At 39.8% G+C, this 72089-nt stretch overlaps 2 protein-coding genes across 4 annotated transcripts; both read left to right on the forward strand.

Moving 5' to 3' along the window:
- Positions 1 to 5262: 5262 nt before the first annotated feature.
- Positions 5263 to 20179, forward strand: zgc:86896 (uncharacterized protein LOC415190 homolog). 2 transcript variants are annotated; one of them, XM_017713730.2, is made up of 10 exons: positions 5263 to 5358; positions 6520 to 6648; positions 9130 to 9234; positions 9720 to 9942; positions 10838 to 10945; positions 11944 to 12150; positions 15816 to 15891; positions 17177 to 17370; positions 19508 to 19598; positions 19759 to 20179. In XM_017713730.2, the coding sequence occupies exons 2-10, from the start codon at positions 6585 to 6587 to the stop codon at positions 19762 to 19764; spliced, it is 1074 nt and encodes a 357-aa protein (XP_017569219.1). In that variant the 5' UTR covers positions 5263 to 5358; positions 6520 to 6584; the 3' UTR covers positions 19765 to 20179. The 2 variants fall into 2 exon arrangements, with proteins under 2 accessions (XP_017569219.1, XP_017569218.1); XM_017713729.2 differs by having other exon boundaries at positions 5287 to 5384.
- A 1203-nt stretch (positions 20180 to 21382) lies between these two features.
- Positions 21383 to 55865, forward strand: wipi1 (WD repeat domain, phosphoinositide interacting 1). 2 transcript variants are annotated; one of them, XM_017713731.1, is made up of 14 exons: positions 21383 to 21457; positions 21594 to 21762; positions 26335 to 26417; positions 32307 to 32476; positions 37970 to 38066; positions 38157 to 38254; positions 38870 to 38962; positions 42453 to 42523; positions 43202 to 43309; positions 43969 to 44133; positions 45730 to 45837; positions 46551 to 46666; positions 48072 to 48172; positions 55284 to 55865. In XM_017713731.1, the coding sequence occupies exons 2-14, from the start codon at positions 21689 to 21691 to the stop codon at positions 55332 to 55334; spliced, it is 1335 nt and encodes a 444-aa protein (XP_017569220.1). In that variant the 5' UTR covers positions 21383 to 21457; positions 21594 to 21688; the 3' UTR covers positions 55335 to 55865. The 2 variants fall into 2 exon arrangements, with proteins under 2 accessions (XP_017569220.1, XP_037400702.1); XM_037544805.1 differs by having other exon boundaries at positions 21419 to 21762; positions 32310 to 32476.
- The last annotated feature ends 16224 nt before the right edge of the window (positions 55866 to 72089 follow it).

Genomic DNA, 72089 nt, shown 5'->3' on the forward strand with positions numbered 1-72089 from the left:
CATTAAGAGCTTCGTGAGCTGGTTCAGGTGGCAGTTTACTCCACTGCTACGACTGCACTGGTTCATACTTTACTGTAATGTAGGTCATTAAAATGATGGAAATCATTAACTGGATTATCAGGCTGAGCTTAGAAAACCTGTAAAATAATCTAAATGATGTTCATCTGAGTGAACGCAGCTCAGTGCAGTCACTGGATGTGACGTTTGCTGGATGGAGACTAAAAGCTCAACAGTGACTCTGCTAAGCTCCCTGTTTCTGACTGATGTAGGACTGAATGTGATCAATGCAGTTTCATTAAAGTGTGTTAAGTGGTCTAAAGTAGACCTGCTCTGGAGAAGCAGTAGGTCTCTGTTTGAGGCTTCACAGCTCACATCCACAGGGAGCTTTTACATGACCAGATCTGCTGGCTGGTCCAGACGTCCGTTCCTCCCTGCGGTCATTTAAAAAGTCACTGAATTTACTTTGTTTTCCCACCAGGTTATTTACTGTGAGGTGAGGACAGAAAAAGAAGGACAGAGCAGTGAAATGAAGACAAGCTGCCGTCTGAATGAACTTCTTTATTCCTGCTCTGAGTTCTTATATGGGTCATTACTGTCCGTCAGGAATGATGTCCAGTCCTGGAGGTCTCTGTCGTACATGGTTCAGTCTCCTCTCCGCTCTGAGTCTCCGACTGAACTCCTGAATGACCTGATCATGGATGTGTTGGGCAGAGAGAACATGAACCTGAATTAGTGCACGTTCACCTTCAGTTCATCCACACATTCACACATCTCTGCAGTTTCCCTTTTCTTTTCATTATGTTACTTTATTTTAAACCTGAGATTTTAAGTCTTCCTGAGTTTAAACGACTTCTTCATGAATGTAAACATGTTATGACGTCCACGATGTCCATATTCCTGCATTTCTGCAGGTCTTCTCCTTTATTAGCAGGTCAGATGAAGGACGCTGGATGACTGACAGGTCAGTAAAATGTGTTTGTGAATGGCCAAACTGCCTCGATGTTTCTCTCACTGGACGCTGCTTGTGTTTCAGTCTTTACTGCAGATGATCAGGATCTGCTGTGGAGGTCAGTCACAGATTCAGCTCCGTCACTCTGACTCTGTACAGCCCCTCAGGTTTGATGCTATTGACCTATGGGATCTTGTTACCATTCAGATTGGATGTTTTAGATGGTGCATGACAGTCTCAGCATTTTGATGCATGTAAGATGGCTTTAGGTTCTGCATTGATGATTGGGCTGAAAAGATGAAGAGCAGAAATCACAGTTGAAGATGGTTTTTAGATGATTTTCATGTGCTTGCTGAGTTTAACTTGTGCCCAGGGTCCTATCAAGACCATGACTGATCCCTGATTATACAGTATAGTTCAAACAGTTTGCACTGTTTACTGTATTTAAAGACTATATTTCATATAGAAAACTGTGGAAATGTTTACTATAAATGTTATTATAAACACATGGGAAATATTTACCCTGTTCATTATGGTTTTACATCTTCTTCCATTCTTTAATTTATTGTTTAATGTATTAATTATTAAAATATCAGTCTAATAATAACATAAGTGGTAAAATATTCCTGCTTTATCAATTTTGTGTTCATGATGAAATGATTGTTACATTTTTAGTAGGAATGTTTGACTTTACTGTACAAATGCTGGACTTTTCCAATATCAAATCTAATAGTTATATATTATGTTATTGTACACACACATATATATATATATATATATATATATATATATATATATATATATATATATATATATATATATATAAAGAGAAATAGTACATAATAAAGGAATGAAAACATCTTACCTCAAAAACAGTAACTTTACAGGAAAAGAAAAAAAAAAATACTTTGAATGTAAGTCAATGGAACCAGACGTTTTTGAGTCATATTGGGCCATTTCTTTTGGTCTGTTCTTTATTAAATGTACAGACAATGTAAAGGACAACACTGAGCATAATGGATAAGAAGGAAGACGACTGTACTCCGGTTCCAAGCAGCTCACCCAAGATCACTTAGACACGTCATGGTCCAAAACAATTCCACAATATTCTGTGTGGCTTCTGTTATATCAGCCTTGTGGACGAGTATAAAGACATTGTAGAGTAAAACGTACGTCTTTCAGTCCATACAGTTTTCTGTCAGACCTAAATTCATCTGATGAGACACAAACATAAACAGACACACTTTACCCAGAAATGAGGAAATAATAACACTCTGTCTGAATCAAACACACAGTATGTGAGGCTGATGTACAGGAACCATCACACTGTTCACAGGCCACAACAGAAGCATCAGCCTTTCATGGTAAAGTTAACTTTTTCAAAACTATTCACACCCTTTTCTGCAGAGACGGGCAGCCGGTTACTGTTCACTCATTTGGCCAGAAGATGTCAGTCTAACATCGATTTACAGGCTACAAGGTCGAAGACAGGATCAAATAAGAAAGCAGTGCTTTAAATAAACTGATCAAAAATACAAACACGACACGTTTACTGAAAAGATTTGACTAAAACTCCACAGAAATGATGGACCCCGACACAAAATTACCATTAAAGTGTCTGCAGCAGTGAGACTCACAGAAAAATAAACTGGACTCCAAGTATAAGAGAGCACTGGAAACCAAGTGCTCTCTTATAAAGTCTACACACACTTAATAATGACACAGAAACAATGGCATTAAATCAACACACAGGAAGAAAGTGAGGGTCTGTGTAAAAAGACCAGAGAAGTAAGACTGAGATAAGTTTAGAATCCTTCACTGGTCCCACTGTAGGGACGTTTACAGAGCTACAGCAGCAAAGGCTCAGCAAAGCCCTCAAAGACGATCAACAGAGAATTAACAAGGTATTGACTTTATAAATCACTTAACAACAAGAGAGACTTAACAAGGTATTGATTTTATTAATCACTTAACAACAAGAGAGAATTAACCTCTTAACCTCCCAAGCTTACTGCACGCTAAGGCTTATTACTCAGTAAAAACCCTGACTACAGTAAAAACTAGCTGTTTTTGGGCTATACAAGTATGTAGTTAAAATTTGGGCCTGCCGGTGGGCCGTGACCATTAAAGGAGTTAAAGAGCCCATATGAGGGAAACTGAAGTCTTCCTCACTTTTTTGAATTTAGAGCTTGCACATAGCATATCGCTGTGGTCAGAACACAACTTTGTATCCCTAAAATGGTAACTTTACAGGAGAAGGAAAAAACATACTTTACTTTTAATGTAACTCAATGGAACCAGAGTTTTTACCAAGTCATTTTTGGGCCGTTTCTTTTAGTCCATTCATCACAAAATTTACACACAATCTGAAGGACCACAGGCATTTTGAAATTATGTCAAAAACTAAAAACCAATAAAAATGGAGATGTAAGGTTTTGTTCTGACAACAGGGATATAACAATGTACATATATAAAAGCTCACATATATCCACCTATTCTTCCTAAAGCAGATTAGCCCTGCCCACTCACATTGAAGTTATAAGGAGTGTTTCAGCCCAGGCTGCTTTCTGAACAAGGCACAGTACAGAACAGCCAATCAAAGCAAAGCTCATGTACATATGTCACTCTTATAAGCACAGTAACAGAAACAACCTGTTTATTTTGAGAGCAGAAGTATCGTTTGTTCACTGTCTTGTCTGAGTCAAGGAGCGCCTGCTTACTTGATAAGTTATAATTTTCGGTCTCGTTAAAGCAGTCCAGAGCCGCTCGTAGCTTGCAGCGCTCCCTAGTGAAGTGAAACTATTATTACAAGCTCATATCATAACAATAACAGAACCCTTTTCAAAAGGGTGCTATATAGAACCATATACAACACATTCACTGTCAATCTGAGGAGCCATTTCAAAGTACAAAGAACCTTTCAATCATGCAAAGCATTCTTTGAGTGGTTCTACATAGAACTGTTGTCTTTAGGAAAGAAAAGAACCATCGTTTTTAAATGTGTAACACAGGCATTATACAATATAGTACATATTTCTCAGTGGTGGACAGTAACTATGTAAATATAATTGGTTTCTGTACTTAAGTAGTTTTGAAAAACTTTTGGTAAAGTCTATTCAACATAAATGACGAACTAACCTAGCTTTGTGTAAATTGACCACAATTTAGAAATATGTAGATGTTACAATGTGACTGAAACCCAGACGCTCACGGATGAATGGTTAAACGATTTATTTGTCTAGTTCGCAGCCAAGGAAACAAAAAAGGGGCAAAACACAAAGTAGTCAAAGTAAAGTCCAAAAGTCTGATAACAAATCCACACAACCAGCAAAAGTACCAAAAGGGAAAGGCAACAGACGTAGTCAAAAACACGGTGAGACAAGCGATAGCAAGAAGAATGCGCTCAGTAAGTTTCAGAGAAAACAATACCTCGCACTGACTGATTGTCAGGGCCAGGCTTAAATGCTCAGCTCTAATGAGGCACAGGTGACATTCATCAAAAGTCTGGGGATTGTGAGCGCAGATAGAGTCCAGACTCACATGATCTCCCAGGGTGTTCTGGCAGTTGGAGTTCACTCGACGAGCTGAATGCGTGACAGTAGACATATGCAGTCGTGACTGATGCGGCTTTTTACTGAATTTATACAAACACTTTCCTTTTATAGTAAATTAGTTTGGGCTGGTTTATGTTTATGAACAGAGACCTACAGATCAACATAGTAAAGGAGCTCATCTGTGATCCTGAGTTTAAAGCCAGTTTTTATTAAACTTGTAACTAAGTTGCATTAAGTTAATTAATCTTTTAGTACTTTTACTTTTGATACTTAAGTACATTTGAAGACAAATACTTTTGTATTTTTACTCAAGTGGAGGTCTAAAGGGAGGAACTTCTACTTTTACTGGAGTAATATTTTACCTTATCTCTACTTTAACTCAAGTACATGATTTGTGTACTTCGTCCAACACTGATATTTCTAGATTTGCCTCCCAACAATAAAGATTTTTTTTTATTCCTGCACTTCTGTCATGATAGGATGACCTTAGCATTTAACATGTTTACGTTCTGCCCATATATTACTCAAAGCATCATGTGGCGTAGGAATGCGGTGGATTAAAAGATGTTGCAACGTTGTTTTTGATACATAAACACACACGAATGTGAGGGAGAAAAATAATGGTCATGAAAAATGCAGGGAATGGGAGCTTTAAAGGCTTTGTAGCACCTCCGGTATCAGATGTTCAGTAAAAAGATGATGAAAGGAGCATGTCCTAACCCAGATGCTGCTGGTGAGTAAGCAGACACGCCCTCCTCCCCTGCACTTCCGCACATTTCTCTCCACCAGCACTTTACTCTCCAGCTTCATTCGTGTCGACTGCCCAGAGTCCACGGACACACATCCAGACTGAAGGTGAGGAAACAGATCCACAGAGAAAGGTGAGGCCACAGATTGTCTCATATACACAGAATATACATGTAAGAAAGTTGTTTAGAATAAAGTTGGGACTGTGTTACATTTACATGCAAAGCATATCTGAAACATTGTGCTGAAACATTGTGCCAGAGAATATTAACAACCCAAACTCAGTTAGTGGTCTTAACACCAGAAGTAAAGGGCTCATATTTAAATAAAAAAGTTTGACACGACAATTTAGGTAATACAAGCTTGATAAGTGTAGATTTAAAACATGTTTATTCAGGCTTCCACATGCATGCTTTATTTTGTGTTGCTCTTTGTCCAGATTAAGAACCTAATCCAGGTCTAAATGGCATTTTAATGATGAAACTGCATTCATTTTAGTTATATTTAGTTCAAGGCTAGTCTAAATGTCCATGAAGAGGCTCTGTGTTCTGCACTACTAAACAAAAAAGTGCCCAAAGGGATGCCTTAGAAGAAAATGGCGAGAGTGAAGAGAGAGAATTCTTCACAGTGGTGGTGATAGGAACCAGACGTCCACCTGTAAAAGCTCCCTCACAGAAAGTGCCTACATGCAATTGTATTAAATGCACTGCCTGATGTATGAGACACTGTTTTATGATAGTTTGGTGAAGATTTTGTGATAAAATATATTTTAACATGGCGTTAAAAGGGCATTGTGAGGCCTGAAAGTCCCCACTATTTTCCACATTCCACAAAATTCTGTGGAATGCCCCTTTAAAACTAGTTTTAAACTACATTGCAATGTAAGTTGCGTTTCACCATTACAAATGCCATCAGGCCACATCTGGACCCTAAAGCAATACAAAATAAACTGTGCATATGCCAACCTAAATGCTTTCTCGCAATATTTTGTTTTTTATTTTATTTTCATTTATGTAAATCGACTAATCAAATATTTTGCTTCTTAAATGAACAGTGCTATACAAATGAAGATTCCTCTGAAATCCCATTTCACTGTATATACTTCTTTCCTGGTGCTGTTCAGCAATCTGTGACCCCTTTAAAACAAACTCAGTAAACATAAAGGCCTGTAAAACATCAAAACACACCCATGCAACAACTCCAGCTGTTAAAAAGTGGTGCAACAGTGTAATTGACTTTATTATTGAGCTTCTCTTCATTCTGTTCTAGTGCTCTTCTGTGCGGCTCCTCCTGTCTGAGGTGTTTGTGCTGCATTCCAGGCCCCGTGTTGAAACATGTCTCTGTACAGCTTCGGATTGGAGCCTCTGTCCTGTCATGCCTGGAACAAAGACCGAACGCGTAAGTGCCGAGCAGCTAACCTGCCACTCTTCCTCATCAGCTGCCTGCAGCTCCATTTTCTCCTGATGGCTGTCCATTACATTCACTCTGAGTGAAATCAGATCACACTCAGGATCACAGTTACGCTGCGTTCATCTCAGACGTGAACACTCAGCGCTCTCACTCCACAATGCTCTCAGACGTTTATCCACTTTAGCATTAATGTGCAGGCGAGCGAGTTAAAGGGCCCCGGTTCCCCACCAAGGTCCACTTTGTGTGACGTTTGTTTGCTTTTATATATCAAAAAACAACCATAATTCACTTTTACATCACCTCTCTATCACTTAGAACTAAAGAATGTTTTGGTTACTATGCACTCTTAGAAAAGATGGTTCGTCAAGGGTTCTTTAGTAGAGAAACAGGTTCTAAATAGAGCTATGAACACTTAGACAACCTTGCCAGATTTAAACGTTCTTTGCACGGCGAAAGAGAATGTGCTGTAGATGGTTCCATATAGAACGACTTTGAAAAGGGTTCCAAATAGCACTCAAAGGGTTCTTCACTTGTCACAAGTCTGACATTGAAACAATAGAAGAACTCTTTTGAGTGCTATTTAGAACCCTTTTTAAAAAGCTTCTGTACAGAACCATCTACAGCACATTCTGAAGAACCCTATCATGATGCAAAGAATGCTTCAATCATGCAATTGGTTCTTTGAGTGTTCATGGTTCTATATAGAACCATTTTGAAAAGGGTTCTATATAGCACCAAAATGGGTTCTCCCGCTGCTTACAATGTCAAGCTTGTGTCTTAGAAAAGATGGTTCTTCAGGGGTTCTTTAGTAAAGAAAATGGTTCTACATAGAACACTTAGACAACCATGTACATGACTAAAGGGTTCTTTGCATGGTGGTAGGGTTCTTCAGATTGATGGAGAATGTGTTATAGATGGTTCCACATAAAACCACTTTTAAAAGGGGTTCAAAATAGGACCCAAAGGGTTCTTCAACTGTTACAAGCTTGATGTTGTAACAATGGAAGCACCCTTTTGGGTGCAATATAGAACCCTATTCGAAAGCTTCTATATAGAACCATCTACAACATGTTCTGAAGAACCCTATCATGATGCAAAGAACACTTTAGTCTTTGAGTGTTCATGGCTCTATATAGTACAATTTTGAAAAGGGTTCTATTTAGCACCCAAATGGGCTCTTGTATTGTTTACAATGTCAAGCTAGTATACACTCTTAGTATACACTCTTGGTTCTTCAGGGCTTCTGTAGTACAGAAAATGGTTCTATGTAGAACCAAAAAAACCTTTTGCATGGTTAAACAGTTCTTTACATCACAAAATAATTCTATATAGAACCATTTTCTTTGCTAAAGAACCCTTGAAGAACCATCTTTTTTATAAGTGTACAACAGCAGAACCATTTTCGGTGCCATATAGAACCATATACAGCACATTCTCCATCAATCTGAAGAAACATTTTGCCATGCAAAGAAAGATTTAATCATGCAAATGAGTTTTTTGAACATGCATTGTTCTATACAGAGCCATTTTCTTTGCTAAAGAACCCTTGAAGAACCATCTATTTTAAATGTGTGGCTTTAAGACTTGTATGTAAATTACCTGTGTTCGGATTGGCTGGCTCTTACAAAAAGCAGTCCAGGCTGAATATTCAGTAGGATTGGGTGGGGCTATACTGCTGTAGGTTGAATAGGTAGACTTATGTAAATGTGTTGGAGTTGCACTTAATAATCCAATAACCAGAAAATCACCAATTTTGTCAGTAATCTGATCAACACATTTACATGCACTTGTTTAATCAGATAATGGGGAAACTCTGGGTTTACATTAGTCAGACAGTAATCGGATTTCTGCTTTACAACCAGCCAATAAACTCACAGAAGAAGACATGATGTAAACATAAAGTAAAACTCAAACTTCATGCTGTTTTTAAAAAAATAAAAAAACAGGTAATTTTACCTGAAAATATGAACAAACATCATCTAGAAGATGAAGAATATTTAAATCCTTAATTTCATCCAGCATGTATTTGATTTCAGTGTTGCTCCAAAGGGGTCTCTCGGCAAAGTTGCTCACTTATTTTCGGTACCACTGTCTGTTTTCGCACATGCTCAGACTGAGAAATCGGAAAGAAATCAGAGCAAGAGTTCACATGCACTGAGGAATCTGATTACTGAGCTAAAATCCGGCCTCTTTATCGAATTCCTTAATCAGATTTCTAGACCTTACTCTGTTCCAAATAATCAGAGTGTGGTGTTTACATGATCACTTGAGTTATCAGAAAACTTTTATTAAAAAAGAAAGAAAGAAAATTTGGTTGTACATCATAAGGGCCCTTCAATGCATTAGCATTATTTTAAAAATCCATGTCTGACCACCTCAAAACACATGTGCAAACTCATAGGGTTATTTAGGCCTCTTGCAAGTCTTGCAATTTCTGCTATAAGAGCTTCTAAATTTTCTGCATTTCAGAAATCGCTGTCAGCCCCAACAGCAGCACAGTGAACATTTACCAGAAGAAAGGAAAAGAATGGACTAAAATCCACGAGCTGAAGGAGCACAGTGGACGAATCACAGGTAAAGCAGCAGGAAGTCATTAGTCATTAACTCACTGATATCACAGGAATGAGCCATAAAACAAACAGCAAAGGGTGGAAGACTGAAAACACTGTGTTAGCAGCAGTGCAGCTTTGGAAATGTGCTCTCTACTTTTTTTGCTCTGTGCAGTAAAACTGTGTACAGTGCTAATGCTAAAGCTGTACTGTGTAATGCAGAGTATTAAATCAGCTCAAAGCCAACACCCAACAGCCAACAGCCTTTCATCTGAAAATAGTCTACAAATCTGTACAATAGCCTGAAAAAAGTCATTTTATTCAGTAACTATTCAGCAACGACAATTATTCAGCGTACACTATGAATTATTCAATATCTATTATAAATTATTCAGTATCTACTATGAATTATTTAACATTTACTATTAATTATTATGAGGACTGAGGAACAGACCCTAATTAGAGTTTAAAGGGTTGAACTATGAATTAATAATTTATTTCTGTACGCAGGTATTGATTGGGCTCCGGAGTCGAACCGTATTGTGACATGTGCCTCAGATAGAAACGCATATGTCTGGATGCTCAAGGACGGTGTGTGGAAGCCCACTCTGGTTCTGGTTCGCATTAACAGGGCTGCAACCTGCGTTAAGTGGTCGCCTCAGGAGAACAAGTTTGCGCTCGGAAGTGGCGCAAAACTAATCTCAGTGTGTTACTTTGAAAAGGAGAATGACTGGTGAGAATCCAACTTCAAAAAAACAGCAGTTTACCGCCGCCCATTCAGCCTACAGCAGTTTAGCTCCACCCATTCAGACAACAGAAGTTCAGCCCCACCCATTCGGCCTACAACAGTTTAGCTCCACCATTCAGCCTACTGAAGTTTAACTCCACCATTCAGCCTACAGCAGTTTAGCTCCACCATTCAGCCTACTGAAGTTTAACTCCACCATTCAGCCTACAGTAGTTTAACTCCACCATTCAGCCTACAGTAGTTTAACCCCACCATTCAGCCTACAGTAGTTTAGCTCCACCATTCAGCCTACTGAAGTTTAACTCCACCATTCAGCCTACTGAAGTTTAACTCCACCATTCAGCCTATGGCAGTTCAGCTCCACCATTCAGCCTACAGTAGTTTAGCTCCACCATTCACTCTACAGCAGTTTAGCTCCACCCATTCAGCCTATAGCAGTTTAGCTCCACCCATTCAGCCTACAGCAATTTAGCTCCACCATTCAGCCTAGAGTAGTTTAGCTCCACCATTCAGCCTACAGCAGTTTAGCTCCACCCATTCAGCCTACAGCAGTTAGGCTCCACCCATTCAGCCTACTGCAGTTTAGCTGTTGAAGTGAGGGTGTTCAGGGGTCTTTACGCTCTGCAGTGTGTGTTCTCATTGCTAAGCTCTGTATGAACACTGTAGACACTTAAAAGTCATGTCAGCTTGAAATTTTAAGTCAACCTTTTGCATATTTTCTCTTCAAATATCAAAACTATTTAAGATTTCAAGCTGACCTGACTCTCATTGAACCGAGTGGTGTGAGTTACAGTGACAATCTGCACCGTCACTGCACTCCAGTGTTTGTGTTCAGTCTGTCTGAGCTCCTCTGTGAATCGGACCGGTGTCTCTTGTGCAGGTGGCTCAGTAAGCACATCAAGAAAGGCATCTGCTCCACGGTGCTCAGCCTGGACTGGCACCCCAACAACATCTTACTGGCTGCCGGCTCTGCTGACTTACACTGCAGGTTACAATACTCTCACTGTTTTCATTTGTTTGTTATATTTCTCGCAGTTTAAACTATATAAATCACATTTTGAAATCCCAGCAAGCGGTATATCCATATGTGACCATTTTGAATATAACTAGTTTTCTAAAGGTAAGACAGCTGACATATAACAGAAGACACATTTTTATTTCTCTAATAGAAGCAGTTTTAATTATAAGATAGTATTAATGTTTCTCCCAGCAATGTACATCATGAACAGAAAAGAAAATTCATAAAAATAAAAGTGGCCTATAATTAACATACATAATATCATATGGTGACATTTCATTTTCATATCATTTTTATTTTGTAGTATTGGAAACATGTATTATTATTATTGGTAGTAGTAGTAGTAGTAGTAGCAGTAGTAGTAGCAGTAGTAGTAGTAGTAGCAGTAGTAGTAGCAGTAGTAGTAGCAGTAGTAGTATAACAGGTATATGAAGAATTGCATATGAAATGGGCTAGGATTAATACTCATATATTAAGACTTTGCTTTTATTTTTATAACTATTTAGTCATAACTATATAGTTAGTTCTTACAAAATTATATTTACAAACATTCCCTAAGTGACATCCTGCTTGATCACCTCTAATCATAATTTTCTTAATAGAAAAAGTTGTCTTGCTAAAGATGCTAGAAGTCCCCAACATACTTATGATGCCGCCTAGTGTCCATAAAAACAGTTCAACCTTAGACAGTGAGAAATGTCTCTGGATCCAGTGGTAACATCTCATCCAGGAACAGGCTGAATAAGCCAGATAATGGAAGCTGTTCTTTTATTCTAGCGTAATAAAACATTTCTGTTGTGTACACTTTAAACACACCTGATTCACAGACACATCTAAAAAGTGTCTGTGAATCAGAGGCTGACTCATCTGTATCTCATAGCTTCACTTGTTAACAGTTCAGTTCAGCATCACACATCATGGATATTTGGCTCTACTGATAACCTGAGCTGTGTTTGTAAACCTTGCAGGGTTTTCTCTGCATATATAAAGGAGATTGAGGATAAGCCGGGCCCAACGCCATGGGGTGCTAAGATGCCTTTTGGAGAAGTGCTACTGGAGCATAAAGATTGCGGAGGATGGGTGCACAGCGTCGCTTTCTCTCCGTCTGGAGACAGTCTGGCCTGGGTCAGCCACAACAGCGCCATCAGTGTAGCTGATGCCACCCAGGGGAAAGAGTAAGAGTCAGCTTTACGGAGATTATACATTAATTATATTATACGTTAAATATTTACTAAAATAATTATTGAGCCACTAAAGTGACTTTTCAATAAGATGTGGCCATAAATTAATATATTGAGACCACAAATTAACACACTGAAGCTGCAAATTACTTCATTAAGGCCATGTGTTACTATATTGATGCCACTAATTCATGTATTGAGGTTTCTAATGAACATATTAAGGCCACAAATTACTATATTGAGGCTTCAAATTGATATATTGAGGCCACAATTTATTTTATCAAGGCTTTATATTAATATATTAATGCCATAAATTACTATGTTGAGGCCACAATTGATTGTATTGAGGTTATAAATATATTAACGCCACAAATATATTGATGCCACAAATTTATTACATATTAATTAAAGTCATGAGTTAACTTTCTCATAATTAAATTAAATTAATTAAAAATAATCACCAGGCTGCCTCAGAGACTCAGTTAGTTACTCAGTTTGGCTATTAAAATCCAATTTTCCTCAAAATTTACTTGATCAGCCTTGACATTTTTTGGCTTCTTTAGCTTTGCTCTAGACCTACTAGGCTAATGTCGCTAGTATTATTAGTCCTCTGATTACTACTGCAATAAATCACTCCCTCCAAATTGGTCAAGTTCCTATTGCTCTAAAAACTGCTATAATTAAACCACAGCTAAAAAAAACTCTCCCTCAACTCTGATGTCATTGGAAACTACAGGCAAATCTCAAACCTCCCTTTCCTCTCCAAGGTCTTGGAGAAAACAGTTGCAGCCTGTCTTGTGGATCATCTCAGGTATAATGATCTTTTTGAGAAGTTCCAATCAGGTTTCTGCTCTGCCCACAGCACTGAAACTGCTCTGATCAGAGTTACAAATGACCTATTATGACCTCGTTTAGTTATGGCTGTGATGGCTCTGATGCGTGGATCCCGACTATATGGACATATAATCGTGCTCGCCGGCATGACACTAAAGCCATCCGTGGAGTAAATCATGGCCATCTCCATCCACTTTCACAACTGGTTGAACCTTCTCTTCCCAGCCGTTGCTGCTTTAACCTTGCCCATCTTAACGCACAATCCATAACCAATAAAGCCTCGTTAATCAATGACCTCATCACCCAGAAGGATATGTTTATTCTTTCGGAAACCTGGCAACAACCTGGTGACTACCTACATTTAAACATGATGACGCCCTCAGGCTACAGCTATCTCTCAAAACCCCAACTAAAAGGGAGAGGAGGTGGTCTGGCTGTGGTTCCGGTTTAATTGTCAAAGAACTTTCCCTATTCAGTACTACAACCTTTGAATATATTGGCTTGAAGGTTGTTTCCTCCTCACCTTTACTGTTCCTGTTAGTTTATCGCCCTCCCAAACCTGCTGCTAACTTCTTGTCTGAACTTAATGAACTCTTCATAATCATCTCATCTCTTTGCTCTGCCATAATTGTGCTTGGTGACTTCAATATCCATGTTGATACTGAATGCTCTTTCACATCTGAGTTCATTTCAGTTTTAGAGTGTTTTAACTTGATGCAGCATGTTGATTTTCCAACTCACACTCATGGGTATCTTTGTTGGTCTCCCTGTAAAGTCTATCCAAAAGTTACAGTACATTCAGAACTCTGCAGCTAGAGTGCTCACCCACACTAAGCATTCAGCTCATATCACCCCCGTTCTCTCTCAGCTACACTGGCTACTGGTCCTGTCCCATATAAAGTTTAAAATCTTACTTCTCACTTTTAAAGCTTTGCATAATCTTGCTCCCCCCTACCTCAGAGAACTGCTGATCTCTTACACTCCCTCTCGCTCTCTCAGATCTTCTAGCAATAACTTACTTGCTATTCCACGCACCAGACTTTCCACCTTGGGAGGGAGGCTCTGTTGCATCATTGGCATCAAAGACAATGCATTGGACTGGTTTAAATCATATCTAATGGACAGAACAGAATTTGTTGAGCTTGGGAAAGCCAGATCTCAGACTCACTCAGTGACCTGTGGAGTTCCTCAGGGATCGGTCCTTGGCCCCATCCTTTTTATTTTGTATTTATTGCCATTATGGCAATGTTATCAGACGCTATGGAATTTTTTTCATTGCTATGCTGATGACCTACAACTTTACCTGAAAGTTGGCTCTTCACCATCATTACTGTCATCAACTTCTCAGTCAACAACCCCTCTCACACAACTTACTGACTGCTTGGAGGAAATAAAAGTGTGGTTGGCTCATAATTTTCTTCAGCTGAACAGTGCAAATACTGAGGTAATTATGGTTGGAACCCAACAACAGATTCGGCTATCCCATGTTTCCAGAATTACACTCTTTGGACAAGACATTTCTTTATCCTCTACAGTCAACAACCTGGGTGTTAAACTGGATTCACAACTCACCTTTGATAGTCATATTAAATATATTTGTAAGACTGCCTACCACCATCTCAGAAATATTGCCAAGTTGCGTCCTATCCTCAGTCTGTTTGATGCTGAAAGACTGGTCCAAGCTTTTGTGTCCTCAAGACTGGACTACTGTAATGCTCTTCTCTTGGGGCTCCCTAGTAAGAGTATTCAGAGATTACAGTATGTTCAAAACAGTGCTGCCAGGGTCCTGATGAAGGTACGCAAAAATGAGCACATTACACCTGTTCGTCAGTCTCTTCACTGGCTCCCTGTGACTAAGAGTACAAGGTTCTCCTCCTTACACACAAATGTGTTCATGGCCAAGCTCCCTCTTACTTAAATGAACTGCTAATACATAAATCCAATGTATTATTATTATTATTATTATTATTATTATTATTATCATTATTATATACATGCTCTGGCTTGCAGTTAGCAAATCGCATGGTGCTAACTACATGACTAAAACACACAAGCTGTGAGGAGGTGTTCTGTATCTCTAATCAACGTCTTTAGGTGGTTTATAGGTAACAGTACATGCAGTGTCAGAAACCACATAAGCATGATGCTAATTGGTGGGTATGAACTTCCATTACTTGTTAGCAACATTAGCCTTGTAGCTCTTGTGCTAAAAGATGCAGAACCAGACATGTCTTCTCTGATCAACTACATTTGGGGGGAAAGTGAAATAACACATTTAAAAAAAAATCTGCATAATTCAGTCACTGAGACAATGATTTACAGTGGTGGTGACGGGAACCAGGGGTCGCCATGACTACAACACAAATACAATCATTTTATTTTCTATCCAGAACCACCAGAGAACCTAAACAAGTCTGCTGAGTTTATATGGAATGTCGATGATGGAAAACAGTGGAAAATCTGAAATAATAAGTTTTCTTTGGGGACTATTTTGCCTCACAGTGCCCTGCATGTTAGGTATCCCTCCACCATGAATGGAGTTTAAGGCCAAAATCTTCTCAAAACTATCACAACACAGTATCTCAGTCATCAGGCAGTGAATTCATAATCATTTCATGTAGGAACTTTCTGTGAGGGAGATTTAGAGGTGGACGGCTGGTTCCTATCAACACCACTGTCAACAGTTCTGACTCGGTCAGTTTCTCTAGAAAGGAGAGTTTCACACCAAACCTCTCTGAATGACTCTGTTTACATCTTAACCAGTTAACTGGAATTCCACTTTAACTCAATGGCCACTGTCTGATTGAGAGTATAATGAATTGTAGGGTTACCCAGCTGACTACAGACCATCTGCCCCTCCTGAGTGTGTTCTACGGCAGCGAGACGGAGATTGTGGCTGCGGTAAGAAAGTATTTTAATCAGCTTCAATCTTGCTGCCCACATCACACACAGCGAGATCTCAGAGCACAGTGAAGGCTCTCTGCCTGTTTGGCTAATCAGTCTGGATTTCTCTATTTTTCTCTGGAAAAATGCTTCTGTTATTGCTGGCAATACCTGTTAATGCTGCATTCACTTATTTGTCATGGAAAAATGTTGTTCTGCGCCTCACAAGCCACACAAACGTTACACTAATGACATGAGGAGAGCTTTATCAGTGGAGAGTGTTTATTTAAGGTGGAGAAAGGCAGCAGGCGCTCTGCACTCTTTTCTTTGTGTTGTATAAAACTGGCTCCTCAAAAAATCAACATTTGGTTATTCCAATCCTGTGGTAGATAGTAAACGTTGGGACGTGGCATTTAATATGTTTTAATGTTTTAATGTTCGCAGTTCCTTCCACCAAATTATAACTCCTTAACAAGCAGCTTGTTGCTATGTCAGAGTAACGAGCTCCGACATTCGCTGCACAGTTTGTTCTCCAGCTCCTTACACTAAATTCCCAAACTGTCGTTACCACTGAGCAGTTTTTCAGTTGACAGCTGTGACAGAAGAATAGCTAAACAACCTGGAATCAGCCAGAATTTAACCCAGTACCATTCGCCAATTGTGAAGTCTGATCTTCAGAAATCAGACTGAGCCATAAAACTGCTGCAATATCAAGTTCAGCTCAGTTTTTAAATTTTTTGCCATATCATTATTAATGTTGTTTTGTTCCAGCCAGTCTGTAAAGCATCTTACAGCCCGTTTAGTTTGGAGAATGTTATTGGGTTCATTTCTGGCTGATTCCAGGTTGTTGAACTGTTCTTCTGTCACAGCTGTCGACTGAAAAGCTGCTCAGTGGTGATGACCGTTTGAGAATTTAGTGTAGTCTAATCTTCAGAGTCTGACCAAATCGGCTGTCGGTCAAATGTTCTCTTAAAAGTGTCCGTTTTCTGTTTGTGGCAAAGTAAGAAGTAAAAGCGTTCAAATGGCTTGAGCGTCTCCTACAGCTGTCAAAGTTGTTGCTTAGCAACGATGTCTCAGTGGAGTGATAGTGTTTGTGAAAAAAGCTGTGATGTTATGGTGAAATAACAATACAGTTAGAACACTTCTCAACCAATCAGCTCGCATGGCCAGAACTAATTGCACTAACTGTTCTATAACTTTACTTTAGTCTGTCTACTGTCATCAGGTGAACTGTTCAATGTGTGGAAAACTTATGACTGATTTTTTTTCTCAAGCTGACGGTGGTTCTCTTTGTAAATCTCAGGGTCACGACTGCTGTCCCTACCAGTTCTCCTATAAGGGGCCTGGAAAGCTGGAGTTTGTGAAGAAGTTAGGCCTCACCAAGCAGACTTCCAAGAACAGCATGTCGGCCATGCAGCACTTCCGTAACCTGGACAAAAAGGCCACCACGGACGAGGACGACAACGAGCTGAACACCCTGCACCAGAACAGCATCACGTAAAGACTTTTATTGTTCAGTGCAATTTTGCTGCCTTTTAACTGTAGTTGTTTTTGAGTTTAATCTTCCTGTTAAACATTTTGTAAGTTTGTTTATAAAGTGCTGTGCTTACTTATTATTATTAGTAGTAGTAGTAGTAGCATCAGATATAGGATCCTGAAAGAACTACAAATTTTATCATCCGATACATTTTTTGTCATTTTCTGAAATAACATCATTCAAAACACACTAAAACACACTCCCCAGTCTATACAGTCCATAAATGTATTTTAATTCATTGTGATGTCATTTACATTAACTTACCTGTGGGCAGGGTTACAGCAGTTTAACCCGCCCACTCCAGATTAAGTTATAAGTGTTTCAGTTGAATTATGGCTGTTTTTGATACACAAATGGATCTTGGGAGGAAAAATTTAAATACAGGAAAAATGCAGGATGTGACTTATAAATAAAATAGTTCTTCAGACTGATGGAGAATGTGGTGCATGTGGTTCTATATAGGACCAAAAGGTGTTCTGCTATTGTTATGATACCAAGTAAAAGAACATGTTGTTGCTAAATAGAGTGTTCATGGTTCTATATAGAACCACTGTCTTTACTAGGGAACCCTTGAAGCACCTCTTATTTTAAGTGTGTACATTAACAAAAGGGTTGTTTCAAGAAGGAAAACAGAAACTAATGACAGTTTTTGAAATACCTGTAGGTGAGTTAGACCAATCAGAGGCAACCAAACCTCCATGTGTTGTGACATCACAACCACAACTTATTGGTAGTTTGGCTCATTACATTCAGGGGTCAAGCCTCGAGGCAAAAAGATGGATATTCTGGTGTTCTTGGCCAAAATAAATCAGGCCTAAATCTCAATTTATAGAAGAAATCGCAATTTTAATGGCAGGTGTAATATTAGTCAGAAAAATCATAATTAGATATTTTCCTCAAATCGTTCAGCCCTACTAGCCAGCCAAGCTAACCCTGACCTCACTGGACTGTGAACATCTGTTGTCTTATCAGCTTCTGCCAGTGATTTTCCATCACAGATATTCCGTCCCCGTTCACCCCGCCAGCGTGTCCTGGGTCTCCTCCCGGGTGGACTTGCCTGTGACACCTCCCGAGGGAGGCGTTCAGGAGGCATCCTAACCAGATGCCCAAAACACCTCAGCTGGCTCCTCTCGACGTGAAGAAGTAGCGGCTCTACTCCAAGTACCTCCCGGATGACCGAACTTCTCACCCTATCTCTAAGGGAGAGTCCAGCCACCCTGCGGAGGAAACTCATTTCAGCCGCGTGTATTCACAATCTCGTTCTTTCGATCATTACCCAAAGCTCATGACCATAGGTGAGGGTGGGAACGTAGATCGACCAGTAAATCGAGAGCCTTGCCTTATGGCTCAGCTCTTTCTTTACCACAACAGACCGGTAAAGAGCCCGCATCACTGCTGACCCAGCACCAATCCGCCTGTCAAGACTAGGAAAGTAGTTGGGATTTAAATACAGTCTTTGCAAAAAGGTTCTATATAGTAACAGTAAAGGGTTGTTTGGCTTGTAACAATAGTGGAACCCTTTTTGTCACCATGTAGAACCATCTACAACACATTCTCCATCAATCTGGAGGACACTTTCACAATGCAAAGAACCCTTTAATCACGCAGCAAGTTCTTTGAGCATTCATAGTTTTATATAGAAACATTTACTTTGCTAAGAAAACTTTGAAGAAAAGTTTGTATTTGTACCTTTTTATAACCGAATGTATTAAAACAGAACACTAAAATAAAAGCCTGGAGGCGAGATGGGGTGTGTGGAGTCAGTACAGCTTAGAACATATTATTTCAGTGGATTATGGTTGAGTTATGTTCCCTGACTAAAGGTACTGAGATGAACGTTTTAGGGGTTCACCCCAGTGACAAGAGGAGAACTGACCCTGTGAAAGTTTAGCACCTTTATTTCTCAGAGTGTACTTTGCTACTGAAAAAACTAAAAGTATTTTTTTCAAGAAGAGGTTCTCACATTGGGTGGGCGGTTTGGGGTGGGGTCAGTGGGGGGATTAAGGCATCGCTCAGATCAGTCCAAATGTCCTGAAGGGTCAGGTCTCATGTAGACGCACTAAGAGCTGTTGTGCTGTTGTTTTGTTTGAACTGCAGTCAGCTGCGCATTGTGGAGGGACAGAAGGCCAACGTGGACAAGTTCAGTAGTGTAGGCCTGGATGGTGCCTTGGTCATGTGGGATTTCAAGGTAATGCCATTTTAAGGTTGAAGCCTGTGAATTTATAATATTTAACAATATAAAACTGGAGCTATATTGCAACACGTCACTTCACTGTAATGCAACTTGCTTTTTCTGCACCAAACGCTGACAGAATGACTCTGTAATTTCTCTGTGTTCTCCTCCACAGCCCTGAAACCACCCTGCAGCGCTGTAAAAGCACAAACGGTCACGGCCCAGCCATGTCCGCCCAAAAACCACACCAAAGATTTCACCGCATTATTCTTCCACTGTGTTTTTCAGCCCAGCTGAGGTCAACGATGCATTGCTTTTAAGGAAAAGTGTTAGGCTCAAATTATTTCTGTAATCACCCAGAATATAGGTATTATTCTGTAGTAAATATTATGGTAAAATATTTGCATATATGTGTCACAAACCGGCTGCAAAGCAATCATGTGAGACTGACACAAGGAGGACATACATGAAACAAACTTTCATTACTCATATATTTTCTTTTCCTCTGTTTAAGATTTTTTACACATTTCTTAGAGATTTAAAACAGTCGTCTTGTTTAATGCAAATAAAAATATTAAAATCTTTTTAAAACCGTGTTTCTTTTTCTTTTCACTGCATTCTCTGTGTGCAAAATCAGTTTGTTTACACAAAACTGAAATCCAATACGTGTCCAGCTACAGACCACGCCCACGCGTACCCATTTCCGCAGCAACAGCCAATCAGAGCGCACTTGTGCGTTCTGCAAACCAATCATGCTACTCGGACGCGGCACTGATGTGACGCGACGGCTGACACCAGCGCGTCAGTTGTTTTTCCGCACCCGTATTCCGTCATGCCCCGCCACTCTGCGCGCTGATTGGCCAGTAGTTCTCACAAAAGGACCATGTTCCTTTTTAAATAAATTATATTATAGTATTAGAAAAGCAAAGAAACTGTTTTAAAAGTTACCCTTGTTGGTTTTGGGGTAAAGAAGCAGCATGGAATCTATATTAACTTACTTTAGAGATTTGTGTTGTCGGATCTAATATATAATAATGAAAAAATACGAACTTTTCATAATAAGCAATGACAATAATATATACGTACAATATAACGCGAAATATATGTTCCCCCTCTCTCTATCTGATTAGTAGAAAACTATGACAGCAACTAACAACGGATATATGTTCTTTTTTTGCTTTTTGTGCCATAAATCGTATCTATATTAGGTTTCGCATACACTTCAAACCTAAAATGACTCTAGATTACCCTTATATTTGCTTTATTTATTATATGATTAATTATAGATTAGCGGCAGTGGAGGGCGGACCATTTCTGAACATTTGAGGGCCCTAAGCAGCATCCTACTAACCCCCCCCCCTACCATCCTACTAACCCCTACTAACCCCTACTAACCCCCCCCCCCCCCCCCACACACACACACACACACAACCAAAGCCAATTATTTTTTATGAAATATAGAGAAAAAAGTGTAATAACTGTGATGTTAAACATAATAAGACAATAATTAACTATATTTAAATGATCCTTACGCTACTAAAATGGCTAATGAGACATTTAATATTATCTGTCAATATTGTGATATATTTATAAACGCTTAAAATAGATAAATAAATAAACAAATATTTCACACTCCCAGGCCCCCTTGCGGTGAACCGGCCTCGATGGAGGGTTACAAACTACTGATCCAATGACCCCCTGGCATTTCAGACAGCTATAGCTCCACCCCTCCTGCACTCGGATTGGCTATTAGCTCATACATCACAAGCGGTCACAAAGCACTGAGGGGCGGGGCTTGTCGGAATGCGGGTGTGAAAAAACAACGCTATCAGCTGGTTTTGTTTTTGCTCCGTTTGGATTCATTTCTCTCGCCGGTACGCGGACCAGTGTACTTAAACTCGCTAAAATAAGACATTAAAACACACAAAAAGGACACCGTAACTGTCTGGACGCGCCTTGTCTGGAATTCAGGACCTTATTTGGCTGTTTTTCCTCTCTCCTTCCCTGCAGCGCACTGTCGGTTCGCCTGCGGTCCTCCAGAGAGCTGCAGCCGATCCCGGGCCTCCGATCCAGGGCGGAGGGAGGGGAGGAGGTCGCTGGGCTGGATGGAGGGGGAAGACGCGGCTGGTGGGGCTCGCAGGCCCGGGCTGGGCTGCGCCTCCTTCAACCAGGACTCCACGTAAGCGCGAACTAACGCGAGCCCGTTGCATCATATCTCCGGTTAACCGCTGGACAGACTGAGGACAGACAGCAGTGTGTGCAGCAATGTAGAGCAGGCAGGCGGTTATGGATGCAGTCGGTCGGTGAGACTGAAGCGATTTCAACACTGTATCGAACAATCGATACAGTTTCAAATTCAATTCTGTATCGATGACACACATTTTAATTGCACTTTCGGGGTTGAGATATGATGCACTAATACAATTTGGTGTGATAATTTATGGGAGACGGTTCATGTTTTTTTACTTTATAAGAGGTTTTTGAGAGACACTTTGTGCTTTTTTATGTTTTATATAAGCTTTTAATATTTTCTATGAGATACTTCAGGTTGTTATATAATTTTAGGAGAAGTTTATGACACAGACCAGCTTTTTGTGTTATATGTTAAGGTTTATATTAAGTACTTCAGGTTGTATCTCCATCTTTGTTGTTCAGTTTTTCACAGAATTTGAAAATGCCTGTTGTCTTTTACATTGTGTGTAAATTTCATGAAGAATGGACCAACAGAAGTGGCCAAAATATACATGGAAAAACATCTGGTTCCATTGACATTACATTAAAAGTATTTTAAATATTTATTTAATATATATATATTTTTAAATATTTTTTCCTTTTTTTGTAAAGTTAATATTTTGGAGATACAACGATTTGTTCCAGCAACAACGACATATATTTTTTATGATGAGTTGTACGAGACAGTCCAGCTTTTTGTATCATATATGAGGTTTTATCTGAGATACTTCAGGTTTTTCTATATATTTTTATAGTAAGTTATATGAGACAGATCAGCTTTTTGTATTTTTGAATGCGGCTTTATATGAGATAGTTCATGTTATTGTGTTTTGTCTGCTACTTAATACAAAAAGGTTCAAGTTTGTGTGTTGTTTATAACGTCTTATATGAGACGCTTCAGCTTTTTGTATTTTAGGTGAGTCACTTCATGTTTGTATACCTTCTTAGTGGTTTTCTGTGAGATCAGGTTTCTTGTATTCTGTTTGTGGTTTAATATGACATGGCTCATGTTTTTTGGATTTTACATGATGTTTTTTGCGAGGTGGTTCATGTTTTTGTACTGTTGGCTCAGTTGCGCTGTTCTGTCACTATTTTCCACAACAATGTGCTCGATTGCGGTCTGTTGTAATAACACATTCGGCTAAACTGGTGCTAAAGTAATGCAGTGCATAACTAGAGCTCAGTAGACTCAAGACATTATAACACTAAAGTATTGGAAATTAAAAATTTAAAATCTGAAAATCGTTGTGGCTCTAATGTGTGGTGTTGTACTTAATACAGGTCTGGCTCACTTCATGCTTAAGGTGCTAGAAAGGCGCTGCAGTCAGGGCAGTTTGTCTGTCTTTACTGTAATACTGTAAAATACAAGACACATAATGTTAAATATCATCATGTTTAGTGCATCTCGTTTCAGTTCATGTTTTCAAGTAATGTGTTACAATCTTATTGATCGTTTTGCAAGATATTGACAGGGTGACCCACATATATGTGTGTGTGTGTGTGTGTGTGTGTGTGTGTGTGTGTGTGTGTGTGTTTTCTTTCTGCTTTTCACGGCTGTGGTTCTCCACATTGGGAGAAATGAGGGTCAAGCTGAGATGATGTGCACAGAAAAAGTGATGCAGCTGGAAAGTTGCTGGAATTAGAGTCCAGCATACACTGTGGTGGATATAAAGATAGTGAAGCAGTGCTGTGTTCTGGTCCCTCACGTGGTTCCAAATGAAGAATGCTGTCCGTGTAGCCCATCCAAAGCGCTGTCCTGTAATTACTGAAACATTTCAGGCAGTTATGGGTGTAAGAATGCTGTCTGCCTGTGAATGAGAAGGATGCTGCTTCAGCAGTGCAGGGCAGTCAGTGATTAGCTGGAATGGACCGTTAAAAGGCCCCATATCCTACTTTTTTCTTGTGGTTTATTTTTTATTCCTTTTTATAACATTTTTTTGATGTTATATACCAAAACAGTCATTATACATTGCAATATGGCTACTGTCCAACCTTTACCCTTTTGAATTAAACTACAAACAAAACTGGTTTTGTTTCTGTACCTTTAAGACTGACATATGAAAATTAGCTCTATTCTCTATTCTGGCTTTGTCAACCAGCAAGCATTATGGGTTAAACACTCTTATAAGTTTAGTGTGAATGGGTGGGGCTGAATTGATGTAAATATGTATATATAAATTAGTTTTTTTGGTGACATCACAAACAGTTCATTCTGTTTTTATTACTGTGTCTCTAAGACACTTACATGTATTCTGATTGGCTCCCCTGCATTGTCCCTCATAAAGGCAGTGCTTATAGTTTCACCATGAGTGGGCAGGGCTAAACTGCTGCAGATATGTTTAGGTAAATGTGTTGGTCTTTGTGACATCACAAAAGCATTTATTTTGAAACAGGCCTTTTTTCTGCTAGTTATCCTATATGGACAGTATGTCCATTTATAACCTAGTATATTTAAAACCTAAACAGCGTTTACGTACTTTAATATAGGCCCTTAGACTGATTAAGGAAAGTGCTGCACAGGGCCTGACATGAACAGCCATGTCCAGAGGCGTAAAACGTCTGTAGAGCAGATGTGGCTTTCACCATGTTCACTTGTTTAACCCTTTAACACTTGCAGATCAGCCACCGGATCCAGGTGTCTATTCCTTACTGCAGAAAGATTATAATATCTCTGTTACTTTGCATTGTTTTGCATGTAGTAACTGAATAATAGGCCTTAGGATGGACATACAAAGGAGCTTAAGAGTTAATACAGTAACCTCTACATAACATTATGATTGTTTCTATGCTCATTGTCCATTTTATCAGCTCCACTTACTATATAGGTGCCCTTCGTAGTTCTACAGTTACAGACTGTAGTGCATCTGTTTCTCTGCACAGTTTATTAGCCCCCTTTTATCCTGTTCTTCAGTGGTCAGAACCCCCATGGATCATGGTGGATCATTCTTAGCACTGGAGTAACACTGACATAGTGGTGGTGTGTTAGTGTGTTTTGTGCTGGTACGAGTGGATCAGACACAGCAGTGCTGCTGGAGGTTTTAAACACTGTGTCCACTCACTGTCCACTCTATGAAACACTCCTACCTTGTCAGTCCACCTTGTAGATGTAAAGTCAGAGATGATTGATCATCTGCTGCTGCACAGTTTGTGTTGGTCTTTCTCTAGTCCTTCATCAGTGGGCACAGAATGCTGCCTACAGGACGCTGTTGGCTGTATATTTTTGGTTGGTGGACTATTCTCAGTCCAGCAGTGAGACTGAGGTGTTTAAAAACTCCAACGACACTGCTGTGTCTGATCCACTCAGACCAGCACAGCACACACTAAAACAACACCACCATGTCAGTGTTACTGCAGTGCTGAGAATGATCCACCACCGAAATAGTACCTGCTCTGTAAAAGGGAGCTAACAAAGTATCAGAGAAACAGATGGACTACAGTCTGTAACTGTAGAGCTACAAAGTGCAACTATATTGTAAGTGGAGCTGATAGAATGGACAATGAGCGTAGAAACAAGGAGGTGCTCATAGTGTTTTGCCTGATCGGTGTGTATCAGGTTCCGTTTTGCTGTTTTTTGACAGACCTTATTTTCCCATAGGACGGTTCACATTTTTCATAGCTGAAAAGTGAGGCCTTAACTGGCTTAGTTCAAATTTAAGCCCAAGACAAGACAAACCTGAAGGCAGGAAGTGAAACTAGCTGTATTACATGCTTGGCAGAGCATCAGCACAGATGATACTCAAATTTCAACTGCAATCTAGTGAACACAACAATTCATAAGGTCATGTTAATTTGTCCAGTTATTTATGGGCCCTTACAGTGAGGAGCTATATTAAAAAATTTAAGTTGAAAATTTGCACTTGAACCTGATTTTTGGTGCCATTTGTACTATTTGTATAATTTTATAATTTTACAATGATAGTTACAGTATAATTATTATAGATTAATAAAGACATGTATGTAGAGGTTTATGAGCTACTGGATTCATGCTTCACTGCAACATGCAATGCAGTTTAATTTAGGTTTAAAAAATGTAGCATATTCCAATGACAATTCAATAACAAGTGATATGAAGCTGTAATTAATAATAATAAATGCAGTTATTACTTATAGGTGCACTTGTACAGTTGGTACAGTTGAATGCAATCATCCATGATATGTTTGGTGTCTGAAGTTTGCCTCTGTAGTTTTAGCACTGGAGGCTAATGTACCTAATTAATGGAAGATAAGAGGTGCCAATTAGCTTTTGCCTCAAAGTACGTGCAGATGTTCAGTATCTCTACCAGACTTGATTATGTTGTTTCTGACACTCTGTAACTCTATGTTATTATTTATAAACATGCACTAAAGTAATTTAACATAGCTAAAAACAGTAGCAACCACCTGGAAGACTCTTTTTTTTTTTCTCTGTATTTTCAAGCTGCACCTGCTGGAAATAAGTCTCTTTTACACATAAACAATATACTGAAAACCATTAGTATGGAAAAAAAAAAAAAAAATCATGTTATTGTTTTCTCCTCAGGTCATTGGCTGTGGGCACTAAAACTGGATACAGGCTGTTCTCGGTGACCACAGTGGACCGATTAGAGTGCATTCATGAGAGTGGTGAGTGGAGATGTTTATCGTTTTGAAATCAGTAATAATAACCAGTTTGGCAAAGCTATCACACAAGCATTAGAAGTCCATTAATTAGCATAGTATGTATAATGTAGTATGCGGTTTGGAACGCAGCCACAGTCTACACTCAACACAAACACCTGACAGTTAATCTAGAGATACGGTGCAGAACACAGTGGTAATTCATGACTCTGGGTTTTCTGGAGTTGACTCCAACTCTCGACTCTTGCTGCTGGAGTCAAAGGAGCTGACTCTGACTCCCTAATTCTGACCAGTACAGTAGAGGTCTGCACATGCCTGATTATTAGTTCAGCTGCCCATTTGAACCACTAATCTTATCCACTTGCATCTGCAAAATCTAGTGTGATTCCTGCCCACCCGTAAAACCTAGCTCCATTTTTGCTCACACCCACCCACTTCAACCACACGCTGTGCCCACCTGCACCCACCCACTTCAACTACACGCCATGCCCACCTGCACCCGCCCACTTCAACCACACACCGTGCCCACTTGCACCCGTCCACTTCAACCACATGCCGTGCCCAACCACACACCGTGCCCACCCACACCTGCTCACTTCAACCACATGCCGTGCCCACCTGCACCTGCCCACTTCAACCACATGCCGTGCCCACCTGCACCAGCCCACTTCAACCACACGCCATGCCCACCCCCACCTGCCCACTTCAATGGCATGCCCACCCGCACCTGCCCACTTAAACCACATGCCATGCCCACCTGCACAAGCCCATTTCAACCACATGCCACGCCCACTTTTACCAAATGCCATGCCCATCTGCACCAGCCCACCTCAACCACATGCAATGTCCACCCGTGTGGACATTGACGTTTTGTTGATTTTGTGAAAATAAATTTACGCAACCTCTACAGAGAACACAAATATGGCATTTTTCTGCAAATTTTGGTGTGCAATTGTGGAATTGAATTTCTATTTCCTGTTTGCTGAGTTTAATGTATTGGCAATAAAGCCAATATTAAATGTGCCGTAACTTTTGCACAGGCCACATTTTATGTTTTTTTTTTTTTCGTCCAGTATGTTAAATTCAGCAAATGTACAGTAGATGTGTATTAAAATTTGCAGACTCTCACAATGTCTCACTAATCATCATGAAATTTGACCCAAAACTTCATTTGATTTTCATATGACTGTCTGTAAATGACCTCTGTTCTGAAAGCAGCCCTGAAACTTTATCGAGGATAGGCGGAGCTTTAGGCTGAATGGATGGAGCCATGCCCACCTGCACCAGCCCACTTCAACCACATGCCATGCCCACCTGCACCTGCCGTTAATGTGTTTGGTGATATGACTGATGTAGAATTCTGGTGTAACTGCTGTCCCATAGACTGTTGTTGGGGAAGGAGAGTCAGAGCACACATTACGGTGCAGTGCATGCTGGGAACTGTAGTGTAGCACATTGTGAAACAGGTAATAATAATAATAGAAAATTAAAATACCTTTGTGGGCCATATAGGATTGTGTTGTGGGCCTCGTCTGGCCCGCTCTATATTTGTTACTTGGGCTCTACAGCATAAGTTTTGTTTGAGATTACTATAGTGTTTTTCTCTGCAGCTCATTTGTTGCCTGTTGGTTTCAGTAACTGTCCAAGTCCACACCACCCAGCCCCCACGCACAAGTCCATAACCTGTTTACCCACAATGACCGCGGTGCTTCAGAATGAATCCCACCCGATTCATTTTGACCTGCGGGTGAGCCCACCTTGCGCAGATCTCTGCAGTGCTGGTGATGAATGGACACAGCAGAGTTTAAACTATTCCAAATATAGATTACCCAGTTTTTATATTAGCTAAAGTTTACAGTGACATGATTAAAATTCATAGATTACACCGAGTAGCATCAGGTTAACAAATGAGAACATTTGTTTCACATAACCAGGAGAACCTTGGAGTGAGAAAATGACCGTAATCATAATTCTTTGAAAGGAAATATTTTAACATTCTCAATTCTTTGAACCTGGTTTTCATTCTGCAGCTTTTGTAAGTCATCTAGTTCCTCATTTTGCGAGGCTGCAGTTGACTTCGTATTTGCCATCTCATTCAGCTTTTCCTTTCTACCTTAAATGATGCAGCATTTACCTCAATGGCACAAAGGTTCCAGAATGGAACTGCAGCACCATTTAAGGTGGTTCAGAAATTTTGACTCCAAACAGTCTGATTCTCAGAGTCATTGGCCTAGAGCGGGGGTGTCAAACTCAAGCACTAAAGGGGCCGTATTAAAAAAATCTCAACAAATCTGTGGGCCAGAAAAAGATGTTGTTATTTCATTTTTAATTAATGCTGAGCTGTAACCCAAACTGGCCACTGTTTATTCAAAATATGAAAAAAAACATCAGCAGTAAAATACAGGCACTTGTAATCGACTTTGAAATACTAAATGAATATTTGAGATATTATAAATGTAAACGTCTCCAGGAGCTCAGTCTTTTTAACCTACCTGTTTGCTTGAATCAGACACCTGCCATCTTTTCTTTACTGCAGGTTCATTAATACCTGGGCTCAGTTTCTGAGCTGCTGAGCTGACGGTCAGTGTTTGTTGGTTGAACTGCAATTGAAATGCAGTTAGTATGTTTAGTGATATGATGTGTGGAATTGTGTAGAATTGTGTAGACCTGAGATGTAACCGCTGTTCCATAGACTGTTGTTGGGGTAGAAGACTCAGAGCACATTACATTGTGGTGCATGCTGGGGGCTGTAGTGCAGCACATTGTGAAACAGGCTAATATTAACAGAAAATTAAATGCTTTCATGGGCTAGAGAGGATTGTGTCCTCGTGTTTGACTCATGGGGCCTAGAGTCACCCCCGACTCAAACACGCCTTTGAGTTAAGAATCGATTCTTTTGGATTTGACTTTCCTCACTAGAGCACTCTGCCTTCGGACATGAGGCTAATGTGGCTAACAAGTAATAGAAGCTTATACTCTATCAGTTAGCATGGTGCTAACAGTGTAGACTTGCTTCTGTGGTTTCTGACACTGTTATGTACAAAAATACAGACAGAACTTAGTCTTCCAAGTGGCTTTTACTGTTTTTAGCTATGCTAACATGCTTTAGTCCATGTTTATGGACAACAGTGAGTCACACAGACAGAGTCAGAAACCACATAATCAATTTGTTGGAGTTACTGAACAGCTGCACACATTTTGAGGCCTTTAGTCATGCAGTTAGCACCATGCGAAATGGTGTTAGCAATAGCTTTCATTATTTGGTAGCTACATTAGTTTCATAGCTCCAGCACTAAAACAATAGCACACATCAGACCCCAAGTATCTCTTGCATGTTCTACTACATTTTGGGAAAATGAGGAGTTTGACTTTTAGCTGGGCTGTCGGGTTAGTTTAATTAGCTTTTTAGCATGGTGGAGTGAAGTTACTGTGGTTGTTGAAGTGACGTGCTCCGTCAAGGGATGAATGTTATTGGGAAAATATCTAATTGTGATTTTTTTCAGACTGTGACTTAAATTGCAATTATTGTTTATAAATTAAAGTCCAAGCCTGTTTTTTTTTTTTTTTTGTTTTTTGTTTTTTGGCTAAATCTACGTTTCCTGGCTTGAGGTTTGGACACTGAATGTGAGCCAGACTGCCAGTTAGTTGTGGTTGTGATGTCACAGCTCATGGATTGGTCTAACTCGTCTACAGGCGGCTCACAAGCCCCATGTTATCAGGTTAAAATTCCCTACTTATAACTGGTTAAGACAACATTAATGATACAGCTTTAATGATATGATGTGGGTTACAATTGAAACTGTAGCTCTCGCTATTTGAAAAACGGACTCCTACAAATTGCAGTATTGATATAAAATGATTGATCTTTCAGTCTGAGCTCTATCACTGACTTAAGCATCATCGTCCTTTGCTGTAAACTTATCTCTGGTAGAGTTTGTTCATCACTCAGCAGGGTCTTGCCAGATTTAGCTCAGTTTGTTTTCCAAGAACATGCAAGTCACAGGAAACGACTTTTTTTCCTTATTATTTTTACTTCTTATGAGAAGTAAAACAGCCATCTGGTCAAATAGAGCTTGTGTCTGTTACTGGAGGCCTAAAGAGTAATACTTGGGCCCAATCCCATTTCTTATTGTTGCTCTTAGCCGAGCAACGATTCCCAGAAAAAAAAGCCTTTTATGGGGCAGTCATGGGCTGGAGGTTAGGGGACCAGCCCTGTGACTGGAAGGTAGCTGGTTCGATCCCCTGAGCCGACAGTACATGACTAAGGTGCACCTGAGCAAGACACCTTACCCACCGCAAGTGTGCTTACTGCCCCCTAGTGTGTGCATTCACTAGTGTATATGTGGTGTTTCACTGCATGGATGGGTTAAAGGCAGATGGTTGATCACTCCCAATGTGAGACTAATAACATTATCTTAATATTTCAATCATACACCCTAGAACTGAATTACTGGGTAGTGGTTTAAATCTTCCCTCTGAAATGGGACCCTCAAATAAAAAGAGCATTACTTCATTAACAGCTACTAGCACTGCTCTGTAGGTGACCTTGCCAGTCTGCAGTGACAGCAGAGGAGGGTAACGTTTAGCTCCTCACTGCTGGGCTTTAGTTACATTTAGGGCATCATAGGCCTTCAAGGAGGGGGGGGGGGTTTGCTGGTTGTTGTAAAACCTTTAACAGAAAATTTGTGGGTTTCTTTTGGTCTCTTGCACAACCATCATTTGTCATAACACTCTGTTTGGATTGTGCCTCTGAAAAACATGTGGAGGGTCGTGTAGCCCAAACACTTTGCCCTCCCCTTCTGTCTCAACAAGAATCAGGACATGCTAATCCTAGATGCGAATGCACAGAACGGACGGCTGAGGGCTCAGTGGTAGGGGCAAGGGGTGAAATGGGTTTGGGCCTTAGATGCTTCTCATACCTTTTAATTGTGTGTCCTTGTTTGCTTTTCCTTGATCCATCAGGTCTTAGATGCTTCCTCTGAGGATGCGAGGAGGAGACACAGGGTTTAGATGTCAGAATGTACGAATCGACAACAGATTTGCCAAATATAAATGCCTAATAAAAAAATCAAAACTCATTTTCTACATGATCATTTCTCAACATCTCTTTAATCCTTAGAATTGAACAGGCTGGTTTTGTTACTGTGTTTTTAAGAATGATATACAGTATCGGTAAATGTGTATTAAAATTTGCAGACTCTCACAATGTCTCACTAATCATCATGAAATTTGACCCAAAACTTTTTCATATGACTGTCTGTAAATGACCTCTGTTCTGAAAGCAGCCCTGAAACTTTATCGAGGATAGGCGGAGCTTTAGGCTGAATGGATGGAGATATGTAAAAATGCTGTCCTTCATGACATCACAAAAGCAAATAATTAAAAACCGGCTGTTTTTGCAGTGTAATTTACATGCATGGATTGAGTAGTACATTTTTGAAACTTTAGCAATGTTTACATAGTAAATCAAACACTAATTAAAAAAAAAAAAACAAGGAAGGGAAGTTTTTCATAATAAAAGTCCTTTAAAGAACAAGTGCAAGTTTCATTAAAAAGAGCATCACTGGTGGATTTACTGCAGTGCAGTGAGGTTATAAAAACCCTTGTATTTGTCACTCCTGGGTCTTTTTTTGTTGGTCCCAATTCATCGAACCTCAGAAAACCTAAATAAATTCATACACATTGTTTATTGTGACAACGTTTTGATGCTAGTTGTGAACTGTAATGTTAAATGAGCCTCTCAGACTGTACTCAATCACTGCTGAGGTCGAGAGCATGCAGAGTGAGCTCACATTTGTCTTTGGGTGTATTTGTTTGTCTGTGGTGTTGCTGTGTTTGTTTGTGTTTTAGGCTAATTTGATTTGTCTCCGGGTGTGTTTTACTTGCGTCCCTTAGCAGAAAGTCCGGACGTGTACATCGTGGAGCGTCTGTTCTCCAGCAGTCTGGTGGTGGTGGTCAGCCAGGCCATGCCGCGCCGCATGAACGTCTACCACTTTAAGAAAGGCACCGAAATCTGCAACTACAGCTACTCCAACACCATCCTCGCCGTACGCCTCAACCGACAGGTACAGCCACCCAGACCGTTCAGACAAAAATCCAGTTATCCAGTTTTTCTTCTCACCCCAAAATTTTCAGTTTATTTTTTTCAGTTTTCTGTTTCATTTTAATATGTTAACATTTGGACTATTTTTGTATGCATTAAAGCCCCGCCCCTCGTACGCTGAGATTGGCTAGCAATTCACAACCAGTGACATCACAACGCTGTGATACTCCTAGCTGAGCAAAGTGCAGCACAACTGCAATGAGCTCCAATTGTCAGTTTCATTAAGTTTATATATCTCTACCTGGTTTACCCTGGCCATCACCTGATTGTCCACAGATCTTGCTATATTTTCAGGATTTCTCTGATGGGCAGGGTTGCCAGGGCCAGCAAAATTAAAGCCACCCACAAGTAGCCCATTTTGGAGGAAGTAGCAAGAACCTGGCAACCCTGACAGAGGGCACCTGCACTGTACCAAACTACCTGTATATTTGTATTAAAGCGCGTGTATCATGGAATCTGAATTGGTGATGTAGTTGATATACATTGCTAAACTTTCAAAACATGCAGTTCACTCTCCAGTCCATATATAGAAAATAAGCCTGTTTCGAATTCATTGTTTATGTGATTTCACAAAAACACACTCCCACCTTTTCAGCATATAGCAGTTTAGCCCCAACCACTGCTGAAGTTATAAGGAGTGTTTCAATCCAGTCTGCTTGTTGAAGCAAACACTATACAGGGCAGCCGATCAGAACCACACTCATTCACAAAAGTCTTAAAGGCACAGTAACAAAATAGCGTGTTGAGGTAGTGAGTGTAGTGATGTTGCATTTGCAGCAGTTCTAAAAGATGTGGTGAAGCTTCACATATTTCCATGTGTGGAAGAACATGCTCGCCCACACCCTCCCAACTGGGTAGCCTCGAGTGGTAGAGGGATATCATGTTAACAGGTGGAATTAACTTCTACTGAACCAACAAACCTCCCTCCTGGATTACAGTATAGCTCGTGTAGCATAATCATTATTTTCACTACTGTGCAAAGTAAATGTTTACAAATGTTGGCATGACTCTAATATTTTGCAGTGGTGGACGAAGTACACAAATCATGTACTTGAGTTAAAGTAGAGATACTCAAGGTAAAATATTACTCCAGTAAAAGTAGCAGTTCCTCCCTTTAGACCTCCACTTGAGTAAAAGCACTAAAGTATTTGTCTTCAAATGTACTTAAGTATCGAAAGTAAAAGTACTATAAGATTAATTATGACTCTAATGTCCTGTTATCATTTTTATAACTAGACTCGCTTCATGAACTCATTTTAGGTGAAAATCCTCCAGTGTCTCTCTTGGTAAACCAGTCTTTTAATAGAACGTCATTAATTAGTGACGCTGACGTCTATTAAAATGATCATAAGCACAAAACACTGAAGGTAAACAGTTTCCATCAGGGAGAACCGAGTGGCTCTGAAATCACTTTTACAAACAAGCAAAGTTTCAGTTTAAGATTAATTTACAACTTAGTTACAAGTTTAAGTTTAATTAAAACTGGCTTTAAACTCAGGATCACAAATGAGCTCCTTTACTATGTTGATCTGTAGGTCTCTGTTCATAAACATAAACCAGCCCAAACTAATTTACTATAAAATGGAAGTGTTTGTATAAATTCAGAAAAAAGCCACGTCAGTCACGACTGCATATGTGTCCATATTTCTATATTGTGCTCTATTAACACAAAGTTAGGTTAGTTCATCATTTATGTTGAATAGACTCTCCCAAAATGTTATCCTGCTGCGCTGACATTGAATCATGTGCTGCACTGGATCAGTATGACCAACAGGTCAAAACAAGGTCAAAACAAAGTGACCGCTGTGCCCTGATTGGTGTTCTTGCTTTGCGCTTCTTTCATTTTGACATGTTACGTTTTTATACACACAGAAACCAAAAGGAAGGACAGATTTCTCAAAATGTAGTGGAGGAAAAAGTCAGATATTAGACTCTGGAATGTAGTGGAGTGAAAGTAAAAAGTCGCCCAAAATGGAAAAACTTCAGTACAGATACACAAAAAAACTACTTAAGTACAGAAACCAATTACATTTACTTAGTTACTGTCCACCACTGATATTCTGTATATAACAGTTATTATAGTATGTTTTGTAGTACTTATCCACTTGACCTGCATACGTACAGACATTCGTATCTGGTTGGTGAAGATAGGTCACATTTCCTGAGCTCCTTTCACACTGTGGCTGTGTCTTCACATTATTCTTATTCTATATTCTATTTACTGTGTTTTATTTTATTTTACTTCCCCTTTAGTTTAATGCTTGTTATTTAGTGCTTGTTATCAGTCTGTGTTTGTCTGGTCTGCTCAGTGTGTTCATGTCATGCATTTGTGACTCACCAAGACTGATTCCTTGGCAAAATAATGCGATTGTGATACTGATACTGATCCAGATTCTTGACACGACTAAAATAGTGGAGAAAATTTGTGTAAAAATCCAAAATAATGCCGGTAGCTGTAGCACATTTTCACATCAAAACCTGAACCTTAAACAAAACTCACATTGAGATGTTTTGTGATATTTTGGGAACTTTTGTGATATTTTTTTGCAAACAATTGACCCAATCAAGTTTTCAGAGAGTACGTTAAAAAAAAAGAACAAAAGAAAAACACATTCACATGTAAACATACATATACATATCAAAACATAGCTTCATGAAAACAAATGGGAAAGAAAAAAAAAGATACATAAATATACACTATATTGTCAAAAGTATTTGCTCGTCTGCCTTCATAAGCATATGAACTTGAGTTGGGTTTTATATAATGTCGGCCCACCCTTTGCAGCTATAACAGCTTCAACTACTCTGGGAAGGCTTTTGATAAAGGTTTAGGAGTGTGTTTATGGAACCATTCTTCCAGAAGCACATTTGTGAGGTCAGGCACTGATGTTGGACGAGAAGGCCTGGCTCGCAGTCTCTGCACTTATTCATCCCAAAGGTGTTCTATCAGGTTGAGGTCAGGACTCTGTGCAGGCCAGTCAAGTTTTTCCCACACCAAACCCGCTCATCAGTGTCTTTATGGACCTTGCTTTGTGCAGTGGTGCACAGTCATGTTGAAACAGGAAGGGGCCGTCACCAAACTGTTCCCACAAAGTTGGGAGCATGAAATTGCCCAAAATCTCTTGGTCTGCTGAGGCATTAAGAGTTCCTTTCACTGGAACGAGGGGCAGAGCCCAGCTCCTGAAAAACAACCCCACACCATAACCCCCCCTCCACCAAACTTTACGCTTAGCACAACGCAGCCAGACAAGTACCGTTCTCCTGGCAACCCCCAAACCCAGACTAGTCCATTGGATTGCCAGCGTGAATCATCACTCCAGAGAACTCGTCTCCAGTCCAGTGCTGGTACTTTATATCACTGCATTAGACGCTTTACATTGTGCTTGGTGATGTAAGGCTTGAAGCTCTCTATACTGTTCTTGAGCTAATCTGAAGGCCACATGAAGTTTGGAGGTCTGTAGTGATTGACTGCAGAAAGTTGGCGACCTCTGCACACTATGCGCCTCATCATCTGCTGACCCCAATCTGTCATTTTATGTGGCCGACCACTTCGTGGCCGAGTTGCTGTCATTTCCAATCGCTTCCACTTTGTTATAATACCACTGACAGTTGACTGTGGAATATTTAGTAGTAAGGAAATTTCACGACTGGACTTGTTGCACAGGTGGCATCCCATCACGGAACCATGCTGGAATTCACTGAGCTCCTGAGAGCGACCTATTCTTTCACTAATGTATGTAGAAGCAGTCTGCAGGCCTAGGTGCTTGGTTTTATACACCTGTGGCCATGGAAGTGATTGGAACATCTGAATGCAATGATTTGGATGGGTGAGTGAATACTTTTGGCAGTATAATGTTTTGTGTGTGTGTGTGATGACTTCAAATATCTTGGGTCAACCATCCAGAGCAATGGACAGTGTAGAAAAGAGGTGAAGAAGAGGGTGCAGGCAGGAAGGAGTGAGTGGAGACGGGTGTCAGGGCTGATGTGTGACAAAAGGATAGCAGCAGGAGTGAAAGGGAAGGTTTACAAGACAGTAGTGCGTCCTGCTATGATGTATGGTTTGGAGACTGTGGCTCTGTCTAAAAGACAGGAGGCTGAGCTGGAGGTGGCGGAGATGAAGATGCTGAGATTTTCGTTGGGAGTGACAAGGATGGACAAGATTAGAAATGAGCAGATCAGAGGGACAGTGAAGGTGGAGCAGTTTGGAGATAAAGCCAGAGAGGCCAGGTTGAGATGGTTTGGACATGTGTTGAGGAGGAAGAGTGGATATATTGGTCAAAGAATGTTGGAGATGGAGCTACTGGGTAGAAGGAGAAGAGGTAGACCTCAGAGGTTTATGGATGTAGTGAAAGTGGACATGGAGATGGTTGGTGTAAAAGTAGAGGAGGCAGTGGATAGGGCAAGATGGAGGCAGATGATCCGTTGTGGCGACACCTAAAGGGAGCAGCCGAAAGAAGAATATATATGTGTGTGTAGAAAACCCATATTCCACATGAAATATTGTGTATTATACATGGGAATGAAGATGAATTAACACTATAAACATTATAAATAGAAAAGTAATCTTTGTAGAGATATTTTACACGTATTGCACATGGAGTACAGTTTGTGTGTTATATATAGCAGCATAAGGAATGAGAGAGGTCAGAGCACCCCCTGCTGTTTGTATGGAAAGCCTAAGCTAACAGTGAATTGAAGATGCTGCACATAATGTTTGACACTTTGTCAGTGTTTTAAATGATTTGATGGGCATAAAGACAGAAATCCAGGGTTTTTACAGAGTATTTTCCAAAATGCACTGATGACATTACTAACACAAACCCCACAAGGCAGTGCCAGCAGTGAGCAATAGGTTTTGTAGTTCAGTTTAATTTTGTACTGTATTTGCAGCTGCTTAATAAACATTTCACAAAAGTTACAGCTTTTAGTGATTTTTAAGCCATTATCAATATTTTTTCTAAGGACAAATGATTCAAAATTATTAGAATCAACCAGCAGAGGGCACCAGTGCCCCACACATGAGCAGGAGCACACCTAAGAGTGCTGTCGGCTTTCGCAAGGACTGAATTATTGATAGTTTTTATATCAAAATGAGATTTTATTAATATCCTACATTATTCAGCATTGTCTTAACTAGTTTAAGTGGGGAATTTTGATCTAATAATAACATAGAGTTGGTGGCTCCTTCGGTTTTCAGCTCTGAAAAACTGGTTGTTCTGGTCTTCTTTAGGGAATAAAGTGTAATTTATTGAAAATGATCATATTTAAATCATAATTACAATTGATCAGAAATATCGCAATTAGATATTTTCCTCAAAAGTCTGCTGAGGCCAACAAAACACCAACAAAACTCAGCATTAGGGCTGCCTCCTGTATTTTCCAGTGGACAGAGAGTGGATTTTTAGTTATTCAGTTTACAGTATCTCTGTGTGTTTCTGTGTGTGTTACGCTGCAGAGGCTGATTGTTTGTCTGGAAGAATCCGTCTACATCCACAATATAAAAGATATGAAGCTCCTAAAGACTCTTCTGAACACACCACCAAACCCCTCAGGTGAGACAGATGACAGGCATGGACCGGTTTATGTGCTGTAGATGTTCTTAATGCTGTGTTTCACCTCTGTTTGGCACACTGTTTCTGCAGGTCTCTGTGCTCTCTCTATAAACCATTCCAACTCCTACCTGGCATATCCTGGCAGCGCCACCATCGGAGAAATCATCATCTATGACGCCAACAATCTGGTACTGAGCCAAACACATTACATCAGCTTCCTGAAGACATAATGATCCAGTAGGCGGAGTGATCACTTGGTTCAAATCTGCTCTGGGCCAAAAAATCAAACCATCACTCAAAATCCCCTTTTAATCCAGAGCTTGATTTATTCTATTTTGTTAAGGCAGAATGTAAATAAATGTAGATTCTCAGGAAAAACAAACTATACTGTAACTGTAGTCGTCACTCGGGTGGGACCCTCTAGCGTTCCTCTTCAGTACCTTTATTTAGAGAACATAGTTGTACCATATTCACAGTTATGTATTTTAACACACACCCTGTCTAACTCAAGCCTTTTTGTGTTACTGTTCTGTTTTGAAACATTAGATTATGAAAAGGTGTAAATATTTAATTTTTTCTCTGGGAAAAACATATGGAAGGTACACAGCTGGACCTTAAAACCAAATTGGTGTGTGCATTTATTTATGAAGGCTTGGAATATGGAATATATATATATAGCCTGCTCTTTACTTTCTTGTGTTATGGTCAGTGTGAGCTCCTCACCTGCCGTGTGTGTGTGTGAGGCCAGTCGTGTTGTGTACCAGCATTCCGACTGTAAAGCTGCTTCTTCTCCTCTCTCTCAGAACACCGTCACCATGATCCCCGCTCATGACAGCCCGCTTGCCGCCATCACCTTTAACGCCTCAGGAACCAAACTCGCCAGCGCCTCCGAGAGGGTGAGTGGAGTCATTTCAGTTCAGTTCAGTATTGATTTGTATGGATTACTTGCACAAAGTAGCACAAAGCACATTTCTTTTCAGGCAGCATCTCCAGGGGTGGTCTTTGCACTAGGTGAAAATAGGCAGCTGCTTAGGGCCCCCTATGATCAGAGAGCCCCATGACAACATAAATGAGATATTTGGTGTGTTCCAAGTGGAAGGCAGCTGTCTAAGTAGGCAGCATTCTAAGGCAGCATTTGCACGCTTGAAAGAAAAGTGCTGTCCCATTCGGAAGGCAGCATAAGGCAGCTGCCTTCTGAGGTGCCTTACTTTGACCAAATCTGAAGACAGGGTTGCTTGTATCCTTGTCGGTGAAGGCAATCCCACAATACTGTTCACCGGCCTAGAGTTCCATCATTCCGGTCTGATCAGCATGGCAGATGAAGCGGCTGTCTGGGGGGCTGAGGAAGAGGAGCGCCTGTCTAAGGCGTTGAGGAAGAGGAGCGGCTGTCTGAGGCATTGAGGAAGAGGAGCGGCTGTCTGAGGCGCTGAGGAAGAGGCGCGGCTGTCTGAGGCGCCGAGGAAGAGGCGCGGCTGTCTGAGGTGCTGAGGAAGAGAAGCAGCTGTCTGGGGGGCTGAGGAAGAGCCGCGGCTGCCTGAGGCGCCGAGGAAGAGGCGCGGCTGTCTGAGGGGCCGAGGAAGAGGAGCGGCTGTCTGAGGGGCCGAGGAAGAGGAGCGGCTGTCTGAGGGGCAGAGGAAGAGGAGCGGCTGTCTGAGGGGCCGAGGAAGAGGAGCGGTTGTCTGAGGGGCCGAGGAAGAGGAGCGGCTGTCTGAGGGGCTGAGGAATAGGAGCGGTCAGGGGGAGAAAACTGCACTGAATGACCGAAGGCAGCTGGACTTGCCGAGCGTTTTTTGGGTGAAAACACAGCGGGACCAGTGCCATAGACTGATGTTCTCCCTGAACGATGATAAACACTTTAACTTATGGAGAAGCTCAGAAATAAAACAGTTTTTAAATAAATTATACAGAAGCTTATTTTTGCTGCTCCGCTTGTCTTGTGTTGCTGAACTTACCACAGTCACAGAAGTGTGAGGTGAAAGTTGACGGCTAAAGTTCAGACTAGGAGCTCATGAATCAGATGAGAATGCATAAAATAAAATGCATATTAGCTGCTTAACAGGTTGAGTGGGATCCGTTTTTCTGAGTGCATTTTAGTACAGAATTAAATGTAACATTACTGTTTATGCCCTGCGATGGACTGGCGACCTGTCCAGGGTGTATCCTGCCTTCCGCCTGAAGACTGCTGGGATAGGCTCCAGCACCCCCACCCCGCGACCCTGATTGAGAAGCGGCTTAGAAACTGGATGGATGGATTACTGTTTATCTTTGTGTGTTAGAAATAAAGCAGGTTCATTAAGGTGGATGAGGACAGAATGAATTGAAATTATTTATAAACTAATAGTCATGATTATCTGTGTTTATCTGGGCTGCTGAGTTGAGCATATAACGATACATATGACTCCTTAAATCAACCTGTTCTTCATACACAAATTTCCACAGCAGTGTCGATGCAGGAACACAGCTGCAGATTCAGAGCCGACAGTTTACACTGAGATGATCCACCTTTAGTTGGAGGGGAATGTAAACTAATGAGCGACTGAGTAAACAGACGAAACGTGAACAGCGCAGTGAACATTATGACGTATGATGGCTCTGAAGCGCTGTCCCAAATGCGACGCTTATTAAGGTTCCTTAGTTCCTCAGTTAAAATGCTGCCCAATAAGAGCCGCCTGTGAAGGCAGTGGCTGGTTAGGCAGCTGCCTTCAGAATGGAAAGCAACTAACTATGTATGAGCTGATGTTCAGTAACCTATCCTGCAACATATGCAGTGGAAAAATAGCTGATATTTGTGATCGTTATTATTATTTGCTATGTATGTTATTTATTACTTTAGTAATTTTCTAAAGTGAAATGATCTCCCCCGCGACCCTGACGGAGAAGCGGCTTAGAAAATGGATGGATGGATGGATGGATGGAAATAATCTCACTAGATAAAACATCATTATGTTTGTTTGTTTAAAGCATGTTTCTTGGGAAAAATATCTGCCATAATAGTAATATAATTTCGCTCAATAATACTATTTAAATAAAAATGTGTAGAAATCAGTTAGCATGGAAAAGCAAATTTCCCTTAATTTTTGGAAATAAAAGAGATTAATGGAGTTTGTAAAAAGTTTCAACACATGCCTCTCACCCCTCAGTCCATACAGTCATACGGAAACTCAGCTGCAAAATCAGCCTGTTTTCAATAGATTCCTTTGATTTCATGAAAAAACATTATGACTCTTTTGCTACAAAAAAGCAAACAAATAGTATATGTAGGCCTCCGGAAATAATGAGATATGAGCTGTTTAAGTAACATTATGATTTTCTTACAACAGTCTAAACATGAGAAATATTCGATTTATTGACAATTTAGTTATGCGACAGTTTCACTTGTCAGCATGTCATTTTTGCACAGTTCAGCACGGTTCTCCACTCAGGAACCCTGAACTACTGTAAAAATGTATATCCAGGGGGCCTGTTCCTGTCTTTTGGCTAGGGCTCTTATATCTTTACCCAGACTTTACCAAATGTTTCAGTAGTAACTGTTTCAGCTGGGAAAATTTGATTTGAGCTCAAAAACACAAGTACAAACACAGCTTTGAACAACTATTCACACAGAAAATCATATTTTACATTAAAATACATGAAAAATACAGAACTGCAGAACATATGAATATTCTTAATGTTCCACACTTCAACTCATGATCAACTTTAGTTTAAAAGAAATCAATTAACATTGAGTAAAATGCAAAGAAAATCTAAGAATTCTGTTCAGAAGTAAATTTTGGGGTTTGGGTTTAGGACAGATGCCTCCCAGTAGAAATTACTCTGTAAATGGTGATGTATTTATTGAGCTTATTGCTATCTCTATTAATGTCTTGTGTTTAAACAGATACTTCATTGTTTTTGTAAATAGTTTTAACTGACCTGTTTCAGTAGAAACCTCAGATCTCCAAAATGGTAACTTTGCAGGAAAAAGAAAAACATACTTTTTTGCTTTACTTTTAATGTAAGTCAATGGAACCAGAATTTTTTCCAAGTCATTCTTGGCCATTTCTTTTGGTCCATTCATAATAAAATTTACACACAATGTAAAGAACAACAGGTATTTTCAAATTCTGTGAAAAACTGAAAAACTGAGTTGGAGATACAAATTTTTTTTTTTGCCAAAAATAAACATCAGGAACAAAATGGAGAGCATATGTACAGAATGTACTGAAATGCATCAAGACACTAGTGAGAAGTAAACAGACTTTTGTGCTTGTACAGAAAAGCTGATATGTGTCAAGCTGCATTGTGTAGGTGACCTGTAGTTCGTTTCACAGCAGTCAGAACATTCCCATACCCACTCACGCACTCGCTCACCTGGACTGATTAATGTCCTCTACCTGTGTTTTTCAGGGCACTGTAATTCGAGTGTTCTCCATTCCAGAAGGTCTTCGCCTGTTCGAGTTTCGCCGAGGAATGAAGAGGTCGGAATAAAACACACGCAATAACACGGGGATACACACATCATCACGTTCTGCTCGGTGTGATCTAACATTTTAAAGTGCTTAAGTTACTGTGGAAGCCAAATTCTCCTTTCCTTTTTGATAAATTTCACCATGTGCTGTTCACTCTCCTGTCTGTTTATAGAAACTAAGCTGCAGGAAACAACTGGTTTTGAGTTCATTGTGGTTGTGATGTCACACCCATGTCATTTACATATATCAAAGGGCACAAACCAGAGTTGTATGTACTGTGTAAACATTGTTATAGCTTCAAAATGTACCACTTGATTCCCCGTCCACATATGGACACTAAGTTACATCAACGGTCTGTTTTTTTTTAATTAACCATGGTTGTGATGTCATAAGTATCCCCTCTATATGTCTGTCTTAAAGGCACAGTAAGAGAAACAGCTTTTTAAATTTAAATTGAGGTTTCTAGGCTTCTGAGTGGCGCGGCCATCTAAGTGTTGTCTCCCTGTCATCAGGAGAAAGCGAGTTTGATCCCTGGTGATGCTACAGCCATCCGTAGCCGGGAGTCCAAGAGAGCATAATTGGCCTCGCTCTCTCTGGGTGGGTGGGTAGGATGTCCCCCCAGACCCCCCCCCCCCTTTTATCTGTGCATTACAGCATGACTGCATGTGTGTGTGTTTCTTTCTGCAGGTATGTGAACATTAGCTCTCTGTCCTTCAGCCCAGATGCTCAGTTCCTCTGCGCCTCCAGCAACACGGAAACCGTGCACATTTTCAAATTAGAGCAGCACGGCCCAAGGTGAGAGGAAATGACAAGAGATATTCTAATACACACACGGGCCTGTTTTTATACTTACCTCTATGTCCCATATGTTTTATGTATGCAGTGCTGTGCAAAAGGCACCTGAGCACATTGTTTTAAACCATTTATCTTGGCAGTAATTGTGTTTATGCTTGCAAAAGTGTCATATATCATTATAATAAGTGCAAATAAATGCATATACAGTTCAAAGATTTATTATTATTTTTTATATATTGTTAGCTTTTCTGAAGCTGTGGAAGCAGTTTAGATACCCACATACATACACATACATCATGTACATTTATTAAATTGGCAGGAAATGGTTAAATGAAAACTAATGTCCCATATTGTTGCTGTCCAAAGGAATCTCCAAAACATGCAAAAATATTGTTAACATTTAATGTAAGTTAATGTAAAGAGGTTTATTACAAGTGATTTTGGAGCATTTCTGTTGGTCCAGTTATTATGAAATTTTCACACATTGCAGCTGCTGAATGAAATGGTGTCAAAAAATCTCAGACAAAAATGGAGATATGGTCCCTTTTTTTGGACGGCGACAATGCATATTATATTTAGATAGATAGATAGATAGATAGATAGATACTGTCAGTGCATCTGTATATTATTTGTATATATATCTGTATGTGTGCTTGTAGTGGTGAGGAGGAGACCCCGACTTGGTCAGCGTACATGGGGAAGATGTTTACAGCAGCCAGCAGCTACCTCCCAGCGCAGGTTTCTGGAATGATGAGTCAAGACCGAGCATTCGCCACCGTCCGTCTGCACACGGCCGGCCAGAAAAATGTTTGCACACTTGCAACGTGAGTGATAACACACACTGACACACACTCTGACCTACCAGAGCATCAACCAAACACATTGAACACACACACACCCTCCCAAATACAGCTGATGTGTTTTGGATGTTAAAGTATGCTGGTCAACCAGCATGATATGTGGTATATCTGCCAAGACATGTTTGGTGTCTAAAATTCGCTTCTTTAGTTTTAGTACTGGAGCTACAAGGCTAATGTAAACAGTGTGGCCAAAAGGGCTTGTTGGAGCTTGTCCACTCTTCTGGGAAGCTTTCTGCAAGATTTTGGAGAGTGTGGGAATTTGTTCCCATTCAGTCAAAAGAGCATTTGTGAGGTCAGAAACTGATGTTGGACAAGGGCGTCTGGCTCTCAATCTCCATTCTAATTCATACCAAAGGTGTTCAGTGGGGTTGAGGTGAGGGGTCTGTGAGGGCCACTGGAGTTCCTCCACACCAAACTGGTCACTGCATGTCTTTATGGAGTTGCTTTGTGCTCGGGGGCTCAGTCATGCTGGAACAGGAAAGGCTCTTCCCCAAACTGCTGACACAAAACTGGAAGCATATACTTATGTAAAATGTCTTTGTGCTGTAGCTTTAATATCATCCTGAAAAACAGCCCAGCTCATTATCCCTCCTCCACCAAACTTTACTGTTGGCTCTGCATTGCGGTAGGTAATGTGTTCTCCTGGCATCCACGAAACCCAGATTCATCATCAGACTGACAGAGAAGCTGATTTATCACTCCAGAGAACACGTTTCCACTGCTGCAGATTCCAGTGGCGGTGCTTTACACCACTCCAGCTGACGCTTGGCATTGCGCATAGTGATCTTAGCCTTGAAATGGTAACCCATTTCGTGAAGCTCCTCATGCACAGTTTTTGTGCTTATGTTGCTTCCAGAGGGAGTTTGGAGCTTTGTAGTGAGTGGTAGGCCATTCTGGAGCCTATCCCAGCTGTCATCGGGCAGAAGGAAGGGTACACCCTAGACAGGTTGCCAGTCCATCGCGGGGCAGTGGAGCAGATCTAGCAGGGCAGGAATCCCATGAACTGGCGTGCTATGACAGTACCACATTTAAAGTTGCTGAGCTTTTCTAGTGTGACCCGTTCTACTGCCAGTGTTTGTCAATACATGGCTATGCATTTGATTTTATACACTGTTAGGAATGGATATGGCTAAAACTCAGCAATTAGGTACTTTTTGCCATATAGTGTAGTTAACAAACACTTTGTAGATACTATTAGCATTGTAGCAAAATGTACTGCACCTTAAACCATTTGGAGTTTATCAGTAATCTCTAATAGACTTGTTTTTGTGGTTTCTGGCACTGTATGATATACAGTTAGCTATAAACACAGAAAAAATTCAGGCTTTAGGATGGTAACTACTGCAGTAGCTGTGATGTACTGTCAACCATTGGTGGGCTATAAGTTACCCTTTACTTATTAGCTTCATTAGCCTCATAGCTTCAGTGCTTTCCACTGAACTTTAGACACCAAACACGTCTTGGCTGATCAAGTTGAGATAGAAGAGGGATTGTGTCATTTTTTCTTGGCTTTCACAATGGACTGTGCAGTAAAGATTTTGTGTTTACTTCTTAATTCAGAATCCAGAAGCTTCCACGGCTGCTTGTGGCCTCATCCAACGGGCAGCTCTTTATCTACAACATTGACCCTCAGGATGGGGGTGAATGCACACTGGTACAGACGCACAGGTGAGACTTCTCTGGGGAAAAAAAAAGGAAATGTGTGTTAATGATTACCTTTAACAAGACATTGCACTGCACTCAGTCAGTTTACAGTCAGTCCTGCTTCAGTGCCCTTCACTCATGTAGGCTCTGATAATTACATGATAAATTAACTCAGCTTGGTTATGTCACAGGATTTGAGAGGCACAAGTTAGATTTACGATTTTTTTTGTCATGTCCAAAGGTTTGTAGCCACCTGCTCCTCCAGCGTTTTCTCTGAAATCAGCTGTGTTAAAGCGGTGTTAATGAATTTTCTTTGCTTTTTTGAAACAAAAGGGTTTCATACATTACGTGAACACTGTTCAAGTTTCAAAACACATTATACACACCTCAGTCTATTTATGGAAACAAAGCAAAAACAGCCTGTTTTGAATTGTCATAAAAAACAAAAATTTATTCTTTACATTTGTCCTCCTATTCAGCCCACAGCGTTAGGTGTGCCTTCTCTTGCTGAAGTTATAAGGAGTGTTTCAGTCCAGACTGCTTTTTAACTGTTACAATGTCAATCTTGTTGCAGTAGCAGAACCCTTTTTGGTGCTGTACAGAACCCTTTGTACCCAAATCAGAGGTGTAGATCTGGTTCTAGCTCTGCCTGGGTTTGTAAACTGATGCATCTCCCTGCAGGTTTGGGTCTGAATAGCTGTGCTGTACAGTGTATGTGAGTCATTGTTTGTCTGCAGGTTGTTTGGCTCAGACGAAGACCGAGATGAAGCTGGTGTCTCTGCTGCTCCACAGTCCTATGCTGCCACCGCTGCCACCGTTCCCACGTCTGGACCCGTATCTGCCACTCTAACAGGTAGTTAGACATCACAGTGGGAAAAAAAGTGGGATCACCTTAATCAACTTTGTTAAAAAGCGACAGTGAGGAACTTCAAATTTCAAAAGAAGGTGCCAAAGTTTGCACAGAATATATCCTCACTGGCTTTACAAAACCTCTGAACCTTTTTGTTTATTTTGTTTTTACATCGTTTGAAAACATGCTTACATCTTGTGAACACTATGAAGAATGAACCCACAGAAATGCTCCAAATAAATATAAAGTAAATATAAATAAAGTTTTGTTAAAGCACATTAAAGGTTTTTTATTTTCCTGCTTCTGTAAAGATACCATTTTAGAGCAATTCAATATGAGGTTATCCCAGCAATGAATATATAGTGTAGAATGTAGAGTATTTTTTTATTCATTTTTATAAATATCTAAGTATATATGACAAGTGTAATTTCAAAATGCTGTATATCATGTGAAAATTTTATGACAAATGGACCAGTAGCAATGCTCTAAAATTACTTATACTTATATATATATATATATATATATATATATATATATATATAAAATCTGTATGTATGTGTATGTATTGTATATGTTATAATATCTTACATAATGTCCCAAAAACAAGTATCAACAAAATGGTACTTTACAAGAGAAGGCGTATACTTTGCATAGACAACACTATATAAATGAAACTTGGATATAACTTAAAGTAGTCAGTGTGCAGCTTGTATAGCAGAACAGATTTACTGTCCTCTGAAAAGAACTCAACACACAGCCATTAATGTCTAAATAGCTGGCAACACAAGTGAGTACACTTCACAGTGAACATGTCCAAATTGTGTTCAAAGAATCAATATTTTGTGTGACCACCATTGTTATCTAGCACTGCCTGAACCCTCTTGAGCATGGAATTCACCAGAGCTGCACAGGCTGCTACTGGAATTCTCTTCCACTGCTCCATGATGACACTCCCGTTAGGATGAAGCAATCTGAACCAAAAGAAAAAAATCTGCTACATGCCTTCACACGCGATGCTGGAAGTGGTCTCCAGTTTCTAACAGACACATTTTGACGTGGCACTGTGTCTTCCTGAACGTATCGGCAAGCAAGACGGTGGAATAGCAGTAATTTCACGTTGGATGTTTTTCCTGTATCCCCACTAGTTGAGAGCTCCATATGCTGAGGAGCACATTGGGCGTTGTTTGGTTCAGATTGATTTGCCCTAGCGAGAGTTATTACAGAATATTCAGGGCCTCTTACGAGTGAATCTATAAAGTTTAGAATAATATAAATATAACTGTTTATAGATAAGAAAGAAAAATCATGAAGGTTGAATGAGTTCTGGAATGAAACCATTTGAAAATAATTGTACAGTTTAAATAAAACAAAGTAAAAATGAACATTTATGATGTAAACTTTCTCTCAGGTTACTCTGAGGACGGCGGGGTGAGTAAGGGGGAGGTGATTCCCGAACACGAGTTTGCAGCTGGACCTGTGTGTCTGGACGACGAGACGGAGTTTCCTCCAGTGAGCATTCAGAATCGCTAACCATCACTGTCCGAGCCGCAGGATACAGATTGCAGCAGCCAGTGTCCTGAGGGTCGTCCTGCTGTGCCAGTGCACTGGCTGATCAACACAAGCATACACACACACATGCCTGACCAGTGTTGAGATCCTCCTAAACTGTTAGTGAGGACTACTCGCTCTACCACCTTACGATAATCTTTGTGCTATTGAACCCGTTTTGGCAGTTTAGGAGCTGGATTACTCCCTACTACACAGCACAGACAGGCACAGCGCTGTAGTTCACTCAGTTCATCATTTCCAGATTAGTGAAACATATTTCATCAGCACAATTCAGCATCCTTCAGGTTAAATGCTGTTGGTAGTGATTGTGTTAATGTAATACAGTTTATTAAAGTGCAAATGACATGCACGTTTAAATCAATTAAAAGCAGCACAGGACTTAATTTAGTGTAAAACCTTCAGCAATGTTATGAAATTGTCAAAATTGACATTTACTTATGACTAAATGACTTAAAGGGCATTCTGGCCTAAAACAGAGTTTAATGTGTCTGTTGACATGATATGCAGTATTCTTTAGCTCAGTGTTGTATCCCCCAGCCCCATTAGATTGACAGAATTCACAGTATTGTATCAGTTTGTCCATTAGTGTTCTTTCACTACAATTCCCAGCATGCATCATGCAAATACATCACAGCCATTGGGAATCCCTGTGGTGTCACCCAATCCTGACTGCTAGTCTAGCTGCTGAGCTATAGCCTAATAAATACAGCCAAGTTGTCATTAGTATAATGAACGAAAGGGTAAAGAACACAAGCAATTCAGTCTTTTTTTTCACAAAATTAACAATAGAGACAAGTTGTTTTTTTTTTTTATCCAAACTGAGCTACGATATCTGCTCTCTTGAAAAACATAATCCTTCAAGGGATTCTTTCTTTATGAAAATGGTTCTACATAGAACCAGAAGTACTAAAGAACACTTTGCATGATTAAAGGCTTTTTGCTTGGTGAAATGGTCCTTCAGATTGATGGAGAATGTGCTGTAGATGGTATATAGAAGCCTTTTGAAAAGGGTTCTACATAGCACCCAGAAGGGTTCTTTTATTATGACGATGTCAAGCTTATGACAGTAAAAGTACCCTTTTTAAAAAGGTTCTATATAATGCAAACTTTCTGTCAATCTGTGATGCAAAGAAGCCATTAATCATGCAAAAGGATCTTTAAGCACTCATGGTTCCATATAGAACAATGTTTTTGCTAAAGAACCTTTGAAGAACCATCTATTTTAAGAGTATAGTCAGTCAGGTAAGCTCTAGATAACCTTGGTAACATTAGCTTTGTTTTGTTGTTGTCTGTCTAATGACAAAAAAAATCTTTATCTACCTTTATCAAAGCAGGCCCATCTTTAAAAATCCATCCCAGAGCAGCTGTAGCTTCATTAGTGTTCCTTCTACCTTCAAAATACATAATCAGATTTGGGTTTTTCTAGTATTTAAACCTAAAAATCTCGCTCTAGATATAGTGCAGCACTGCCAGAGGTTGTGAATAAGCATGTTTGCGGCAGGTGCAGCAATGGTTGCAATTTCTGTTTTGGCTGGAGTGTCCCTTTAAATGTCTTTGTTTTAATTCAGTTATGCAGCAAGGCTTATTACACCTTTATTAATGTATTATATGACACTACCATGTCATCACTGTCACAGCCTCTTGTCTCAGAAACGGAAACTCTGCTAAAGTTTCATGTACAATAATGTAACGGCTTTATTCCAGGTGTTTCTGGATCATTTATTAATGTTAAAAACAAAACAAAAGACAACCATAATAGGTTTTAACATGACAGTGATGATGTGTAAATAAAAATTAACTGCTTATAATAGACAAAATAGTGACAGTAGGCACTACCAGCAACCATACGGAAGCTCTAGAAAGAGACACAAAGCTCATATCATCCGTCATATCATATCCGTCATATCATCCGTCAGTCCAGTCTGGTTAATTCCAACCACTAAGAGTGAGATGAGTCATTTCTGTGTAAATAGATGAGACAAAGAAGTCAGTTTAACCCACACAGAGTCCTTCACCTCATCTGCATGTTGTATGACAGACCATCACTCTCATTTTCATCTCTTTTTTTTTTTCCATGTCATGAACCCGTGACACTGATCCATTTTATTTACTTACTCACCTTGAATGGCAAATACTGTGCCTTTTTTTTTTTTTTTTTTTGCCTCAAGCTGAACTCAAATAAGCTGAACTGTAGAATCAAAATTCTCAAAGCTCTAGCATTATTATTATGTCCACAAGGGGCACCCTAGCTATTTTTATGTTGTCAACAGGCACCACAAACAGGTTGTAATGTCCTGAAAGGGAAAATCCACAGATTTTTTCAGAATTCTAGAGAAACGTAGCTCTTAGAACTGTTCACAGTGGTGCTAATAGGAACCAGACATCCATCTCTAAAAGCTCCCTCACAGAAATGAAGTGGTGATGAATTCACTGGCTGATGTCTGAGACATGGTGCAGGGATACATGCAAGCTGTTGTGAGGCAAAATAATCCCCAAAGAAAACTTATTACTTCAGATTTTCCACTATTTTCCATCGTCAACATTCCATATAAACTCAGAAGACTTGTGTAGGCTCTGTGGTGATTCTGGTTAGTAATTAAAATGTGCATATTTGTGTTGTAGTCACGGCGACCCCTGGTTCCTATCACTACCACTGTAAAGACGTCTGAACCATTTCACACCAAACCACCCTGAATCTCTCTGTTTACATCTTTTCAGAATTTTTTAAAAGTCAGTGGACTCCCCATTTAAAGAGTATTTAGCAGGGACGTATTTTGGGTCAAATCTTTTTCATTTATCGTTCCTCTTTTGTGTTTCTTAGTCTGGTGCAGTTGTGCAAGGATTTGATTTCAGTAATATTGAGCCTCCGGCCCTGAGTCCTCACTCAAACACCACTGTTCTTTCCTGTCATTTGTGTTTGTTTTCATTATAGAAGCATTACATGATCATTAGCATGTGTGCTGAAGGTGTTGTAGCTAATGCTGACAGAGTAGTCAGACTTTGGTGTGGCTTCATGGCAGAGATTAGTAAACCCTTGGCCTGTGGGCATGAGCGTTCCCAAACACGTACACGTGCACACAAGACACTAAAGGCCAGTCAGTTTGCTTTGTGTCGCCTGACACCAGGCTGTTTCAAAAGATAGGCATTGAAGCAAATCCCCAATGTTGATGTAGTCATCAAGCTAGCTAACTCGCTAACCATAAACACTCTGCTGAACTAGCACAGAACAGCATGAATGCCATGCTGGTCTAAGCAGGTTTATTCTGATCTGGTGCTGGTCTAGCTGATCACCTAACATGGTCATGGTTGACCAGCGTACCAGCATCCAAAACACAACATATGCTGTATTTGCCATGTTGTTATGTGCTGGTTTTGCTAGCAGGGCAGTAGCAACACAAAAAAACAGCTAAATAAGATGATTGCATACATACAAGAACACAATTCTGCACCCAACGTTTTAGCCAAAAAGTTTCCCTTTTAAAAAAGATGGTTCTTCAAGGTTTCTTTAGTTAAAAAACAGTTCTACATAGAACCATAAGCACTCAAAGAATCCTTTTGCATGACTAAAAGAGTGAAAGAGTTCTTCAGAGTGTGTTGTAGATGGTTCTGTATAGAACCTTTTTGAAAAGGGTTCTATATAGCATCCATAAGGGTTCATCTAGTGTGACGATGTCAAGCTTGTAACAATAGAAGAACCCTTTTGGTTGCTATATAGAGGCCCTATACAGAACTATAAAAAACGCTTGAAGAACCATTTTTTTCAAAGTGTAGATAACTGGTATGGTTGGTGGCATTTGGGTGACTTGTGTGCAGCTGCAGTTAGCCAAGGAGTTAACATCACAGTTAGCAAGCTGGCTACCTTGCCTGCTACTTACAGTAAAACCACAAAAGTAAAGATAGTAACACACTCAACACACCCAAATGACTGCACATTTATTTGTGCGTGTGACAGACTGTCCTTAGTCATAGTCAGTGGGGATGAAATGTTAAAAGGTTTGTGCTTAGAAAATGAGTATTTCCTCCATTGTGGAAGTTCTCCATTTGAACCAGGTCTTCACATTAGCATTTGTCAGTTAATTTTCAAAGGTTACATTTCATTAGTTAAACAAGATTACATTAATTTAACTGAAAAACGCACAGAAATATGTCACAGACTTCCAGAGTAAATAAATGGTCATTTAACCAGTGTCTAAGCACAAAACGTTGACCTTTTTTTCCTCGCAGACTATAAATAAACACATGAAAGAGAGACTGCATGATATGGAGAGTGACGGCAGAATCAGTAGAGTGACTGTATTATTATCTTTACTTTGTGGTTTTTACTGTTTGTCAAGTTAACCAAACCTCTTAACTGCAGTGTTAGCTCTAACCACAGGCTAACTGCAGCTGCACGTCACCCCACTTCCACCTACTTACACTTTGTTTGCTGAAGATCAGTATGCAGCGCTATGCTATGGCGAATAAATAATGATCTGATGTAATTATGCATAGCAGCCCAAACCTACCTGCCAACCTTGCGTTATCTTTTGTAAATGAGTTAAGTTAAAAATGTTAACAGCAATATCATCAATAAAACTGGCTATGGAGCTGTAACCAACCTGGCAAAATATCAGCAACAACATTTGCAACTAAATCTTTATATTAGACCTCGTCATTATCATTATCATTGGTTCAGCAAGTTAGCCAGCATGCTAACTGCACTGACATGGAGGAATTTTAGAGTAAATTCATTAATTTAACCTCCATTCTGAGTATTTGAGTATCCTTGGTAAGCACACACAAGGCAGACTAACCTTACATGGATAGTTTAGGCCAAAAAAACTTAACAGTGAAAGAAAGTTCAGCTACCAGTTAGCGTTCTGCAAATGGACTCATGCTATTTGTTGGCTATTAACTTAGCCGTGTTAACCATAACCATAACCATGTTAACCACATAAGTTAGCTATGTTAGTTTTGTTATTCCCTGAATGCTTAGATATAGTATTTTGGTGTTCAGTAAGTTAAATAACATTTGGCTTTTCTGACTCCGCTTCTATCAAAAAGAACAATTCTTTTACCTGTGACAAAGTCAAACCTGCGCAGTGCTAACATTTTCAGACTTATTTCAAATTCTGTGACTGTATTTTCTTAGTTTCTGTTCTGTCAACTTGCTGATGGTGTGTCTTGGTGTGTTGTGTGGGTTTGTGTGACTTGTTAGCGTGCAGTAGGGCTGCGCGATATGGACAAAAACACTAGTATTGTGATTATAATTCTACATACTGCAACCGCAGTTCACAAATACATTGATGAACCAATAAGATGAAAACGGGAGAGAATATATGAGTCTGTGATATTTTAACCAAAATTAATGAACCGTGTTGGTGGATTACATGAATGCTTACATTTAACAGAAATACTCATTTGAGATTGTGATTTGTTAGAAGCTCATTGCCACTGCAGAATCAGAATTAAAAGTGCAGTGTGTGAGATTTGGGCGGATAGAAATAGGAGGAATAGAATATCATATACAAAACCATGTTTTCATCAGTCTATAATCACCTGTAACTACGAATCGTATTTTCATTAGCTTAGAATGAGCCATTCATATCTACATAGGGAGTGGCTGCTCTTCCAACAGAGGCCACCATGTTGCGCCACCATGTTTCTACAGTAGCCCAGAACGGACAAACCAAACGCTGTCTCTAGAGGGCCTTTCATGCTTTTACACTGAAATGGCAGCTTGTTATTTGATGGTGCTGTAGCTCCGGCTGGAAGACATAGAAAGGAGAATATCAGTAGTTGCAGCAGGTCAATAGCTGTGCACCTTCATGTGGTTAAGTTTTGTCAGATCCTCATGAGCTTGCACCTGCCACACCTTTCAATTCAGGGTTTAATATAGAAGCGTTTCTCTGTTGTTGGAAGAAAACCTTGAGAAAAATCTCCAAAATGGTAAGTTTAGATGAGAAGGAAAAAACATGTTTTACTTTTAATGTGAGTCAATTTTTTTCCAAGTCATTTCTTTTTATCCATTCATCATGAAATTTACAGGCAATGTAAAGAGCGAAAGGCATTTTCAAATTATGTCAAAAACTGGAAAATTGAGATATGAGGTTTTAATCCAACAGCAACTAAACTCATACTCGTAGTTCTAGTTCATTTCCCATCAGCTTAAGGAACATCTGGAACCATTTATAATAACCAGAGATCACAACTTAATTGTCCTTTTGGTCATTTCATGTAAGTTAAAGCATCTAGTTTGGCTAATTATCTGCCTTGCCTTGCCATCTTACCTTCCTGGCTGATATGAAATGATATTCTGCTCACACAATCACAGAAGTGTCTACATTTACACAGAATTATGCGCAGAATCAAACAAAGCTTCATTTTTTTCTGTCGAGTGTGAAAATATAAGCAAAAACACTTGTTCTGTGGCCTCTAGCATAAATGCTAATAGCGTTAGCTTCTTATCTAGCTCATGTTGGATTCTCTATAAAGTAATAATTCTAAAAATAGTGATGAACACATCAACATACTGTCCTGCTGTACATTCTGGTGCTTGTTGATGTAATATTGTTGGACATCTTTGTCAGGGAGAGTAAATGATTGGCTAAACTGTCGTTCGCTTTAGCTGAAAGCTAACACAGAAGATTCTGTGGGATTTAATATAGCTCTACCTGCTTTTGAACTCTGGACAACTGGAAAAATGTCAGTACAGTCCGTTACATACTTGGATACATTTGATATTACACAGGATTTTACCGTTATTGACAATGTTTTGAGTGTTATGTATAATTTATTGTAAATTGTGCCATAAATTGAGCTGCGGCCGTGACTGGATGCAAGTTATCCACCTAGAAGTACAGCAAACCATAATGTGTACAAACATTCTGATTTGGTCTGATTTTCAAACGGTGTATCGCGCAGCCCAAGCACACTGGCTAACTTGCAAATCTGTGTCGGTCGAGCGTCCCCTGGTGGCCGGGGCTGGTCAGTGGGCTCCTGCTGGCTTGTGTCTGTCTATAACACACCCGCAGACGAGAGAAAAATAAAGCTTTCTTTTGGTCTCTGGTAGATAAATCGGTGTCGTGACGGATCTCGGCGGGACAAAAGCAGACGTCCGTGAGGGGGCGGAGTCTACAGCCTCAGCGGGACGATCCTCTCTGCATGGCCAGGACTAATTAACTCATTTCAGGGTGCTAACGTCTTTAAACGAAGTCTTTGAACGGGTCAGGGCTTTCTGGGCCGTTGTTGCTCCAGACCCTGAGGGGTGTGTTATACGAAAAAACCTGCAGGTGCATGACTGAAACTGAAACATAGCCACATTTCTAATAGCTACGTACATGACCAATATTTTATTAAGATGTAATACTGTAGCATCTTTATTATTGTTATTTTATTACTTTTATCTTTAACATCCTCATATCCAAAAAAAACCCATAAAATAAAACAAATGAATTACCTTTTTTAATATGTGTATTTGCTGTATTAATACCTAATACATGTTTACATGTGGTCATCCTGAACACTAATGTGCCAGGATGGTTTGTATGTATGTGCCTATGATTTTATTTGTAAGAGTGCAGAGTATTTTACTGGATTGCTGGAAGACCAAATAAAAAAAATTTAGAAAATAGGAATGAAATTATGCAAAGCACTTCTTTGGTCTTGACTGTTTATTTTTTGTCAAATTATTCTCTTTAGTAACTCTGGACATGGCGTAATGAAGTCTCCCTCCCTGCATGTGCTTATAGGGAATATGACAAAACATTTGAACATATTTATGGTGTTTTTGAGTTCTAAAATTTAAGTTTTAAGTTTAAAATTTAAGTTTAAAAAAACTTTTAACTCATAGCAGATGAGCCATTCAGAGATGGCAGCATGTGGTACATATTCACAACTTTTTGGGAACAAATTTCATTAAAGCAGGCCATCGTTAGGCTGAAAAATCATAAAGAACCAAAATATAAAAGTAATAATTGGGCAAAAATGTCAATTTACCTGACCGCTGGGATAGTCTCCAGCACCCCAACCGCTCCCCCGCCCTTCCCCCCAGCGACCCTGAGGGTGAAGTGGCTTAGAAAGTGTGTGTGTGTGTGTAAATTTATCCAGTATCCCTTACTACAAATGTGCTTCACAAGTGGATTGAACATGAGAGGAGGACTTTTTATTGGCGCCTGGAGGCATACAGCCTTGTTACACTTTAAAAGTAAGTGTTCAGGGTTTATATATGTTTATATAGTGTTCATGTTTCTATATAGAACCACTGTCTTTACTAAAGAACCCCTACAGAACCATCTCCAAATGTGGTTGACAAGTGGGTTGAACATGAGAGGAGGACCTTTTATTGGCGCCTGGAGGGATACAGCCATATCACTCTTAAGAAGACTGTTCTTCAAGGGTTCTTTAGTGGAGACAGTGATTCTTTGTAGAGCCATTTGCATGTTTAAATGATTCTCTATTGTCATGATTCAGATTGTCAGAGAATGTGTTGTATGCGGTTCTATATAGCAGCAAAAAAAGGGGTCTCTTGTTGTGATGTCAAGTTTGTAACAGTAGAAGAACCATTTTTGGTGCTGTGTAGAACCATTTTCTACGTAGAACCATCTAAAGCACATTCTCCATCAATCTGAAGCAACATTTCACCATGCAAGGTACCTTTAAACATAAAAATTATTCTTTGTGTTCAGGGTTTATGCAGAACCACTGTCTTTACTAAAGAACCCCTACAAAACCATCTAGAAAATGTGGTTGAGAAGTGGGTTGAACATGAGAGGAGGGACCTTTTATTGGCTCCTGGAGGCCTACAGCCATATCACTCTTAAAAAAGACTGTTCTTCAACGGTTCTTCAGTAAAGACATCGGTTCTTTGTAGAACCATGAACACAAAAAGACCAATTCGCATGTTTAAATGGTTTTCTGCAAGGTGAAATGGTTCTTCAGATTGATGGAGAATGTGTTGTATGCGTTTCTATATAGCAGCATAAAGGGTTCTTTTGTTATGATGTCAAGTTTGTAACAGTAGAAGAACCATTTTCTACATAGAACCACATACAATACATTCTCCATCAATAAGATGAATATTTGAATGAATATTTCACCATGCAAAGAACCCTTTAATCATAGAAATGATTCTTAAAGTGTTCAGGGTTTATATATGTTTATATAATGTTCATGTTTCTTATAGACCCACTGTCTTTACTAAAGAACCCCTACAGAACCCATCTCCAAATGTGGGTCACAATGTGGCTGAGTATGAGAGGAGGACCTTTTATTGGGGCCTGGAGGCATACAGCCATATCACTCTTCAAAAAGGTTCTTAAAAGGGTTATTTTGTTGTTATGATGTCAACTTTGTAACAGCAGAAGAACCATTTTTGGTGCTGTGTAAAACCATTTTCTATATAGAACCATATACAACACATTCTCCACCAGTCTGAAGAACCATTTCACCATGTTAAGAATCATTTAAACGTGTGAATTAAAGTGTTCAGGGTTTATACAGAACCACTGTCTTTACTACACTGTAGTTTAGTTTAGTTACACTGTACAATGAAATTTTTTTGCTGTTCCTCCATTCACCAAATATAATCTTAAGAGAATAAAAAAAAAGAAAATATAAGAATAACTCTAAAAACAGAAGTAAAAAGTAAAAACATACAGTATGTGCAAAGTTGAAATAAAATTAAAGATACACGTGTGTATGTGCAAATATGTAGAGCAGCTGTTCATAAAGTGCATCAAGTAACAGATGTAAACAGTAAACATTAGTGTTCTGACAGCAGCAGTACAGTGTATGTAAGGTGCAGTTATTGAGTGCAAGGTTGACCGAAGTTAAACCGGTTCAGAGGTAGTGAGTGAGGCGTTCACCAGCCTGATGGCCTGTGAATAGAAACTGTTCATCAGTCTTGTAGTCCTGGACTTCACACTCCTGTAGCATTTGCCTGAAGGGAGGAGTGTGAAGAGTCTGTGCTGGGGGTGTGTACTGTCCCTGATTATGTTGTGGGCCCTCCTGATGACCCTGGCATGATAAATGTCCTGTAGTGAGGGGAAGGCTGCTCCTGAGATAGACTGCACAGTTTTAATCACACGCTGGAGAGCCTTTCTGTCCTGAGCAGTGCAGTTTCCATGCCAGACCGTGATGGAGCTGGTAAGAACACTCTCGATCGTACTCCTGTAAAAGGTGCTGAGAATTTTGGCTGGCATACCATATTTCCTCATTCTTCTCAGAAAGTACAGTCGCTGCTGGGACTTCCTGATGACGAGGTGTGTGTTGTGAGACCAGGTGAGATCCTCACTGATGTGGATGCCAAGGAATTTGAAGGTTTCCACCCTCTTCACCTGAGTCTCACCAATGTACAGGGGTGTATGCAGCTCCCACTTCTTGTCCCCACCAGTGATCAGTCCAATGACTGTAGTATCATCAGCCAAATTGATGATGCTGGTGTTGTTCTGGGAGGCCATGCAGTCATACGTGAAGAGCGTGTACAGAATGGGGCTCAGCACACAGCCCTGGGGGACCCCTGTGCGCACTGTTCTTGTGCTGGATATGCGGCTGCCAACTCTGACTGACTGGGGGTCTGTCTGATAGAAAGTTCAGCACCCAGTTGCAGAGGGCAGGTGTCAGTGCGAGGGTGAGGAGCTTTTCTGAGAGTTTCTGTGGGATGACCGTGTTACATGCTGAGCTGTAGTCAATGACGAGTATTCTGACATACGTGTCTTTGCCCTCCAGATCTGTGAGGGCTGTGTGGAGGGCAGCATTCACTGCGTTCTCTGTGGATCGGTTCCCACAGTATGAAAACTGAAGAGGATCTATAGTGTTTGGAATTGTCTCCTGGATGTGAGTCAGGACAATTCTCTCGAAGCACTTCATCCCGATTTGGGGTGAGTACAACAGGGCAATTGTGTGTGATTGTATGTAGCACCAAAAACGGGTTATTTTATTGTTACAATGTTAAGTTTGAAACAGTAGAATAACCCATTTTTATAGTTTCTATATAGAACTGCTTACAACACATTCTCCATCAATCTGAAGAACCATTTCACCATGCAGAGAACCATTTGAACATGCAAATGGTTCTGTGGTTTCATACAGAGCACTCAAAGACACATTTGCTTGCTTAAATGACTCTTTGCAAGGTGAATCTCTAGTGTTCATGCTCATAACTACATAGCTGGGACTAGTCCATCTGTTTCTCTGTATACTCTGTTACCCTGTTCTTCAGTGTCCTGGACCCTTACAGAGCAGTTACTATTTAGGTGGTGGATCATTCTCAGCACTGCAGTAACAGAGTTTGTGTTTGTCATCCTCTAGTTCTTCATTAATGGTCACAGGACGCTGCCCGCAGGATGCTGTTGGCTGGATATTTTTGGTTGGTGGACTATTCTCAGTCCAGCAGCGACACTGAGGTGTTTAAAAACTAGGGGAGCATTTTTACACTCTTTTAGTAAAGAAAAGAAAGAAAGCCAAGAATTTTCAGTTTTCTGCGAGATGGGCCCTTTAAAATATTATCTGTGTCCGCCTCCTGGAGCTTCGCTCTGCAGCGCTGATTAAAACAAGTAAAAGCAAACCACTCTCCCTCTGTTTACACCTAATAAGGGACCTCACAGACACAACACCAGCCTCACTGCGTGAGAATCACAGATCGGGAGACATTCTCATCTGCCATGGTGTCAAAGTCTAACGTTCCCTGTAGAATAATCTTTATGGCCGGAACATCTGATCACCCACTATCAATGTAGCACAGTGTGTTAGGGACACAGTGATCAAGGCTAAAATCAGCACCACATTATATAACCAGACAGCAGACAGGACATCTTTACCAGCCTGATTTAACCTTTCGCACAGCAGAACAATGTTATCACTATATGACTTCTAGCAATCCAGCATCTCAAAACTGAAGTTTCCAAATAAAATGTATAATTATGAACTATGATGTGTAATATATGATGCTGTGTCTGTTGTTGTAATGATAGTTTTGTCTAGTTTAAACGATCTGTTATTCAGTTTTTTAGAATATCAGGGTTCACGGCTGCAGTTAAAACTAGGCCTGCCACATTTATTAAAGGGGAATTCCAGCCATTTTTAAAAATTTTGTTAAGACATAAACTGAGCAGTTCAGAGCGGTTTGGTGTGAAACGCTCGTTCTAGAGAAACTGACCGAGTCAGAATTGTTCACAGTGTTGGTGATAGGAACAAGACGTCCACCTCTAAAAGCTCCCTCACAGAAAGTTACTACATGAAATGGTTATGAATTCACTGCCTGATGACTGAGACGCTGTTTTATGATAGTTTTGAGAACAAACTCCATTCATGGTGGAGGGATACATGCAGGGAGCTGTGAGGTAATAGTCCGCAAATAAAACTTATTATTTCAGATTTTCCACTATTTTTCCATCATTAACATTCCATATAAACTCAGAAAACTCGTGTAGGTTCTCTGGTGGTTCTGGATAGTAAATAAAATGTCTATATTTGTGTTGTAGTCATGGCGACCCCTGGTTCCTATCACTACCACTGTAAAGACATCTGAGCCATTTCACACCAAACCGCTCTGAATCTCTGTTCTCTCGATCTCTGCTGCTGTTTTTGCTATTGGTGCCATTTTTTTGCTGTCCTACCTAATAAACAAAGACAAGAAACAAATCAATAAATACATAAATGATAAATAAACATGGTGGGATTCCCCTTTGAGTTGATTAAAGTTTATTTTCTCTGCCAAACAAACAAACAATGGAATGAATAAATAAATTATAAGTGTAATGGCTTATCTTGTGTCATGCTTAAAGGGTCCACATCATAGAAAATTATATTTTTAAATACGAGAGTTTGCTGTATTATGTAAACATTGTTGAAGTTTCAAGAACAGTCCACACTGTCTTTAAATGGAAACTAAGCTAAAATCTTCTATCGCTGTTGTCAGAACAAAACCGTTTATCTCCATTTTTGTAATTCTTCAGTTTTTGATGTATTTTGAAATGCCTGTTTTTTACATTGTGTGTAAATTTCATGATGAATGTAACAAAAGAAGTGACCCAAAATGACTTGGAAAAAAGTCTGGATCCACTGACATACATTAAAATAAAGTAGGTTTTTTCCTTTTCCTGTATAGTTACCCTTTGGAGACAAGGTTTTGTTCCGACAACAGCGATATACAGTAACAAACACAGCCTGTTTAGACACATCATTGTCATGTTACAGTGTGATGCAATGAGGAAGTATGGCTGATTTATTGTTTTTTCCCGGGTGTACCGGTAAAGAGGCGTTGGAAAATGGCCTTGTAAAAAAAAGAGCAACGACTGTTGGTGGTACAAATTAAATACAAGAAAAACGTGAGATATGGGTCCTTCAATGTTTCACTGAGTCATTAGTGTAAATCCAACATTGTTATTCCTTATAAAGACATTCTAAAGCTGGCACCTTTACCTGTTCTCCCTTATAAATTCCTTGTTCATGAAGATCCCTTCGTTAAGACCTTGATCTTTTCCAGATCGAAAGAGTAACAGCCTTATAAAAGCACCAGTAAAGATTAGTCAACATCAGATTAGACACTAATGGCAGCACAAGGAAGCTCGCAGTGTTGCCGGTAGTGTTTAACAGTGAAGCAACGTTTGAGTGGTTTGATTTTGGCTCAGGATGAAGGCAGATCTGTGTAAATGCTTTGGGGCAGAATTTCAGGCTGAAGTGCTGCTATGAGGCCAAACAGGCCAGAGCTTAAATAGCTTCTTCTACAGAACACAGAGCAAAAGAGAACCGAGTTATCAGGAAAAAAGGGTGGTTATGTTGTACAATAGACAATACCCTCACCCTTTTTGGTGCAATAAAGAACTATACACAACACAATCTCCATCAATCTGAAGAACCATTTCACCATGCAAAGAACCCTTTAAGCATATAAATGGTGTTCATATAACCATTTCCTTACTAAAGAACCCTTTCAACTTACTTTTAAACCTTGACTGTTAAAGCTAGGCCTTCGATTTGACCATAAAATGGTCACAACACCTCTACACTCAGAGATGGTTCTTCAAGGGTTCTTTAGTAAAGACAATGGTACATAGAACCATCTACATGCTTTACATGCATGGTGAAATGGTTCTTCAGATTGATGGAGATTGTGTTGCACATGGTTTTATATAGCAACATCTTAAAAATGGTACTATATACCACCAGAAAGGGTATTGATATTGTTATAATGCCAAGCCTGGACAATAGACAATAGAACCATCGTTTTTGGTGCTGTACAGAACCATATTCAAGATCTTCATCATTCTGAAGAGCCATTTCACTGTGCAAAGAACCCTTTAAGCATGTAAATCATTATTTGAGTGTTCATTGTTCTATATAGAATCGTCCTCTTTACTAAAGAACCTTTACTTACTTTTAAACCATGAATATTAGAGCTAGACCTTCAATTTGAGCCATAAGAAATGTCGTTTCAGGAATTTATCCATTTTGTTTAACAATGAAACAATCGCCGTGCTGTAAAACTTGCAGAGTTTAAATACAAGACAGGAATTTTTTCAGTGTCAGAAATCATTTGCCTGGAACAGTCATCATTTGGAGTTCAGAGTTCCCCTCTGGCTTTCAATAACAGGAACATGTTGGTTTAATAAGAAACATGAGCGCAGGGACATGTTCAGTCACTTCACACTGAGAGATCTGTCCTGCTGAGAGGCCTCAGTGAGCGGTGGGCCTTCACAGCACCGTCCCACTGGCCCGGGGACAATCTGTTATGAAAGGAGAGGGAACACGTTGTGCTGAAGTCCAATAACTTTCCACACAGTCCAACTCTGTTTACCCAACAGCTCTGAGTGTCAGCCTTTATAGGTCATCACAGAGAGTATAAACATAAATGTATATCTAGCTGAGATTTAATCCGATACCGCAGATTCCATCATTCCATCACGTCCACATTGTAGAAATATTATTTTAACTTAATAATGTAAGGGAACCTGGCTGCTACAGAGTTTAACGTTAACAGAATGTAAGTCACACATGATTGTTCTGTTAACTATCTAGTAGATGTTCAATTTCCTCTTTTTCAAAATGTACTTTCCTCTCTCAATCTATCCAGTCCATAAATGGAAACTGACATGTAAACACAGACCAAGTTGAATTTTTAGTTTTTGTGATGTCACAAAAACCAACACATGTATGGGCCATTGACATGACGTGTTTATTTTCCCCCCAAAAATTGAACAAATACACAAAATTTATCAAATTATTCAACAATGCATCTTTTATGTGAAACCCTTTTTAATGCATCCATATAAAATTATTTTAGTTTTTTTTGCCTCCAAAAGTCAAAAAATTTCAGGTTGTATAAACATCCAAGCATATATCTGCATTGTTTAGATATTATAATAATTAACATAGCAAAAGTTATTAAAGGGTTTTGTTTTGTGGGTTTTCATTCACAAACAGTGATCATCATTAATTTTTACATGACCATTTTCCAGCTTCTCTTTATCCCTTAGAATTGAATAGGCTTGTTACTGTCCTTTTAAGACTCCTATGTGTAAATGAACTCCGTTCTGATTGGCCCTGTATTGTGCAGCAGACTAGTGTGAGTGGGAGGGGCTAAACTGCTGTAAGACGAATAGGTCAATATATGTAATACATTATACATATAATACATATATTACAACCCCAATTCCAGTGAAGTTGGGACGTTGTATAAAACATAAATAAAAACAGAATACGATGATTTGCAAATCCTTTTCAACCTATATTCAATTGAACACACTACAAAGACAAGATAAACTTTATTGTTTTTTTGCAAATATTCACTCATTTTGAATTTGATACCTGCAACACGTTCCAAAGAAGTTGGGACAGGGACTTGTTTACCACTGCGTTACATCACCTTTCCTTTTAACAACACTCAATAAGCGTTTGGGAACTGAGGACACTAATTGTTGAAGCTTTGTAGGTGGAATTCTTTCCCATTCTTGCTTGATGTGCAGCTTCAGTTGCTCAACAGTCCGGAGTCTCCGTTGTCGTATTTTGCGCTTCATAATGCGCCACACATTTTCAATAGGAGACAGGTCTGGACTGCAGGCAGGCCAGTCTAGTACCCGCACTCTTTTACTACAAAGCCACGCTGTTTTAACACGTGCAGAATGTGGCTTGGCATTGTCTTGCTGAAATAAGCAGGGACGCTTTTCCACTTTGCGTCAGTCCATCTCAGATGAGCTCGGGCTGAGAGAAGTCGGCGGCTGATATATGGCTTTCACTTTGCATGGCAGAGTTTTAACTTGCACTTGTAGATGGAGCAACAAACTGTGTTCACTGACACTGGTTTTCTGAAGTGTTCCTGAGCCCATGTGGGAATATCCGTTACAGAATGATGTCGATTTTTAATGCAGTGCCGCCTGAGAGATCGAAGGTCAAGGGGATGCAATGTTGGTTTTCTGCCTTGCCGCTTACTTGCAGAGATTTCTCCAGATTCTCTGAATCTTTTGATGATATTATGGACTGTAGATGATGAAATCCCTAAATTCCTTGCAATTGCATGTTGAGAAACGTTCTTAAACTGTTGGACTATTTGCTCACGCAGTTGTTCATAAAGTGGTGAACCCCATCCTTGCTTGTGAACGACTGAGCCTTTCAGTGATGCTGCCTTTATACCCAATCATCACACTCACCTGTTTCCAATTAACCTGTTCACCTGTGGAATGTTCCAAACAGGTGTTTTTTGAGCATTCCTCAACTTTCCCAGTCTTTTGTTGCCCTTGTCCCAGCTTCTTTGGAACATGTTGCAGGCATCAAATTCAAAATGAGTGAATATTTGCAAAAAGCAAAGTTTATCCATTTGAACAATAAATATATTGTCTTTGTAGTGTATTCAATTGAATCTGGGTTGGAAAGGATTTGCAAATCATCGTATTGTGTTTTTGTTTATGTTTTACACAACGTCCCAACTTCATTGGAAGTGGGGTTGTATTTGGGTTTTGTGACATCACAAAAAAATCAAAATAGCATCATAATTTCCCACAAGGACTGAGGAGAGAATGGCATGTTTTGAAACTCTGACAGTGTTTATATATTACCTCAAACTTTTAATACTACTTTATTTAAAAAAAGCAAAGGAAATTTGGGTGTCAATGAAATGGGTGCTTTAAAAGTGATTCCAGACTTTTGAATGATAGTGTAAATCAAATGTGAATGTAATTTATTATATAAATTACATTAAATTTATGTAATTGCATAATTACATCTATATGTTGTAGATAAATGACAGTAATAAGTAGAAACTTAATGGTGGCCTAAATGTCAGTAAAGAAAATAAAACACTGATAAGTTTACAGGCCGCTCTGTGGACTTTTTCAGTCTCTGTGAATCAAGTCAAGAGTTCAGTCCAAATGTCAACATCCAGCAGAAACATCACATCTGGTTGAGAAACTACAGAGCTAAAGAAAGCAGCGCCGGCTGTCAGTTTTAGTAAAGTTTAAGTCAGTGTAGTAAAGTAATAAACCTATTTGTTTATACAGTGTAGTAAACCTATTTTAGACATAATGTATTATAATTTCATACTGTTTCAGCCAAAGGAGCCATGCTGCTAAGGACCCCCTGCAATCTCCCACTGCCTGTACGGCACAGGATGAGCCCCTGGCTGCCTCCCACTGGGGGTTTACCAAGCACGGCCCAAGACCCCAGGTTTGCCCTAGGACTCCCTGGAGGAATTATATCTCCATATTGGCCTGGGAGCAGCTCGGAATCCCTTGGAATGAGCTGACATTGTGGGGGATAGGGACTACTAGAATTCTCTGGTTTTCCTACTGTGCCTGTAACCCTATCTGAATTTAGCGGTTTAAGACGATGAATGTGATGATGATGAAGATATAACCTGCATCATGAGTGCAATTATTTGATTTTATGGATATATCTGAATAATTCATTAATTATAATTAATTACTGAATAATCTATAGTAGATACTGAGTAATTCATAGTAGTTACAGAATAATTTAGAGTAGTTACTGAATATTTCATAGTAGTAATTGAATGTGATTTGTACATTGTCATTGTACTAAGTAAAATTTAGTTAATAAACCTAAGTTAGGTTACATTTTCTCATAGGGGAGGCATAGTTATAAGTATTAATATATGTGTACATAATATATATATATGTGTGTGTGTGTGTGTGTGTGTGTGTGTGTGTGTGTGTGTGTGTGTGTGTGTGTGTGTGTGTGTGTGTGTGTGTGTGTGTGTGCGTGCGTGTTCATATCTGTTTGTAATGCTGGTTCTGACTTTTTGCCCTGTTTTTGACTTGCCCTTTTGCCTGACCCTTTTTTGGATTGTTTGCCAGTGTGTTTGTACTTCTGTGTTTTTTTCCCTTTTTGGATCTGACCTATGCCTGTTTTTGACTTCGAAGCCTCTCACTCCACTTTTACCCACGAGTATCTGTGTCATTCTGTCTTGTTACAGAATACCTTACCTACCATGCAGACGGCGGATCTTAAGGCTTTTCAAAAATCTCTCACTGAGCAAGGACATCTGCTAGGCCGACACCAGCAAGTATCAGCTGGGATAACTCATTCCCTTGAGTCCATAGGTCATCGACAATCTGAACAACAAGCTCAGCTGGCATTACTGGTTAACAGCTTTAGGGATCTCTCCAATCAACTTTAGACCCTCAGTACAGCCGAGCCAGAAATGAGCTCTGTGAGCCCTTCAACCCAAGCTCGAATCTTTTTTGATAATTCACCAGCTAGCTCTGATCATGCAAAAATTTCATTTTTGTTTTCATGTTTATCAGAGCTCTAGAATGGGCCATGGCCAGTTGGTGTCATATTCATAGTTTGTCCTACAGCCAATTTTTGAAGGAGTTTAAAACTGTTTGACCACCTAATGAAAGGAAAACCAATGGTGAACTCTTGACAAAACACCATCAGGGCAGTCGATCAGTTGTGGAGTATGTCCTTGGGTTCCGTACATTAGCGCGTAGTAGTGGTTGGAACAAAGCAGCCCTTCTGGTTATGTTCCGCTAAAGACTCGACTCGGATATTTTGAAGGAACTGGCTTGCAGAGATGATCTAACTTTAGATCAACTAATTGCCCTGTCCATCCACCTAGACCAGTTGTTGAGTAACCGCTGCAAATACAATATATCCTAGGAAAAGTGTTGTGAAAATCAGAACCACCTTGGAGCACAAAGACTATGAAGAATCTACTGAGGGATATGCTAGGAAAATTTGCTGTAGCCTACATTGATGACATTCTTGTGTACTCCCCTGATTTAGACTCACACATTAACCATGTCTGTGCTGTTCTGAAGAGACTTTCAGAGAATAATTTGTATGTAACAGTAGAACATTCAATCTGTCTTGTTTTTGGGGTATGTCATTAGTTCTACTGGAGTTGTCATGGACAACAAGAAAGTTGAGGCTGTGCTTAATTGGCCAACTCCATCTTCAGTCAAGTAGCTTCAGAGATTCCTTGGTTTTGTCAATTTTTTCCACTTTTTCCAAGGCCCCTTTACTGGAACACCCTGACCCTTCTGAAACTTTTGTAGTTGAGGTTGACGCTTCTGAAACTTGAATAGGGGCCGTTCTCTCACAACGTTCAGGTAATCCACTGAAGCTTCACCCAGTTGCATTGCATTCACACAAGTTGACACCCACTGAGAGAAATGATGACATCAGAGACCCTGAACGACTGGCCGTAAAGCTCACATTGGAGGAGCGGCATCATTGGATTGAGGGAGCTAACCACCCTTTCCTTGCGTTAACTGACCACAAGAACCTCAAATACCTATTAACTACTTGATGCCTGTCAAGCCCGATGGTCCCTCTTCTTCTCCAGATTCAACTGTAACATTACATACCATCCCGGATCCCGAAACAATAAAGCAGATGCTTTGTCACATATTCATCAAGATGACTCTGCTGACTCCACCCAGTCTGACCCAGAACCAATTCTACCTCCTCCAGTGACTGTGTCCTCAATACAGTGGGCTGATAGATGAGGAGATTGAGAGAACTTTAGAAGATTTCTAAATCCCAAATCAATGCCCTCATGAAAAGCTTTATGTACCCCCACAGTTTTGTGATAGGCTGTGTCTATGTGATAGACTGTGATTAAAAGTAAATAAGCTTTTTTCCTTCTCCTGTAAAGTTTTTGGAGATGTGAGGTTTTTCTTCCAACAACAGTGAGATGTGTGTGTGTGTGTGTGTGTGTGTGTGTGTGTGTGTGTGTGTGTGTGTGTGTGTGTGTGTGAGTAATATATAATATATATAAAATTCATGTCAGTAAGTAAAGTTTGTTTCATTGCTTTCAGTTAGAAGAGTAACTGATGACTTAATAAACCTAATTTAGGCTCCATTTTCTCATAGGGATGGTTTATTTATAAGAATTTGTGTATCATTATGTATCATTTACAGTAGATACTAAATCATTTATAGTAGGTACTGAATAATGATATGATTCATAAGAGTCCTCAAAGTCGCTGTGTAACTATACTAGACAGATTAAACAATCTGGCCAGAGACTGCGGCCTGCTCTTCCAAAAATATCCCTCTTTAACCAGTATCCCATCCCAGTTCAAGAAAGGCAGCATTACTCACTTCCTCTAGTCTGTCCAGCCTCTGGAGACTCATGATGAAGTGGAGCAAAGTTATCATTTTCCTTTACTCCTTTAAATTGTCTCTCGTCTGGCAGTACAGACATCCCGTGACGTGGCCTGAACTCTAATTGTCAAAAATGTAATGACGTTAGTTTGAGATCAGCGGCAACGTGGAATTTCCTGAAGATGTGGAGCAAGTAAGACTTTGTTTTGAGATTCCAGCCAAGGAAAGCACTGTAGAGCGGAAACAGATCTGGACTTGGATTTAGTTCTGAGCTGTCCAGGGTACTGAACCAAATTTCACAGTGGTTTCTCAGCTCCAGACCTGAAGTCACCCCAACACGGCGTATTTTTATCACATCCATGTAACAGAAATCGTATTCGATTGGCCTGGTTTAGGGCCTGATGTTGATCAGCAGTGCCAAGGTTAAATAAGGACTGGAGTGCTCTGTTTATTTGTCATTTATGTATTTATTTATTTGTCTCTTGTCTTTGGTTATTAAGTAGGACAGCAAAAAAAGAGTAGCAAAAACAATAACAGCAACAGAGATAGAAAGAAGAGTGATTCAGAGAGGTTTGGTGTGAAATGGTTCAGATTTCTTTACAGTGGTGGTGATAGGAACCAGGGGTCACCATGACTACAACACAAATATAGCCATTTTATTTACTATCCAGAACCACCAGAGAACGTACACAAGTCTTCTGAGTTTATATGGAATGTTGATGATGGAAAATAGTGGAAAATCTGAAATAAGTTTTCTTTGGGGATTATTTTGCCTCAGCATGTACATGAACGTGTTTTTAAAGTAAAGTTTAGGCCAGAAACTTCTCTCATGAATGCACAATATTAATATCAACACTATTGCTGCTAAAAATAAGTAAACAAAGACAAAACTGTGTTAACATAATATATTTATATGTGTATTTTATTCATAATGTACATACATAACATTGTTCATGTGATGTTGCCCTGCTGTGATGAAAAACCATCCATCCATCCATCCATCCATTTTCTAAGCCGCTTCTCCGTCAGGGTTGCGGGGGGGTACTGGAGCCTGTGATGAAAAACCCTCATCCAAATAATCCATACTATACACATATAACTATGAGCAAACTTTAATCACACCCCTCACAGATTTCTGTCCTGATCAAGCTGTATGAACTCCAAATCTGTTTCTGGAAGAGTCACTGCATTATATTTGCGTTTGAGCCCACAAGGTCACTATTAACAGAGTCCATAAAAAAATGTAATATAATTGTCAAGAGCAGGTTTTATTTACATATTTTTGTAAAACAGACGTTTTTACTTGTCCATACAGACAGTCATATATTGCTAAATAAAAGTTTTTGAACATCAAATCTTTGTGGAGGATTTGGGGATTTGGGATTTGCTCTCTGGTTAATTGCATGCAAACACATGGAAGATCATTCTGTAACACCTTGTGCTTCAGCCCCCTTACCCAAGTGGATGAACCTGATGATTTAAAGAGAACTCAGTGTAAACTTGGTGAAGGAGCATCTTCTGAGGATGTGAGTGAATTATCTACTATTGTCACTTCTTCATCAGTGGGATGCTGATTTTGAGATCATTTGAGGCCGAAACATTGAGCCAGACCTTCTTTTTTAGTCAGTGTGAGACGGTAATCCGTAAAGACAGGTGACTAACAACAGCTCACACTCACCATATTTTAGCCTGTTTATATTCACCTCACTCAGTTATCACACTTCTTTCAGTTTTATCACAAAAATATTACATAGCGCAGCTTTAACTCTGCTTATAACACAATGTGTATTAATGTATCAATGCAATATGAAAACATTCATTTTAATAACATCTGTGTCCTTTAGTTTTGCTTCCTTCTTCAGTCATTCCAACTAATGGAAGCTAATAGCTGCATGTTAGCCTGGTGCTAACTGCTAGCCTAAATTACAATTTAAATATGTAATGCACAATGTAGCCAATCTCTCATATTCTTATTCAATATTTCTCTTATTTTCCAAAATAATGTGGTTTCTGACACAGTGTGACACACTGTTATCTGTAAACATGGACTAAAACATGTTAGCATAGCTAAAAATGGTAGCAGCCTCTGTCTGAGGCTGTTCATGTGTAAAGATAACAATGTGACAGTTACAGTGTCAGAAACCACGGAAAGCACTACTGAAACCTCCCTGGTGAGTTTACTAGTCCATTTAATGATTATCTTCAGCATGTAAAGAGTAACTTACATATTTGTCTCTACACGCATGTGATGGCATGAATTCTGCCCCTCCAGGTGACCCCCCCCCCCAGCATGGCCTTCTGCAAGCTATGGAGTGAGTGTGAAGTCATATGCTTTTATAAGCTTTAACCAAATGAACTGATCTCACCTCTCGCCTGACATTTCAGGGATGACAGGGGTGGTCAGCACTGTTTTAGAATAACTTCGCCTGTAGGCTCCAATCACGTCTACTGCCCATCAGCACTGCAGCATTCAGACAATTTATCCGGACGTCTGAGGTCAGCACAGTACAATTCTCGAAAAGTTTGAATATTTCAGTTTTTGTATATAGGTTTTATAATGAATGGACCAAAAGAAACAGCCCAAAATGACTTGGTAAAAATTCTGGTTCCATTGATTACAATAAAAGTAAAGTACGTTTTTTCTTTCTCCTGTTATCATTTTGGAGATATGAGGTTTTTATCTGACAAGAGCGATAATATGTATAATATGCAGTATTAATACTAATACTAATCTGACAGTGATTCTTTAGGCTGGCTGATTTGACCTAAATCTATAAAATTGTATAATTATATTATTGGATGTGTGAATCTTTTAAAAGATATAGCATTTCACTAGATGTTGCTAAAATAGAAAAGAGGAGTATAAACAGTGGCGACTTCACAGTAACTTAAATTATATCTGTTGTAAGACAGAAAGAACATGACAGTGTAAGAAAAATCTTTGAACCAGACGTCTAAGTGTGTCCAGTCATAGAAAAAGGAAAATTAAACTGCGTTTTCTCCACTCACTCCACATCCTCCACCAGCCTTCCCTGGCTTCCTGTAGCTGCATGTATCAGATTTAAAACCCAAATGCTCACCTACAAAGCCAAAAATGGACCAGCCCCTACCTACTTGATGCCAATGGTGAAATCTCGAACTCTACCACGGGCCCTTCGAGCTTCAAGTACAGCTCGGCTTGATCCGCCATCCTTCAAGGCGCGTGGAAGATAAGTGCCGAGAATGTTTTCCGTACTGGCACCCAAGTGGGGGAATGACTTGCTGTCTTCAAACGCAGACTGAAGGCACATCTCTTTACACAGCACTTAAA

The sequence above is a fragment of the Pygocentrus nattereri genome, chromosome 14, assembly GCF_015220715.1.
Source record: "Pygocentrus nattereri isolate fPygNat1 chromosome 14, fPygNat1.pri, whole genome shotgun sequence".
Taxonomy (NCBI): domain Eukaryota; kingdom Metazoa; phylum Chordata; class Actinopteri; order Characiformes; family Serrasalmidae; genus Pygocentrus; species Pygocentrus nattereri.

Excerpts from the sequence above, each read along its gene's own strand:
- zgc:86896 (XM_017713730.2), top strand. The coding sequence starts at position 6,585 with ATGTCTCTGTACAGCTTCGGATTGGAGCCTCTGTCCTGTCATGCCTGG. Across the intron at positions 10,946-11,943 it reads TCTGCTGACTTACACTGCAG|GGTTTTCTCTGCATATATAA; the intron begins GTTACAATACTC and ends TAAACCTTGCAG. Across the intron at positions 17,371-19,507 it reads CTGCACCAGAACAGCATCAC|TCAGCTGCGCATTGTGGAGG; the intron begins GTAAAGACTTTT and ends TTTGAACTGCAG.
- wipi1 (XM_017713731.1), top strand. The coding sequence starts at position 21,689 with ATGGAGGGGGAAGACGCGGCTGGTGGGGCTCGCAGGCCCGGGCTGGGC. Across the intron at positions 26,418-32,306 it reads AGAGTGCATTCATGAGAGTG|CAGAAAGTCCGGACGTGTAC; the intron begins GTGAGTGGAGAT and ends TGCGTCCCTTAG. Across the intron at positions 38,963-42,452 it reads TCGCCAGCGCCTCCGAGAGG|GGCACTGTAATTCGAGTGTT; the intron begins GTGAGTGGAGTC and ends TGTGTTTTTCAG.